General features: G+C 37.7%; 2 protein-coding genes and 1 non-coding gene across 3 annotated transcripts; 1 reads left to right on the top strand and 2 right to left on the bottom strand.

Annotated features, from left to right (window-relative positions):
* Positions 1 to 33,883: 33,883 nt before the first annotated feature.
* On the bottom strand, positions 33,884 to 37,478 carry LOC133824806 (uncharacterized). The gene is made up of 7 exons (XM_062257782.1): positions 36,779 to 37,478; positions 36,162 to 36,670; positions 35,437 to 36,065; positions 35,072 to 35,356; positions 34,887 to 34,992; positions 34,586 to 34,806; positions 33,884 to 34,028 (listed from the first exon to the last, which is right to left on the bottom strand). Exons 1-7 carry the CDS (start codon positions 37,476 to 37,478, stop codon positions 33,884 to 33,886), a joined length of 2,595 nt encoding a protein of 864 aa, XP_062113766.1.
* A 25,516-nt stretch (positions 37,479 to 62,994) lies between these two features.
* Positions 62,995 to 63,101, bottom strand: LOC133813391 (small nucleolar RNA R71). Its single transcript, XR_009884405.1, has one exon. It is a non-coding gene; the product is annotated as a small nucleolar RNA R71 (small nucleolar RNA).
* A 583-nt stretch (positions 63,102 to 63,684) lies between these two features.
* On the top strand, positions 63,685 to 64,617 carry LOC133824824 (uncharacterized). The gene is made up of 2 exons (XM_062257805.1): positions 63,685 to 64,285; positions 64,397 to 64,617. The coding sequence occupies exons 1-2, from the start codon at positions 63,685 to 63,687 to the stop codon at positions 64,615 to 64,617; spliced, it is 822 nt and encodes a 273-aa protein (XP_062113789.1).
* Positions 64,618 to 72,089: the final 7,472 nt, after the last annotated feature.

The raw sequence follows: 72,089 nt of genomic DNA on the forward strand, positions 1-72,089 counted from the left end.
CAACCCGCCCAAATTATTGGACGGGTTAAAAAAAAAAATTTCTTAATTGGGCAAGTTACGAGTCACTTTTGCTAACCCGATTATGACATTGGACGGGTAAAAATGCCTTGTAACCAAACCAACCCGCCCAATGCTCAGCCCTAGTCGGAATAGACCCAGCAGTCATTAGCCTTGTCCTGAACATCAACAAGAGTTATCCACCGGTGCAACAGAAAAGAAGGCTGCTCGACAAAGATAGATCAGAGGCCTTAAAAGAAGAAGTCGAAAATTTGAAGGAGAATGGGTTCATCAGGGTGGCATTTTATCCATCATGGGTCTCTAATACCGTGCTAGTTCCCAAGCCAAATGGAAAGTGGTGCATGTGCGTGGATTTCAAAGACCTTAATAAAGCCTGCCCCAAAGATTGTTTCCCACTTCCAAGAATCGATCAGCTGGTCGATGCCACTGCAGGGCATGAGATTCTCTCATTCATGGATGCATACTCTGGGTATAATCAGATTAGTATGCATCCTCCTAATGAGGATCACACTAGCTTTCGGACTGATACAGGGCTTTACTGTTACAAAGTAATGCCCTTCGGTTTGAAAAATGCTGGTGCGACTTACCAGCAACTAGTCAACAACATGTTCAAAGAGCTGATCGGGACAAACATGGAGGTCTATGTCGACGATATGCTGGTAAAGTCAAAGAAGGCAGAAGGGCATATAAAGGATTTGCAGGAGTGCTTCAGCGTCTTGAACAAATATCAAATGAAGTTGAATCCCCTAAAATGCTCCTTCAGAGTAGTATCAGGGAAGTTCTTGGGATTTATAGTTAACTCGAGAGGAATTGAAGCCAATCCCGAGAAAATCAGAGCCTTGATCGATATGAAATCGCCAGCAAAGATTAAGGATGTTCAAAGTTTAACCGGAAGAATTTCCGCTCTTAGTAGATTTATTTTGAAGTCAATAGACAAGTGCGTCCCATTTTTTAATCTACTCAGAGGCAACAAGAAATTTGAATGGATGGAGGAGTGCGAGCAGGCTTTTCAAGCATTGAAAACTCATATGGCGCAACCACCAATCCTTTCGAAACCAGTTGATAAGGAAACTTTGTTCATCTACCTAGCGATTACGGAATATGCTGCTAGTGCCGTTTTAGTAAGGGAGGAAGAAGGCGTGCAGAAGTTGTTTACTATGTAAGCAAAATGCTAATTGGAGCAGAGTTGCGGTACCCACCTATTGAAAAGTTAGCCTATTTCTTAATTTTGGCTTCTAGGAAGCTGCGACCTTACTTTCAAACTCACCCAATCACGGTTTTGACCGACTAGCCTCTACGGCAAGTTCTGCAAAACCCAGAGGCTGCGGGTAGATTATTAAAATGGGCAGTCGAACTTGGGCAGTTCGATATCTCTTGCCGCGAGCAGCGATAAAAGGGCAAGCCCTGGCTGACTTCATTGCAGAGTTCACTAAACTTACAAATAACAAGTAGAACGAAGAACCGAAAGAGCCTGAATCGCAAAACCAACCTCCCTCATGGAAGTTATTTACAGATGGATCTTCCAATGAACATCATGTAGGGGCAGGGGTGATCCTGATTATGCCTGAAGGGCATCGTTTTCACTATGCAATCAGGTTTGACTTCACTGCTTCTAACAATGAAGCTGAGTGTGAAGCATTGCTCGCTGGGTTACGACTAGCCAGAGATATGAATATAAAGGTGCTCGACATCTACAGTGATTCTCAGCTGGCGGTGAATCAAGTCATGGGAGAGTGCCCGACACGAGGTTTAAAGATGGTTTCCTATTTAAACAAAACAAAAGATCTATTGGCTCAGTTCGACAAATACACCCTCCAGCAAGTACCTCGCGACCAGAATTCCAATGCTGATGCTTTGGCCATGTTAGCAAGCGCAAAGGATGCTAATACTCTTAACATAGTACCAGTTGAATGACTATCTGTGCCGAGCATCCAAGTAGAGGAGACCACTTTGGTGATCCATATGGCGGATACGTGGATGGCACCATACGTAGAGTATCTGATGCAAGGCGTGTTGCCGACAGACAGAAACAGAGCTAGGACCCTTCAGCGACAGGCTGCTAGGTATGTCCAGGTAGATGGAATCTTGTACCGGAGAGGATACTCAATGCCACTCCTCAGATGTGTTTCGAAAGAGAAAGCCATAGAATTGATGAAAGAGGTACACGAAGGCTTTTGTGGGGACCACGCTGGGGGACAAAGCTTGTCAAAAAAGATCCTGAGGCAAGGATACTTCTGGCCCACGATGAATGAAGACTCGATGGAGTTTGTATGAAGATGCGACAAGTGCCAGAGGTTCTCCAAAATCCCACGAGCAGCCCCAAATGCGCTTAAACAGATACAAAGTCCGTGGCTGTTTGTAGTTTGGGGGATAGACTTGATCGGCTCTTTGCCCACTGGGAAGGGCGGCGTCAAGTACGCCATAGTTGCCATCAATTATTTCACTAAATGGGTCGAAGCTGAGCCACTCGCAACCATAACGACCAAAAAGGTGTTGGATATCATGATCAAAAACATCGTTTGTCGCTATGGATTGCCAAGGAAAATCGTCTCGGATAGCAGCACACAGTTTGATAGTGATTTATTCACAGACTCTTGCGAATGGTATGGTATTATCAAGAGCTTTTCTTCAGTCGCTCATCCCCGAGAAAATGGACAAGTTGAAGCAGTCAACAAAATGCTAAAGGATACCCTGAAGAAAAGACTAGAAGAAGCTAAGGGTGCTTGGCTAGAGCAATTTCCTGAAGTCCTTTGGTCGTACAGAACTTCCCACTGAACAACAACAGGCCATACTCCATTCTCTTTGGCTTATGCTATGTTACCCGTGCAGTTAGATCCGCCCTCACATCGCAAAATAACGTACGATCAAGGATCGAACAGCCAACTATTGATGGAATCCCTTGACTCGATCGAGGAGAAACGTGAACAAGCCCAACTCCGAGTAGCTGCGTACCAGCAAAAAGTTACCAGGTATTTCAACTCTAAAGTACGCGAGAGAAAATTCAGCATTGGAGATTTAGTACTTCAAAGAGTTTTCCTAAACACCCGCGACTAGGCTACTGGAGTACTCAGACCTAATTGGGAAGGGCCTTACCAGATTGAAGAAGACCTCCATCCAGGCACCTACAAACTTGCCCGCTTAAACGGAGATCTCATTCCCCGCTATTGGAATGGAGAACACCTATAACGCCCTGGATAGCCAAGAGCGTTACACTGTGTGTTTATAAAGGTGCAAGACTTGCTAATCAAGTCATTTAATATGAAACGTGTTACTGAAACTACAGTTGAACTAGGGTTAAAAGATTTTGGTCTCAAAAGCTTCATTTCTTATAAACAAACATTATCAATACATGGGATCCCAAAAGTAGTAAAGTTAAAAGACATTCTACAAAATTTTAAGATTAAAATACAGTTATCAGCTACTTTAAGGCAAAACAGACAATTAAGCTTTTCTCGTCCTGTATCACTCCTCGACCGTGGCGGTCGATCAGCTGACTATGTACATTCAGCCCCGAAGCTATCCATCTCAGGACTGGTCCAACTTGACCTTGCCTTTACTTGCACCACATAGCACCCGTGAGCCAAGGCCCAGCAAGAAAACACAATAACAGAGCATAATCATTAAGCAGACAATCAGATAACTCATACAGTATAAACATGTACTCAACAATCTAAGCATTCATGTTATTCACGTATTCAGCATACCAAGTATATAATTTCATATCAATAATCAATTCACATATGATAACCAGGGTTAATGCCCTTAGGCCGCACCCTCTATTTATCCCACTGAGTCTGGCCCACTTAAACCGAGCTCAATGACTATTAAGCTGTCCTCAGCTACCAGTGGCCGAGCCGCGCCCTATGCGCAGGTATTATTTACGGCACACTTAGGTCGTTTATCACATGTCCCATGGGATAATACAATCTATGACATCATACATATATAGGGAGTTCTTAGTCCCATCACAAACACATAACCGGGTGCAATTTTCTTACCTTTAGATTCGCTAGCTTTGTTCAATTCGATCATCAAGTACGATCCCGTCTGAGCAAACTCTAAAACAAGCCTCCCAACATCCTCAACTCATCCCATAAGTCCCATCCATAAGAAAATCAATCACATACACCCCAAAACACAAAATTCACCATGGCTTAACCTAGAGCTCAAAACTCAACAGAAATCAACTGAAATCACAGAACTTAAACCAAAGTTCCTTACCTTTAATGGATGAGCTCAACCTATGTTATCCTCCACACTTGCTTAGCCTTCACCTCCTTAAAGCTTCAGCCTCAATTCCCTAGAATTCCCACCAAAACTCAGCTCAAAATCCATATTAATACTAAGAACCAGAAACTGAGTTACAACCTCAAGACCTTACCTCAAATGATGAGTAGTTTCTGCCAATTCCTCAAGAAAAATCAAGGATCCTAGCCTCAAGCTCCTGCCCAAACTCTCTCTGAGTTTTAGCTCCAAGAGACCTCAAGAATTGGTGATGAGAAGCATAAACCGAGAGAGAGAAAATAGTCTCCCACGTTTCCTTCTTTCCTTTTTCGTTCTACTTTTCTTTTCTTTCTTCAGACTTCCTTCAAATTCTAGAAATTCCACTAAGGCATAAAGCAGACTTAACTCTTATCCCTTATAAGCCAAATGACCGTGATACCCTCCCATAATTCCTAAGCCTTTAAATCAACCTAGGGGCATTTTGGTCTTTTGCTCCCAATCCCCGCTAACTCCTCGAATGTCCCTAATATTTACCGCTTACTTTCCGACACCTAACTAATCACCAATTATGTTCCTCCATATCAAAATAAATTCCAATATATTCTCTAAATTCCCATAAATACCCCCAGGCTTGCCCCAAGCCAGGTATAAATCCCCGCCGTGACTTTTTCGCTGAACCGCTCACTAGGATCTCGTCGAGTCATAGATTACAAATATATCCACATAATAATGTGGTCTCAACAATGTATCACAATTATTTACATTATGCCCTCAGCGGGCTAAAATTACGAATATGCCCTTATAACCTAATCAGGGCCTAGATGCATACTAATACACATAGTCATGCATCACATATATTCAAACAATCATATAACATGCTTTTAATCATTAAATCACATATAATCTAGTTATGCCCTCCCGGCACACTAATCAAGGTCCTTAAGCCTCATTAGTAAATTTGGGTCATTACAACACCTGCGCAAGTACTATCAATGAACAATTCTTCTTAAAGGATTGGCTTGTATTAATTTGACCTTTTACAAGTTATGAAAAAGGGTCGGTCATTTTATGTGACTAATCGCTTATAAGTGTAAGATCTTATTGATCACTCGTACAGACAAGTTTTGTCCATTTATTACGAGAAATATAAGGGACTGTGCGCAGCCAGTCAATCTTTCCATTTATTGTATTTTATACAAGTATTTGCTCATTACGTGTGTTGTTTTGCCATATTATAATTTTAATTGTTTTGCTCCGAGCAGTAATGTTCGAACATGTTTCGATCAAGGCAAGTGACCAAGGACCTAGAGCTCCTCGATCACTTGGGGGGCATATAAGGTATCTAGTAGGAAAAGCATATCGAAAGGTATTTAAACACATGAGCAAAATAAGTGAAAGCATGCTAGGGTACTTAGAGTATTTCTCAAAATTTTGTATTTTGTTAAATCAAACCAAAATACTATGCTAAGTTCGGTCATGCAAACAAATGTTATAATAAAAGAGAAATATTATAATATCAGAAGAAATCCCTTTACACCGCGAGCAGTAACTGCTCAGATGTAATTGTTTGTTAAAAGAAAAAAGTAGCTGCCCACACAGAAATAAAAATTATATTGTCATTACATCACGACCCATAGGCCGTGTTCTTAAAAGATTAAAGAGTAAAAGAAAAATAGCAGACTACGTGGTTGGAGGATCCTGAGAGGTGCCCTGGTCGGCGACAGTTGTAACGTCATTGTCCGCCTCTTCTACACCAGCAGCCAATGAAATTTCGGGCGAGGCAGGTATCCTTGCTCTCTCTTTTTCCGCCAATTGAGCAACGTAGCGGGCTATCTCAGTATGCCTTGTGTGTTCGGGAAGATAGCTGAAATTAGCCTCCTAGTTATGTTTCCAGAAGTCATAGAAACACTTCACTGTGGAGTTCTTGTACCTTTTCAAGTTGCTGGCGTTGGCTTTTTCAAACTTCTCTATCCAGCCCTCCAATGTTGTAGTCTCTTGTCTGCTCGCAGTCAAATCCTCCTTGAGCTTTTTAGCCTCGCGGTAGTTGATGTAGTTAGACTCCTTGAACTGGTCTCTTTGCTCGACGGCCTTGTCCAGCACAGTCTGTTTCTCCCTTAACTCCTCAGCCAGCTTGTTCTTCTCCTCGAGCAGCACTGCATTTGTCTTCTAGGCTGCCTCAAGCTGTTCAACGTATTTTTCTTGAGCAGCTTTGAGTTCTTCAGCATGTCGTTGCTCGGAAGTCCTGGACTGCTCGGTGATAGCATCCGAGCGGAGCCGGCCGGCAGTAACAGTCAGCATTGCCTGCGATCAGAGTGAAAGTTAAACTAATTGTAATATATAAAAGGGCTATCTCCACAGAAAAAGATGACTTACACTTGCAAGCTCGTTTAGTGCGCGGGTTAAGACTTGGTCGACGTCCATCGTCTCTGTCCCCGCCATCGCCTCTCGGCAATGTTCGTGCTTCAAAATTTTGGCCATCCTGTCTTTGGCCGATCTTAAGGCACGATTTAATATGTCGCCCCCTGTGGAAGCAGGAGCAGCCTGCCGAGTCTGGTCGGTTGGAGCCGGTGGAGAAGGTGTCGACCCGACCGGAGTAGGAGGAGTTTGCTGTTCGAGAGGAGAAGAAGGTGGTGTTGCATTTGTTGACGATCCGTCTACTGGAGGGTCTGCAATAAGAGATTTCTTGGCTAGAGGCGCTTTACTGCTTTCCCCCAGATGCCGCCTGCTCGCTTTCTTCTTGCTCGTAGGAGCTTCAGGAGCCTCGGGAGCACAGTACATGTCGAACACATTCTCGGAGTCCATGTCTATAAGAAAAGAAAATACACGAACAGTGAGATAGTACAAATGGTTGAGTATGTTATGTCAGGAAAAGAAACAAAGAAAATTGTAAGTAAAATACCCGAGCTATCATTACTGGTCGCTACATTATATACTCTACTAGTGTTACACTCACTCTCTGGCATGAAGAAGTTTGAATTTAAAGCAGGAGCGTACTTAAAATTGTCGTCCCCGTCGAACAAGTGACAGGGAATTGGCAAACTATCTAAGAGTGAAAGATCAGTACCGTTCTCATCCGAAGACTCGTCAAAGGGCTCGAGAGGTTCAGTGGCTTTCTTTTTTTCCTTTCCCATTGGGGCGAGGGGAGCAGCAGGTCAGGGGGCACCAGTTGCCCTCCTCGGAAGAGGTTGTTACACATCTGGCTACTGATCGGGGATTTAAGTGCTGGTAGCACTCCCCGCAGTAGATTCCCTCACATCTTGGTGAGGAGCCAAAAGGCCGACCAATGTTAAATTGGCCTCTGTGACTAGCTATTTGACACTTTTCTCTATGTCGGTCATGCTGGCCAGGAGGGCTGATCGGATCACCATGTCCGGAGTAGGGTCTGGTCGCAACCATGGGCTTAAAATGCATTAAATTTCTAAGGGAAATGCAACAAAACATTGAAGAAAAATGAACGACGAGAGGTGCAAAGACTTTACCTCCTTGTGTGAAGGCCAAGTTGTTCGCGACCATGTCAGTAGTAAGAAAGTACTCTAGGTGGTACCTCGCCGCGTTCGAGATAAAAGTGGTGTCAGTCAGGAAAGTGCGGCTTGTTTCCTGGTGACAGAAGTGGAAGAAGCCCATGTTTTCCTGGTTGGGGTTGGATTTAAGGTCGAACAAGTAGTTGACCTCATGTGGTGTGGGGACGGGCCATTTCTTATGGCTATAGAGGATATAGAGTGCAGAGAGTATTCTATATCTGTTTGGAGTTATTTGAAAAGGAGCGACTCTGGAATAATTGGCCACTCCCTGAAAGAAATGATGAAGAGGCAGGATCGCTCCTGCCTCAATGTGATATCTTGACCAGGCGCTGAAAGTGCCTCCAGGCAAGTTCGCCCATTGGTCTTGGGTGGGTTGGACTAGAGTCACCCCAGGAAGTCCATATTTTTTAATGTAATTAGCGATCATCCTAATCGTTACTCGGCTAGGACGGGCGACGTACCATTCAACATCTGGTTGAACGACGTTTCGAAGTTGAGCGTGAGTTTGGATGTTAGGGTCGGGGATATTTCTTTCTCGACCACTGGTCGAGGGAATTCTAGCCTGAGGAGCAAGCTGATTTGAAGGGTTAGAAGATTTCTTTTTCTGGGCAGTGGATTTTACTCTACCCATGGCTGGAAGGTTTGACTGAGGTCTATTGGGTGGGGTTTGAGAAAAAGGAATTTTTGGTATCAACAGCGACGGTTGCTCCTCGTCTTCAAGCAATTGGGCAAGAAAGTCGTCGTCGATAGGTCTCTCACCTCCCCATGAATCTTGCATGAAAAGCTACGAACAGAGAAAGGGGGAGATGAGAAAGTAAAGCCTAAAAATCTGTGTTGAGAGTTGGGATAACATTGCTCGCGTATAAAAGTTAAGCTTTTATATGGCCAGCAGCATTCTAACAAAAACACTAAGTTTTATACGAGCAGTTTGAGAAATAGATTAAAAAGCGGAAGTAAAAAGTTTTTCATAGAAAGGCTTTTTCGACTCCGAAGGGGTGGGAAAAACCCAGTTTTTCAGCTAGCTTGAAAATCAAATTTTTACTTTGATTTTACGCCCTTAAGTCTACAATCTCGACTACCAAACTGGCTCCTAACTCCTACGAAACGTTACTTAACTACCCTATCAAGCATCTATTGATATACGCACAATTTCCATAACAGTTTCAGCCAAGAACATTCAAGGGTTCAGAAATAAAAATAAGTATGAAACAGTTTTGCATGGAAACTCAAACGTGTAAGGAGTTCGTGAAACTTACTTTGATGAAAAACGGAGTCTGAACACGAAAGCTTTTGAATGTCCGGATGCGAGTTCTTGCGATTTCTGGGCTCTGAAGATGGAAGTTCTTCGCAGTTCTTGGAGAGGAGATGGCAAGTGAAAAGTAAAAAGTAAAAATGTGGATTTGAGATATTATTTATAGTGACTGCCACACAATAAAAGAGGTCATCATGAATTAATTTTTTGAGTATGGGGAAGTGTGATAGCCATCAGACAAGTTTTTGGGAAACCAAAAAGGCTTGATTAGACATGATTGATTGCTTTTTTCGAGAGGGCATGGGCGGTTCTGACAGGTTTGGTAGAGTACGCGAAAGGTTAGTTTCCTAAGTTTATTTATTGCTGGTCGCAATAAATAAACTTGGGGGGCAAATGTTTACCCAAAAAATGGCTACTAATGACATGGGAAGGATTTTTCCCACATGATCTACACATGGCGGAAGTGCTGTTCGGCTATCGACCAGAGGCACATCACTTCGTCAAGCTTAACTATTAGATGCGACCAGGATGGTCGTATAATCTGATTTATTTCCTTCTAAGATTGTAATCCTATAATAATTGCATTGAATATTTCCTCTTTATTACCTTGATACGCGGTTATTAAGGAAAGTTAAGGCCCATTGGTCGGTGTAACCCTCCTTGAGCCTATAAATATGCATGAAATAGCTCGAGGAAGGGACTTTTGATCCCTGAATCTTTTTGCTAAGTATTGAGAGAGAAAGAGCTATAGTGTGATTATTCATCATTTTATTGTAATTCTTTCAAGATTTGTGAAACTCAAGAACCCTAGTTCTTTGATCACGACTTTGAGATTCAATATTAATAATAGCACTAAGTGGACGTAGGTCATTACCATTCTTTGTGGCCGAACCACTATAAATCCTTGGTGTTTTATTCTTTTCCATTAGATTAAATCCTTAATTGTCGTTTTATCTTTTGTCGTACATTTGACTCCGTGTCGTTGGCTAAATCGCGAGTCAACAACTCAAATTTAAGTCATAACCTCAAAATAAAATTAATTATTTACTATTACTTGCTTATTTACATCTTTTTCATAATAATTCAACAAATAACCAATATTCATCATAATTACCAAAATAAGTCCCTAACATGTTTCCAAACTATTTATAATCAGATTAGACACCTTGGAAATGATATTGAACCTGCATATTAATTACCATAATTATTATACAAAATTTCCATTTAAAATTACATGAGAATACCAAGAAATTATCAAATAATTACCCAACATCCTAACATGTTTCTACATCAATTCCAGACACTATAATAACATATGAACATCATAAGAATAGTGCCCATACAATAAATAATAATTTATACCATTTATTTTAATTTAAACCCATTTATGTTATAATTATCAAAAATTAAATTTTACAAATCTATAGAGTAGTAACTATGCTTAAAACTCAGTTCCAAATCACTTTATAATAAGTATATATAATCACAAAAATATAAACAGTGACTCAATCATGTCCTAGGTCATTTTCATAATTAATCTGGGAATTAAATCAAATAATTACAAATATATATAAAAACATTAAAAAAATCAAATCAAATGCCCAAAACTGTTTCCTAACACATAGTTACCCATCAAACATTATTTCAAGCATTTTTCAATAATCTAAGTATTTTTTTTACAATTATTCTTTGAAAAACACCAAATGATTCACAATAATTCAACAAAATTTCAAACAATTCTCAAACTTCACCAATCATCCATAAAAATCATATAGAATCCAAAACAGAAAAAAAAACTGAGAAAAAGACCTTCACAGCTACCCAAATCAGGCATCGCTAGAGCATCGCCGGGGTTAGCCTCTTCTCCAACGCCGACGACTCTAGGGCTGAGTTTTTTTTCATTCCAACCCTTCTTTTCCTTGGAAATGATCCCCTTGTGTCCAACACTTCAAAGCACTAAGCTCCAACCCAAGAAGATGCTCTAACCCCTCAGTTCGAAGTCTTCTTCTCCATGTCTAGTGTACCGCCAAAAATTGAGCAAAAAAAATATACTTTGTGTTCTAGGCCTTGAAGCTCCAATTCTTTACGTCAATCCTTGAGATCCCCTAAACTTGTACACATGCCTCCATGAACCCATAAATAATCAACACCCCCTCAAATCCGAGATCCACCCAAGAACCTTAACTTTAATGGTGAAAAATGGTGATTTTTGAAAACTAGCTTTCTAACACCTTTTGTCATGCCAAAAACTTTCCTTATATCATAGGAAAGATATTTCCAACACTCAAAACCACCCAAAAATTTCCAAGAGCTCTCAAACCCGAAATCTCCCTTTCTCTCTCTAGAAAATTCAAGAACGCTCTCTTTCTTCCACTCGTGTGACTCTTTCTCTCTTCCCACAATTTAATCACCCTATAGAAAACTAACAACCCATTACTTTGTTGAGAAACCCACTCTTCAAAGCCTATTATGAATGAATTCTTTAATTTCTTTTAAAATAAATAAATAAAAGAAATAATGGCCTTGCTATGACTAAACCAAATTTTGAATTTACTCAGTCAATTTAAATTTTAAATCACATTCTAATGTCCTCTAAAAGCCCCTCAATCAAATACAAACATAGGGACATTATGGTCATTTCACAATTACATGCAATTACCATTATTTAATACATTTAAATAATAATAATGTAATAAACCATATAGTATAATAAAAATAGACTCACACCATAGTATTACTATTATTATGCTCATAATAATAATAATAATATTTACATGAGGAATAAATAATTAAATTAACCCACATAATTACTAATTTATTAGGCATTATGCACATGCCGAAATTTATTTTGATAACAAAAAAATTCAACATAAGAAATCAAAATTTCTTAATGTGATAGGAATCTCATTCATAATTCCAACTTACACACAAAAAAAAACAAGAATACCCTCCGTGGTAAAATTACGAAACTACCCTTTCGAGAAACAGATATTACACATATCATACTATGGCTTATGCAATCTCAAAATGTATAACTCTCAATCTACACATTATTGGGTGATTTTTGGAAGTTACAAATTTGTAGTTAATTTTATAACTCCAAAAAATGTGTTACACAATTTGACATGCACATTTGTCCAATTTTGTAACTCTCAATATTATGTTACAAAGTGTGACAAATCACATTTGCTACATTATTTAATCTAACATTATATTATATAAAATAATATAACATTCGCCCACTTAGATTAAATAATTACTCCTTTGTAGCACTTATATTTAATGAATCAAACATTATATTAAAATATAATATTCTCCCACTTGATTTAATAATTACTCTCTCTATAGGAGTCATTGCATTAGTGCATAAGGTAAAGTGTTTTTCAACTTGAACTTTACATTACCACAAAGTTTGTTTAAAAATTGGTTGCACTACGCATTGAACCAATTTCCACAGTAACAAACCAATGATAACACACACACACACACACTTGCTATGTTCACTTGAGACCTCAATGTCTCACTTTGCACAGTGAATGACCATGTGCACTTTCCGTTCATAGACGTTCTTGAGAATGACTCCCAATTCTCATAAGGGGCTGATGGGTGTCATATGTCGTATCAAATTTAAATATATTTTTTTATTCACTTATACTAGCTACTTCAGCATAGTGGTAAATAAGGGTCGAACCCACGAGGGCTATGATCAAATTAAGAACAAAACTGAAATTAGAAAGGGATTTTAGTTTTAAAAACTGAAAACATAAAATGAAGTAATGATCAAAGATTAAATAACTAAGGATATAACGATATTAAAGAAATAGTCAAGAATTACTCTCCACCTTCGACAATCAATCTATCAACAATGACGAATAATATTCCTTAATCCCAATTAAACTATTAACCCCACAGATAACACTTAAGTAGTCAATTATCCAAGTTTCCCTATTATACTTAATTAAAGCTAAGCGCCCTTAATTAATCATTTTTACCCAGTAATAAAGCCATTAAGCATGCGATTTATTTAATCTAGTAAAATCATTACACTCTATTGAAACAAGTTAATCTAGGAAACAAATTCATTAAGCATGCAATTCATTTAACCTAGGTTCTATTTTTCACCACAATTAAAATACTTGTCAAAATACCTTAATTGTAATTTATCACTCTACTTAGAATCCTAAACTATTAGGTGAATAGTAATCCTAAGATGATAGTATAATAATGCAAAATCCTAATTGGCAGATATCTAAACAAGATTTTATAAGATCCATGACATTCAAATAGAAAAATAGAAGCAATTTAATATAAGGGAATAGAAGAAATAAAATTCATCAATGCATTCAAGATCTCATGTCTAGGGTTTTCAAATAACCCTCAACTATAAAGAAAACGACCCCATAATCATATTCATAAACATAAATATTCAATGAAAATAAAAGAGTTTTGAGAAGAAAGAAAAACTAGATTGAGGAATGTTATTGCTGATGTATTTTCTCCTCTGCTGCTCTAGCCTCTAAAATTCACATTCCAAAGTTTTATTCAAAGTTAACTCTAACCCCTTTAATAGCCATTTTAAAAATACATTTAAAATTCAAAAATTAAGGAAAAAATCGATCGCCGGTCGCGGCCAATGTTTCTTGGCGACTGCAGCCACTAGAAAATGTATTTTCTAGAAAATCGGGCTCTGCCCGCAGCATGGAACATTGTTGGCCGTGGCCACTACGTTCTATCACCCAGGCCGTGGCCTAGAATAAGGCTGGTCGCGGCCATAGCAATTTTTTTGTTTTTTTTGGTTTTCTTCAGCTGCATCCACTGACGGTATTTTAATCATAACGTCATCGATATAACTCAGAATTGGACGATTCAAAAAAGCTATGGAAAGCTAAGAAAAAGATCTAAAACTTGTATTTCAATGTATATTTCGAAAAGAGTACTAGAAAATTATCAAAATCAAGTGTGAAGTTTTAGACTTGTAATTCTGAGCTTCACCATTGCTTGTAAAACATCCCAAATTCATTATTTTTCATCCAAATGTCTTGAAAATCATAAAAACACAAAATAAACTAATTAAACATATATAAATAAATAATCAAGTGCATAATTATAGAAGAATAATGAATTAAAAATAAACAAATTCGGTACTTATCATGAGCGGCACAACCCCTAAGTCTATATAGGTAGAACTCTTGGAGTATTTTGTTACCCTAAAATACTTGTCTTCTCAAGACTGAGTTTTATTAAAAAAAACTTTTCAGTTTTAACCCTCAATTTGGTAACTCACAAGTACTCATATCTCAAATGGAATTATTTTGAGTACTACTAATATTCACTTGATTGACTTGTTATTACCTATTGAACCTAGTACTAGTTAGGTAACTAGTATTAAGATAGGTTACCATCAATCATGAATCTCTTTACGGAGTTTAAGTCTCATCCCTCAAGAAGAGGGAGCCACTAAATCTCTTGCTAGTGGCTTAGTGAAAGGATATGCCAAGTTTACACTTGCTCTTGCATAGGATATTGAGATGACTCCTCTTTAAATCAATCATCTTACATATCCATGTCTTAGACTAATATGTCTAGACTTCCCATTATATACTCTACTATATGCTCGAGCCAATGTTGCTTGGCTATCACAATGTATTGATATTGTTGATACATTCTCTTTTATTATAGGAATCAGAAGCAAGAGATCTCTTAACTATTCGACCTCTTAGTGGCAGCTAGAGCTATGAGCTTTGCTTCCATAGTAGAGTGAGATATACAAGTTTCTTTCTAGGTAGCCAAAGAAATTTCACCCGCTACAAGTTTAAATACCCAACCAATTGTGGACAGATTTTCCCCAAGATTAGATATCCAACTTGCATTTGTATACCCTTCTATGATTGAAGGAAATTCGGAGTAGAGAAGGCTTAGTCCCTTGGTTTTCTTAAGACAACCTAGGACTCTCACAATTGCATTCCAATGATCCACACTAGGATTACTTGTAAACCTACTGAGTTTACTTACCACAAGTGCTATATCAGGTCTAATACACTAAGAAACATACATAAGACTCCCTATAACACTTGCGTACTCCAATTGAGCCACCGCTCTTCCCTCATTATTCTCTAGTTTTACACTATGGTCGAATGGATTAATGACACCTTTAACCTTAAGATGGTTAAATTTGTTCAAAAATTTCTCAACATAGTGGGCTTGTCCCAAAGCAAAACATCCTTTATTTTTACTCACTTTGATAGCTAGTACGGTATCAACTTCTCACTGATCTTTCATCTTGAAGGTTGATGATATAAACATCTTCGTTTCTACTATCTCTTTTATGCTATCACTTAAGATAAGCATGCCATCCCCATATAGACAAACAATGATCACATATCCCTTACATGTTTTGGAATACAAACACTTGTCTCCATTTTTATGTCTAAACCCATTAGATAGAATGTCTTGATTGAATTTCTCATGCAATTGTTGTGGAGCTTTGTAACGTCCTGCGTTTCGGGTACATTTAAATGACTTGGGTCGGGATGGTTTTCCCAGAGTTAAGAATATAATTTTAAATAATATTATATTTGTTTGGAATTTATTTCCATGAGTTATTGCTAGCCAAATTATGAATTTTGTGATTAAAAGTCAAGATAAGACTTTCAGTCTTGGACCAACACAAAAATCCTAATCGGGTAAAAATCTCAGAAAATAAAATGAAAAACTATGGAAGATATATTTTGGGCATAAAATACATTAATAAAAATTAAAGTTTGGTCAAAAATAATAAATCAAAGAGAAAATGTAAATTTTAGGGCATTTTGTGTTAAATGCTTAATTTTACTGAATTTGGGAATCTTATTCCATGAATGGACCTTAGGTTAAATTTTTTTGTGTGATTAATTTAATTAAATGTGAAAGACATTTGATTTAATTATTATTTGTTAAGTTCTTTTTAAAAAAATATAATAACTTTATTATGAGTGAAAAATGTTATAGAAAGCCAATTTGGATTTTTCTTCTTAGGAAATATTAATTAACCATTATAAAAAATATATATATAACATAAATAAAATAAAGGGTGGCCGGCCATGTGAGGGAAAATATTTGGTAGACAAAATTGTTTTAGTTTTAATCCCCATATTAAATTTAGGGGTTAATAGGCATTAAGTCGATAGTAAAAAAAATGTTAACCTTGATTTTGGCCAACTGACACGGAGTCAAATTTGCTTGATGTGGACAAACACGTTGGAAAGAATGTGATAGCGAAATAATAAAGAACACAAGAGTTTATAGTGGTTCGGCCCCAGAATCTGGTAATAACCTACGTCCACTTGAATTGTTATTGATATAGAGTTCAAAGGAGTGATCAAAGAACTAGGGTTCAATGAGTTTCACCAACCTCTGAAGAACAAGACAATATATCAAATGATCAGAAAGCGAAAAAGAAGATGAAGATCCTTTTCCCTTGAGCCCTCCTTCTCTATTTATAGGCTCAAGGAGGATTTACATTAATTTATTACTGATATTATTTCCTAAATAATCGGATACTCAGGAAATCATGGGAGATAATTTCGAATACTATCATAACTGTATAAGATCTTTTCCGCGTATAGCATGCGTACGACCAGGCTAGTCGTATGAAGAGATCGAACGTCATGACACTAGATGTCTTCCTAGTCGATAGTCGAGCAAGAATTCTACCAGATGTTAGCCACGTGTACTAAATGTTTGCCATGTCATCCATGCTTGTTTTTTAGATAACATTTGCCCCCCAAGTTTGTTTAGTGCGACCAGCAATAAAGAAACTTTAAGGAAACAACCGTTCATATCCCCACGATGTCTGCAGAATCCCCGTGCGTTTTTGAAAACCGTGACATAATTATGTCTAATCAAGCCCTTTCAGTTTTCAAGAAACAAATTGACGGCTTATACACTTCCCCGCATTTCGAGAATTAAAAATAATGATTGCTACTTTTTGGCCATACCTCGGTCCCCATAAATACCTTTTTTTTCTTCTTTAAATTTTTTTCTTACCATCTTTGTCAAGAACTTCAAGAACCTTGCCCTCAGAGCTTCGAAACCAGTCAGTTTCCTAGCCGAGGATCTTCCTGACTCAAACTTTTTCATTCTCTTCCGAATCTCCATCTTCGCCCAGGTAATCACTTTGTCCTTTTAAACTTTTCATTATACCATGCATGCCGTTTCTAGGTTCTGTAATTTCTGTGTTCTTGAATAGGGTTTTATGAGGATTTTTTTTTGGTATAAACCTTCCACTGTTTGGTAAGAGGGCGTCTTTATGCTTTGTATAGGTTAGGACTTAGTTTGATAGTAAGGATCATAGGCTTAGGGCGTAAGATCGACGTAAAAATTCAATCTTTAAGCTAGGTTTCCCGCCCTTTAGGAGTCGAAATAGTTCTCTTTCAGAAAATGGTTTATTTCCTCTTTGATTCGTTTTTCAAACCATTAGTACCGAATCTTAGTGTAGGAGTAGGATGCTGCTGGTTTTTTAGACGCGAGCAACGTTATCCCAATCTTCCACACTACTTCGCAGACTGTGTCTTATCTCCTCCATTGTCTGTTTGCAGTTCATATGCAAGACCCTTGAGGGGGAGAAAGACCTATTGAAGACGACCTCTTGGCCCAACTACTTGAAGGCGAAGAGAACCCATCTACTTTAATACCAGAAATCCCCTTTTCTCGCCCTAGCTTAAACCGTTCTCCAGTCCCCAATCAAAGAATGGCCCGAACAAAAATGAAAGCTCGAAAAAGGAAAAACCCCAACTCTCCAGGCCAGCCCTCTGCTGATGCCCCCTCAACCAGTGGTCGAGGCGAATTTGCTCCAGAGATCAATGTCCAAGGGCGTGCCCGCCCTCGCCATGTTGACCAGCCAGACAATGCATGGCACGTCGTTCCTCAAAGTACGATGACACTGCGGATGATTGCCAACTATTTAAATAGATACAATCTGACGGGTGTGACCTTAGTTAAACCATCTATCGACCAGCGAGCCAATTTGCCAAGCGGGGCTTACAGAGCCTGGTCGAGGTTCCACATTGTGGCAAGTGCCACCCTGCCTTTCCATTAGTTTTTTCAGGGGGTGGCTAATTACTTCAGAGTAGCCCCCTTCCAAATCACCCCGAACGGATATAGAATGCTGGCCGCACTCTATATCCTTTATAAGCTCAAAAAATGGCCAGTACCTTCCCCCCACGAGGTTAATTTTCTTTTTGACCTTAAGTCCAACCCCAACCAAGATGGTACGGGGTTTTTTCACTTCTGCCATCAGGAATCCGGACGCACTTTTTTGTCCGACACCACCCATATCTCTAATGTGGGGAAGTATCACCATGAATACTTCCTCACTCCTGACCTTGCTGCGGACAACCTGGGCTTCACTCGAGGAGGTAAACATTCTTGCGCGAGTAGCTCTTTTACTTAGTGTTTTTCTGTCATAATATCTTGACATCTGTTGTGTTTCAAGCCCCTGGTTACGTCCAGTCCCTACTCCAAGGATGGAATCAAGGGCAACACTCTTAGCCAGCATGCCGAATGCTGATAAGAGTGTAAAAAACTTAGTCAACGAGGCTAACCTAAGGCTGGTTGGCCTTTGGGGCTCCCAATCTATGACGAACGAACCTTCAGCGGGTGGTGTCCAAGCCGACGCGGAACCCGAGCAGCAACCTCAGGCGCCGCCTTCTCGGAGGCGGCCAACTGGGGTTATGATCAGGGAAACTGTCGTCCCCCACCAAGCGGAGAAACCTTCAGTCCCCAAGGGCAAGGGGAAACAAAAGGCTGTCGAGCCTACCGAACTTTCTGACGATTCGTCGGATGTAAACGGTTCAATAATCTCGCTTTTAAATAATTTTCCAATTCCCTCTCATCTATTTGATGGGGACGGCAACTTTAGGAATGCTCCCTCTTTAAACTCAGATTTCTTCTAGGAACTAGGTAGTTCAGTAAATAATGCTACGACCAGTAGTTGTAGCCCGGGTACTTTACTTGTAATCCTTTTACTTTTATCCCTGTTCCCTTTATGACCATTTAATCTCACTGCTCGAGTTGTTTCCCTTTGTGCAGGTATGGACTCTGAGGATGTCTTCGCTCATTACGAGGCTGCCGCTACCTCTTTTGTCCCGGAGATGGCCGCTGCCTCTTCTGTCCCAAAGAAGGATAGCAAGAGGACTCGAGGGGAAAGTAGCAAGACCCCCTCGAAGAAGGCTCGAATAGATGATGCTCCAGCCGCCGCCCCTTCCAAGGAGAACACGACACCTCGGCCCCCCACTGAGCAGTCGACTCCCACAACTGTTAATCGACAGCCCTCCTCTAGGGCCACTGACAAGGAGGTGTTGGACAACTTGTCCAAAGGCTCCCTGCCCAGCTTCGTGGTCGGGTCAGCCCGAGAGAGGATATATAAGCTCTCGAAGCACAGACGCAGCCAGGCCGCCATCACTGAAACTGCCTCAATGGAGGTCGATCAAATTATCAACAGAGGGTTGAATGAGATAGTCAGCATAAGTCATCTCCTGCTACTTCATCATTTATGTCTGACTTCTTTTCCTTACTTTATCTCATTCTTTGTCTTCAGGGGCTGCTGTCTTTAACTGCTAGCTGGCGCCGTGCTGGGGCGTTGGTTTCTCGAGAAAAGAACTTCGACTCCAGTCTTGCCCAAGCTAAGCAAGCTCTTGAGGCTGAGAACAACAAGATGCTCAAGGAGCTATCCAAGCTGAATGAACAACTGTGTGAGGACCAAGCTATTCTCACTAAGGAGCTTCAGGACAGCCAAGGGGCCTTGAAGAAAGCCAATGAGGACCGGCAGAAATGGAGGGAAAGTTCTGTACTTGTTACCCAAGAGTGTAAGCGAGTGCAGGAACTTAAGGAGCGAGTGCAGGAGCTCGAGGTGGAATGGGCGAAGAGTTTGAAGAGGTACAAGGAAGCTACCCACCTCTGCTTCTACGAGTTCTGGAAGCACAACCGGGAGGCCAACTTCAACTACTTGTCCGAGCGGTTGAAGAGGACTCTGATGGCGCAGTGCGCCATTTGGTTGGAGGCAAAGGAGAAGGCTAAGGCTAAGGCTCCCGCTGCTGATGCTGAAGCTGGTCCTCCTGCTGCCCAGGGCACTCCCCCTAATCCTCAAGACCCTCCTGCTCAGTAAAAAAAAAAATTATTTTGTTTTTATGGCCCACGGGTCTGTTTGTAAAGACAATTTATTTTTATTGCTACAAGGGCAGCTTTTTTACTTATAACAGAACAATTACATCCGAGCAATACTGCTCACGATGCAAAAGCTTTTTACTTTTAGTTGGACAATTACATCCGAGCAATACTGCTCGCGATGTAAAAGATTTTTACTTTTAATTGGACAATTACATTCGAGAAATACTGCTCGCGGTGTAAAAGATTGCCTTATTTATATTATAATGTTTCTTTTATTATAATATCTGTTCGCATGACCGAACTAGCATAGTACTTTGGTTTGATTTAACAAAACATAAATTTTGAAAAATACTCTAAGTACCGTAGCATGCTTTCACTCATTTTGTTCATGTGTTTACATACCCTTTGGTATGCTTTGCTATCGATGTACCTTATGTGCTCCCCAAGTGATCGAGGAGCTTTAGGTCCTTGGTCACTTGCCTTGAGCACGACCTGTGCGAACATTGCTGCTCGGTAGGAAACGTAACACTTATAATATAGCAAAACAACACACGTAATGAATAAATACTTGTAAAAATAAATTTACAAAGGTTGGCAAGAATGACTGGCTGCGCACAGTCCCTTATAAACTTGTATTAAAAATGGACTAAACATGTCTTTACGAGTGATCTTAAAAAGATCTTACACTTATAAGCGATTAGCCATACAACGTGGCTAACCCTTTTTCGAAACTTGTAAAAAGTAAAAATTAATACAAGCCAGTCCTTTAAGAAGGAATGTTCACTGATAATACTTGCGCAGGTGTTCTCCATTCCAATAGCGTGGAACGAGATCTCCATTTAAGCGTGCAATGTAGGTGCCTGGATGAAGGACTTCTTCAATCTGGTAAGGTCCTTCCCAGTTTGGTCCGAGAGCTCCAGCAGTGGGGTCGCAGGTATTCAAGAAAACTTGTCGTAACACTAGGTCACCGACGTTGAATTTCCTTTCTTTTACTTTTGAGCTAAAATACTGCGCAACCTTTTGCTGGTACGCAGCAACTCGGAGTTGGGCTCGTTCTCGTATTTCTTCAATTGAGTCTAGGGACTCCATCATTAGTTGGCTATTCTGGCTCTAGTTGTATGTAATACGTCGATGTGAGGGGGGATCTAATTCGACAGGTAACATAGCTTCATACTTGTATGCCAAGGAAAACGGGGTGTGTCCTGTCGCTGTTCGATGAGAAGTTCTATACGACCAGAGGACTTCAGGCAGCTGTTCTAGCCATGCTCCTTTAGTGTCTTCAAGTCTTTTCTTCAAGGTGTCCTTAAGCGTTTTATTCACTGCTTCGACCTGCCCGTTTGCTTGTGGATGCGCGACTGAAGAAAAGCTTTTAATAATCTCGTGCCTTTCGCAGAAGTCTGTGAATAAGTCACTGTCAAACTGGGTTCCGTTGTCTGAGACAATCTTTCGAGGCAAACCATATCAGCAAACAATGTTCTTGATGACAAAGTCAAGAACTTTCTTGCTCGTTATGGTAGCGAGTGGTTCAGCTTCGGCCCATTTGATGAAGTAGTCGACTGCTACAACTGCGTACTTCACTCCGCCTTTTCCCGTTGGCAGGGATCCAATCAAGTCTATGCCCCATACAGCAAAAGGCCAAGGACTCTGCATCTGCTTTAACTCGTTTGGAGCTGCGCATGGGATTTTGGAAAATCTCTGACACTTATCGCATTTTCACACAAACTCCATTGAATCTTCGTTCATAGTCAGCCAGAAATAACCCTGCCTTAGAATCTTTTTTGCCAAACTTTGCCCCCAGTGTGATCCCCGCAGAAGCCTTCATGCACTTCCTTCATTAGCTCCTTAGCTTTCTCTGGTGTAATACATCTGAGCAGTGGCATGGAATATCCCCTTCGGTATAGAACACCATCGACCAGTATATACCTAGTAGCCTGCCTTTGAAGAGTTCTGGCCTTGTTTCTATCTGTTGGTAGTACACCATTTGTAAGATACTCCAAATAAGGCACCATCCATGTATCTTCCATTCGGATTTCCATATTGGTTTCATTTGCTCGTATGCTTGGCTCGCCCAATCTTTCCACTGGCACAATATTCAAAGTGTCAGCATCTTTCGCGCTCGCGAGTTTGGCTAAGGCATCTGCGTTCGAATTCTGATCCCGAGGAATTTGCTGGAGGGTATACTTCTCGAACTGGGCTAACAGGTCTTTAGTTTTGTTCAAGTAGGCCACCATTTTTAGGCCTCGCACTTGATATTCCCCTAAAACTTGATTCACTACCAGCTGTGAATCACTGTAAATATCCAGCACCTTTATACTCATGTCTTTTTCCATTCTTAATCCAGCGAGGAGTGCTTCATATTCGGCTTCATTATTTGACGCGGTGAAGTCGAACCTAATGGCGTAGTGAAATCGATGCCCTTCTGGCGTTATCAAGATCACTCCTGCTCTCGCGTAAGATTCGTTTGACGACCCATCTGTGAATAACTTCCACGAAGGAGCTTCATCTTGAGGCTCAGGCGCACAAGGCTTTTTGCACTGCTCGCTGTCTGGGAGTTCGGTGAACTCTGCAATAAGATCAGCCAAGACTTGTCCCTTTACTGCTGCTCGTGGTGAATACGTAATATCGAACTGCCCCAGTTCGACAGCCCATTTCAATAAATGCCCAACCGCCTCTGGTTTTTGGAGCACTTGCCGAAGGGGCTGGTCAGTTAAGACTGTAATGGGATGGGCTTGGAAGTAAGGATGTAGCTTCCTTGAGGCCAAGATTAAACAATACGCTAACCTTTCGATGGGAGGATACCTCAGTTCTGCTCCGATTAGCCTCTTGCTTACATAGTAAACCTCTTTTTATACGCCTTCTTCCTTTCGTACTAGTACTGCATTAGCAGCAACTTCAGTGATCGCCAGGTAAATGAACAAAGTTTCTCCTTCGATAGGCTTTGATAAGATAGGAGGCTGTGCCATATGGACTTTTAAGGCCTGAAAAGCTTGCTCGCAGTCTTCTGTCCATACAAACTTCTTGTTGCCCCTAAGTAGATTGAAGAAAGGGACGCATTTATCCGTTAATTTGGAAATAAATCTACATAGGGCTGCAATTCTTCCAGTTAAACTTTGTACATCCTTGATCTTCTCTGGTGATTTCATGTCGATCAGGGCTTTTATCTTGTCGGGATTGGCCTCGATTCCTCTTGAATTAACAATGAACCCCAAAAATTTCCCTGTTCCAAGTCCGAAGGAACATTTAAGAGGATTTAGTTTCATCTGGTACTTGTTCAATACTTCGAAACACTCTTGTAAATCCTTCACATGCCCTTCTACTTTTTTCGACTTTACCAGCATGTCGTCCACGTACACCTCCATGTTTACGCCGATCAATTCTTTAAACATGTGGTTAACCAATTGCTGGTAAGTCGCACCTGCGTTTTTCAGTCCGAAGGGCATTACTCTATAACAGTATAATCCCGTATCGGTCCGAAAGCTGGTGTGATCCTTGTCAGGGGGATGCATGCTAATCTGATTGTAGCCTGAGTATGCATCCATGAAGGAGAGGATCTCGTGTCCTGCAGTAGCATCGACCAACTGGTCGATCCTTGGGAGTGGGAAGCAATCCTTCGGGCAGGCTTTATTGAGGTCTGTAAAATCCACACAGGTTCGCCATTTGCCGTTAGGCTTGGGAACCAGTACTGGATTCAAGACCCACGATGGATAAAATGCCACCCTGATGAACCCATTCTCCTTTAATCTTTCAACTTCTTCCTTCAAGGCTCTCGACCGATCCTTATCGAGCAGCCTTCTTTTCTGTTGCACGGGTGGAAAACTCTTGTCTATGTTCAGGACATGGCTGATAACTGCAGGATCTATCCCAGCCATGTCTTTGTGCGACGAGGCAAAGACTTCCTAGTTTTTCCGCAAAAACTCCACCAGTGCATGCTTCGTGGTTGGTTCTAAGTTTTTCCTGACCCTCACGACTTTGGTCGGGTCTTTCTCGTCAAGTTGGACCTCTTCTAGGTCCTCGACGGGTCCAACAATTTCTTCAAAATCCATAAAGCGAGGATGTAAATCTCTATCCTCACTTTGGGCAACACATTATTTGGTGACTTCATCACCGGATTGGGCTTGTGTATCAATTGCCATCTGCAACCTATCTGGGGGAGTGTTCTTTGACGTTCCCTTCTTCGCCTTTGTGACTGAGGCGTTGTAGCACTCTCTGGCCTCCCTCTGGTTTCCCAACACGCATCCTACCCCTGCGTCTGTTGGGAATTTCATGGCCAAGTGCCATATAGAGGTGACGGCCCATAGATCAACAAGTATTGGCATCCCAATGACGGCATTGTACGCCGAAGGACAATCGACTACTATGAAAGTAGCGAGTAATGTCCTGGTAGCAGGCGATGTACCTGCTGTCACTGGTAGTTTGATTGATCTTGCTGGGGCGAGTCCCTCACCAGAGAAGCTGTATATTGTTTGGTTGCAGGGCTTCAGGTCCTTAACGGATAACTTCATGCGTTCCAGCGAAGACTTATACAGGATGTTCACCGAACTTCCTGTATCAACTAACACTCTCTTCACCATCATATTGGCCATTTGGATATCCACGACCAGCAGATCGGAATGTGGGAACCGGACATGTTGGGTCTCACTATCAGAGAAGGTTATTTCGCCCTCTTCTGACTGAGCCTTTTTCAGTGCGCGGTCATCCACAGTCATCATCTCGATGTCCTGGTCGTGGCGCAGAGTCCGAGCATATCGTTCCCTGGCCTTTCCGCTGTTTCCCGCGAGGTGCGGGCCTCCACAGATGGTTAACAATGTGCCAGTTACGGGGTCAGGCTGCAAAGGTGGCGAGCGTTGGCGTGTGGGCGCTTGCTCGTTGCCACCTGGAGCTTCTCGTTGAGAATTTCCCGAGGCCCGTATGTACCTTCTCAAGTGTCCTTGTCTAATAAGGAACTCGATCTCATCCTTCAGCTGGTTGCATTCGTTGGTATCATGTCCGTAGTCGTTATGATAACGATAGAACTTGGTAGTGTCTCTTCTCGAAATATCCTTTCGAATGGGAGCAGGTTTCTTATAAAGCACACTGGAACTCGTGGCCTGATAAACCTCTCCTCGAGACTCAATAAGGGCAGTATAGTTAGTGAACCGAGGTTCATAACGATTACCCTTAGATCGTTTATTGTCAGAGGTGGAAGGTTCATTGTGTGGCAGTTTCCCCCCATTCTTGCCATTGTCGTTGCCATTGGGCTTGGACCCATTGGCGGCTTTGGCGGGCTCGATAGTCCCCTTATCCTTGCCTTGGGGCTTCCCTTCATTGGCAATAGCATCTTCGAGCTTGATGTATCGATCAGCTCGATCTAAGAATTCCTGGGTAGTTCTAACCCCATGTTTTCTGAGGCTGTCCCAGAGAGGCGTTCGACGCTTAACCCGTGCGGTTATGCCCATCATCTTGCCTTCGTTTCCCATTATTTTTGCTCCGGCAGCTGCTCGCATAAAGCGCTGGACGTAGTCCTTCAGTGGTTCTCCGTCTTGCTGGCGTAATTTGACCAGCTGGTTTGCCTTAGTCGGTGCACACGACCCGCGTAGAACTGTCCGTAAAACTCCTTCACGAACATTTCCCAGGAAACTAGACTTGGAGGAGGGAATTTGAAAAACCACTCCTGTGCGGCATCAGAAAGTGTTGCGGGGAAGATCCTGCACCGAGCGTCTTCGGACACTTTCTGAATGTCCATTTGTATCTCAAACTTGTTGACGTGAGATACCGGGTCACCATACCCGTCAAAGTTTGGAAGCGTAGGCATCTTAAACTTGCTAGGAGTTTCCGCCATAGCTATCCTCTGGACAAAAGGAGTGCCTTTTCTCCTATCGTGGTCGATATAAGATGTTCTTCCCCCGACCAGCTGCTGCACTGCCTGGTTGAGGGCATCTATCTGGGCTTGCACGTCGCCAGGAATCGCCGTGGCCTCTGGTGTTGGGGGGATGTACTCTTCGTGCCGCTCACCGCGATCGTTGAGTACATCTCTCAAATCCTCATCTCTCCTCCGCTGCTCGCTAGCTCCGAGCCGGTTGAAGACGTTATTTTGCCTGGGCTGCCCCCCAGCGTCCCGTCTTTTGGGTTGGTCATCCCGAGGTTGCTGGCTTCTGCCTCCACCTCTTTCTTCATTCCTCTGACTGACATTTCCTCTGCCTGAGTCGGCCTTGTTCCCTCTGTTGCCTTCCCGGGCTGGAACCTCTTGAGCGTTAGAGGGTGGCCTACGTTGGTCGGTAAGTCCCCGTGCATTATCATGTCGTGGGAGGCCTCGGACCGCAGAGCCTAACTCTGAGTTCCTCCTGTTACCAGGTGGACGCTGTCCTCTGCTCGGAGGGTTTGGCTCGTCGCCCCAGTGGCGTTTAGGACTGCGAGGCGGCTGCCCGACCCTATTCTGCCTCTGCTGCGGGGGATTGCCGCGACCAGCTTGGGATAGAGGTTGTACCTCAGGGTCCATCAGCGGGACATTTTCCTGAGGTACCGGTGGCTGCTCGGTCCTTTGTGGGCTCAAGGGTTGGATAGGCGGGCTAGGATTGGGACCCCTGTGGGGTGGCCCATTCGCAGGTTGATCAGGCTGCGAGGCGGGTGCAGCCTGATTCCTAGCCTGTTGTAGGGCTGCCTCAAGGGCTGCCATGGCCTCCCTCTGGCGACGGTCCATCTCCGCCTATCTTTCACTCAGCTCCAGGTGCTGTCGTTCAATTTCTTGTTGCTGCCGCGCCATGATTTTGGCAGCACTTTCCTGGCCGACCCTCAAATTGCCCAGTTCCTCCTGCAATACCCCTAGGGTACTCTTCAGCATTTCAGAGTCCATTTCTTCCTCATCAAATTCCAAATGTGGCTCATCCTTAGCCACGTTTGGAGGAGGAGGAGGCGGGTGAGATGGTGCAGCGCCGGCCGCCTGTCCAGTTTTCTTGGTAGTTTTCGCCATTGATCTTTCAACAATAATATATCAAGCTCTCAATGAAAGCACCAGAATGTTGACCCTGATTTTGACCAACTGACACGGAGTCAAATTCGCTTGATGTGGACAAACACGTTGGAAAGAATGTGATGGCGAAATAATAAAGAACACAAGAGTTTATAGTGGTTCGACCCCAGAATCTGGTAATAACCTACGTCCACTTGAATTGTTATTGATATAGAGTTCAAAGGAGTGATCAAAGAACTAGGGTTCAATGAGTTTCACCAACCTCTGAAGAACAAGACAATATATCAAATGATCAGAAAACGAAAAAAAAGAAGAAGATCCTTTTCCCTTGAGCCCTCCTTCTCTATTTATAGGCTCAAGGAGGATTTACATTAATTTGTTACAGATATTATTTCCTAAATAATCGGATACTCAGGAAATCATGGGAGATAATTTCGGATACTATCATAACTGTATAAGATTTTTTCCGCGTATAGCATGCGTACGACCAGGCTGGTCGTATGAAGAGATCGAACGTCGTGACACTAGATGTCTTCCTGGTCGATAGTCGAGCATAAATTCTGCCAGATGTTAGCCACGTGTACTAAATGTTTTCCATGTCATCCATGCTTGTTTTTTGGATAACAAAAAATAAAAAAACACTCAAGTGATTTAAGATATTTAAGAGTTGTCTAAACTCTTCTAACCCTTCCCAAAACTAACCCCCTCTCTCTCACAATCACTCTCATCTTGTTTGAAAATTCTCTCTCAATTTTCAATCTCAAGAACACTAAGAAGGCTTAGAAGCTTAAGTTTTTGTCTAGGAAGGGTTTCCCTAAGGTAAAGTTTAAAAAAACTAGACTTTTGTAACATTTTAACCATATATTTTTCAATAGCTAACTATATATGTGGTTGGGGGAGTTGGTTAAGGTTTTGAAAGAGTTTTGAAGGATCCAAAGCTAGTAGAAACATCCAAACCTAAAGCAAGAACAACAAGAGGTAAACAGTTTACTTTTTATTGTTGTTATTGTATGGTTTTTATTTTTTAAGCATTATTTTGTATAGTTAATGCTGAAAGATTATTATTGACGACATAATAAGGTTCTGGTAGTTGCTTTATAATTTTTATGATGCTTGTGTGTTGATTTTTGAAAATAGGGACCAAAATCCCCAAGGGTTTTGTTGAAAACCCTAAAACAAAATACAAGTTTGAAGCTGTGACTTCCAAGGGGTCAAGAATCCACTGTTATTGATTTTATAAAATTAAATTATACTATGATGTTTTTGAGATTGAGTACATAAAATTGAGCTTTTGAAACACTCAAAACTGTTTAGAAATGAGTGAGTTATGCTATTTCAAAGTTTAGGAAAAAAACTGTTTTTTCATATTCTTAATTTCGAGACCATGTTTGGAAGCCACTGTATAGGTCAAATGAACCCAGTTTTTTCTAAATATTGGTGGACATATTTTGGCATAACCTAGTATTCTGCTGTAAAATTTGGTAACAAAATACTGAATGGTTTGAAAGTTATTAAGTGCCAAAGTTTGGAAAAAAATAAGGACTTGAAAATAAGGTCATTTTTACCTCATTGTTTGGAAAATATTTTCACCAATAAAAAATGCTTCTGTTTACCTAAGATTTTACAAAGAGCTAAATGGCATACCAAAAATGGAATTGAGAAATTTTGGTAACAATTGGATAAGTAAATTTCAAGTTCTGACCTAACAAATTATGTAGTTAAAAATGTGAAAAATGAGGTTTTCACACTTGGTGTAAAAATAGGATTTCAGAACTTAAGGTAAAAAGTAAAATTTTGCTTCTTGCAAGATATAAACTTGGTAAGTCTTGAAAACATATTTTTGTTCTAAAATACCAGTCTGAGATTAGCGAGAATTATTTTTATTAAAGAATTTTTATTCTTTCTAAAAATAAAAGATTTAATTTATTAATAAGTTAATAAATTGAAAGAGGGTTTAAAACCCTATATTCTGAGAAAATAATTAAGTAAAATATTTTTCTAGTTAGTAACTTGATTAATTGACTTCGGAAAATTAACTAGTCAAGATTAGAAATTTTTAACAGTTTTCCTAATTAAGTTAAAATTAGGCTATTTCCTTAAACTGGTTTTTAGAGGGTAAAACCGTAAGAAAAATAAAAGGAAAATTAAGAGATTATTTTTTTGAAAAATAATTAAGGAAATCAATTAGTATTTTCTGGATATAATTCTAGCTAAAATCTTCTATATATTTAACCGACTTGTTGAAAGTATGAGTTAATATCGATACTTTTAAAGAATAAGATTTTTAGCGGATTGTGGGATAATACTATTGTGATACCCGAGCCTAGGTATCAAGACGATAGGATAGGTCTTCCCGAGACATAGGGTTTAGTCTCAAATTTTTGAGTATGAATTTTTTGAATGGGTTTAAAACTAAATAAGGATCATTAATCCTTACAAATGATTTTTAAAATGACCAAACTGTCCAAAATAATAATAATGAATTATGAAGTGCTGTAATTAATCTGAGTATACTGTATGGATAATTACAGTATTGGCTAAGCATAACTAGATTATACATTGGAGGGTGAAATTTTAATGAGAGCAAAGGACTCCAAGTAAGTAAACTTCTATTGTGTGGCTGCAACATCAAACGACTATTGTATTGTATGTTAGTATAGAAAGACATCACTACAAGAAAAACTGCATTCCATAGCGTTTTTAAAACGCTATCTTTAACAAACGATAGCGTTATTACAAACGCTATATTATCCCATGTTATTAAAAGTCTGGACCTTTTCATAGCGTTTTTAAATTGTGATGTAAAATGCTATTGAAAGATATATAATAGCGTTTTAAAAATATAATTAGATGTCAGTCATAGCGTTTTATGTATGTAGTCATTGATTATGTTAAATTGAAAATACTTACTTTTAATAGCGTTTTTCAAACGTTATGCAGAAATGATGTTGAAAGATATACAATAGTGTTTTTAAAATGTAATTAGTTATCAACCATAGTGTTTTATGTTTGTAGTAATATTTACTTTTAATAGCGTTTTTAAAACGTTATGTAAAGATATACAATAACGTTTTGAAAATGCAATTAATTATAAGTCGTAGCGTTTTATGTTTGTAGTCGTACTTACTGTGAATAGCGTTTTTAAATCGTTATGTAAAGATATACAATAGCGTTTTAAGAATGTAATTAGTTATCAGTCGTAGCGTTTTATGTTTGTAATTATCCTTACTTTTAATAGCATTTTTCAAACGTTATGTAAAGATATGTAATAGCGTTTTGAAAATGTAATTAGTAATCAGACATAGCGTTTTTTGTTTGTAATCATCCTTACTTTTAATAGCGTTTCTTTATTGTTATCATTAATCATTTTCCTAACATTTATTAATTGTCATATAAACAATTTCATGGCATAACAAAAACTTTTATATTTTTTTATCTTTTAACATATGAATAATTGCAACAAATGATAAACATATAACACATTAAAAATTATACCTTGACATAAATTCAAATATTCTTAATATGTTCGCTACATAAAGCTAAAATATCAATATCCCAAAAGTACGAGTATATTGCAAGACAAAATACATAAGCAAAAGTTTTAAAACAAACTGATTCATAATTTGTTGATCATGGGCGTCCCTCCAAAATATTACACTTCATTCATTAGTTGTGCACCTGTAAGAGTAAAAAATATATAAAATTAAGAAAACAAATGTAGCCAAAATAGTTGAAAACACATGTTCATTCATTAGTTAATTTTATGCAAAGATACGTACCAAAGATATCTACCAAGAAACAATTGAATTTCATCCATTATGTTCATTTCCTATATATTTTGATGATATAATTAGTTACTACAGCTGATTTGTTGTACTATTTATAAATCATTTTTAAGTTGCATGAAATTTTACCTCATTGTAACTTTATTAGAAGGCCAAGCAACAGTGCAACCAACTGCTTCTTCAATTGTACTCATATGTGATGTTGGTCTCCATAAATATGCAGTAGGTTTCTTAGCAACATCAACCCAAACTCTCATTGCATTAGGCCCAAGACGAAGATGATGCACCTCACATAAAGGATCACTAGAAGACCATCGACCTTCTGCAACAATTTCTCCACTTCCATTCCAATCAAGTAAATTGCAAGCATTGTTTTCAGGAGTGAACTTCAGATTATTAACACTCTGTTACATGATAAAATATATATTTATTTATAGATAATATTGATACTTAAAAAATTAAAAGTGAAATGATAGGTAGTAATTAAAATGGTAGTTACCATAGGAGAAGGCATGTGTGACTCTGCGTCACTTGGTTGAGTAAACCCCTACAAGTTTGAGAATAATTTAGTCATTTATAATTTTCAATGAATAGAGTAAAATAAATAGAAGTCAATTAATTTAATTTACCTGAATGTTTACACTTTTTGCAATAGTATTAAGAAGATTCATCATCTCAGACATTTTATTCTTCATCTCACATTGATTTGATTCCAATTGTGAAATATGGTCATCTCTTGCTCTTAGAATAGCTAACTTTGTATTAGTTACTCCCCTCCCATTAGCTAATGATCTACCATTCTTGTCAGGACCAAATATAATAGTGAGAGCATCTTGTACAGTATTATGTGTTGTGCATGAATATGGTTTTTCATTTGCAAGAACTTGTAGCTTCTCCTATAAATCATTTCAAGTTGACTGTTAAATAAGTCTATGTGCATACAAATACATATGTTTCTACAAACAAAGGGTAAATTACTTACAATAACTTCAGCAGCTTGTGCATTCACAGGTTCACCATTCTTCTTTGTGTGTGTCTTTAAGAAAGCTTGAACTCTTGTTACAGGTTTTGAGCTTTCCCTACTCTGTATCCAAGTACATTTTTCAGAAAGAGAACATATATTTTCTTATGTTTAGCTACCAAAAATATTTATTAAATTTTTACCATGTCATCCATTGTTCGAGCATATCCTCTCCTGCTGCATGTATATGGGAGTTGTTTCTTCCTCATCTCTTTAAACTTATTGCTAATCGCCTAAAATAAATATGAAATGAACCAGCGATTGAACATACAGAATACCAAACACTCCAGCAGTAAAACAAAAAAACTAAACCAGTATTCTAGCAATAAAACAATAAACACAGTACACATAATAGTTTTTCAACAATAAAACAGTAACTATGGCAGCAAAGAAAAGAGTATGTAATAAACACTCCAACAGTAAACACTCCAGCAGTAAAAGAAACATATAGAGCCAGTATTCTAGCAATGAAATAGTAAACACAGTACACAGAAAAATATTTCAGCAATAAAATAGTAACTATGGCAGCAAAGAAAATAGTTCAGTTCAAGTTTTCAAATAGAATATATATATTCAGTTCAAGTTTTAAATGACAGTGTAACTATTGCTCAAATATATACATTTATATATATACTCAATTCAATTTTTAAATACAAGGGAAAGCATAACTTAATGTGTACTATAAACAACCTTAGCAGCAAGTGCAAAAGAATAATGAACTTCTTTTGCTAAATACAACTTTAATGAAAATTAAACCTCCTACTGTTTATAGTGAACACCATGATTATAGATACCAAAAGCATTAAAACTATAATTCATCAATATCAGAGATGTAACAGCTAAGTAAGCAATGAGTGTTTTTTTTTTCTCAATCTTTCTCCTGATAATAAACCAAACTGAAATAAGTATGGTACCCAATTTATTTGTAATAAGCAGAATCTATATAATACATATATCGAAATTTTGGTTACCTGAAATTGTTTAATGGTTTTTTCACGCACAAATACTCTCCATTCAGTTTCTGATTTGATATTATCAGGCTTTAATTTTAGTCGTTCTTGTTCATTTGGTAGCTCATTCAGCTTAGTAACTAGCCTGGACTTGGAAGATCTCCACAGGTCTCCATTAATTTCATACACCAGTCTCGTTCCCAATCTTTGTCCACCTTATACCTTGTCTGCATTCACATTAAATATTAATTTATGAGTATTCACCTAAAAATAAAAGATTTTAACACATGAATAAATATAAGTTTAGAACCTGGATTGTTGACCACAAAATATCTTTCATTGATTTTGGAACCTTTCGTCAATCAGCTATTGTGTATGGTACAAGTTCCCTTACAAGAGGACCTATAAATGATGAAAGACTAACCGAGCCTTCCCCTACAACTTGCCCTCTTGCATTAAACCTTACAGTAATACGACCATCAGGTTGGAGAGCAATACCTTTCAGCTTTGTTGGGCCTCTTTTTCTTTTGTTTTGAGTGACATGCTCTGTAGAGTTAACTAGAAATTCTTCCTGATTATTATTGAGAGGCACATCTTCTTCATGAGCAATAGATTGGCGATGGGAGGACCTTGTATTAGCAGCAGGAGAACCTTTGGTTGATGGCCTAATCAACCTAGACTTGGGTGACTCGTTCATCATAGTTTCTGAATTCTTTTGTGGAGTGTTAAAATCATCTTCAAAATCATTGTCAACAAAATGGCGCAGAGATCTTCTTGTTTTGTTCAGGTTGTGGAGTGGAGATGTTTCTTGGGTTCTACCTAACGCAGTTGCTCGTTGTGGGGACATGTTTTCATCTTCGTTGTCATCCTCATTTGTTGGATTTATACCAAACGCTGCTTCATAAGATCTTTTAGATGCAGGTGGTGAATCCATTACAACTTTAGTAGAGGATGCAAAACGAAGCTTCGATTTCTTCTTCTCTACCAAATTTCCAAACTTAGCTGCTAATTGCCTCCTCTTTTATGCCACAATTGCTTTCAAAGCACCAGGTTGCAAGTGAACTTGAGTTGAAGGTGATCCAACCTCCTTTTCATTGACTAAACCTCCATCCTTTTCATTGACTAAACTTCCATCCTGCTTCTTTTTTCTAGTCTCCATATTGTACCTGTATAAGATTAAGAGATTAAGAGATTTAGTTAAAAGTAATTTGAAATATGCACTAAATTTGCATCATACAAAAACATGTATTTTAAATATGACAATCACAATGCTCAAGTTAAGGAAACAATTTTTAAAGCAGTTCAAGAAACTTAATAAGTACAATAATAAAAAAAAATCATACTAAACGCACAAAAAAAAAACATAAAAAAGTAATGACTATACTTTTTATGATTAATAAGAAAATGTTGTACTTTTTAACTTTGAGCAATCAGATTCTCATCATGTTGGTCATCATATATTTCTGATTCGTAGTGTCCTCTTGGTGGAGCCTTTAACACAATATACCAATTTGAATTTTCATTCTCCTTTGCGTAAAATATCTGTTTAGCTTGTGAAGCAAGTATAAATGGTTCTCTAACAAACTCTTTTTGTCCTTGGTGTAGGTTTACAAGAGTATATCAATCAACCTTCTTTACACCCTTGCCAACATGTGCCCAATTGCACCTAAATAAAGGGATATGAAAACTGTAATAGTCCAAGAGTATAATCTGATTAATTAACCCATAATATCCTACAACATCAGCTAATTGTGCATCATCTTTAGCACTAGATCTACACATTGTTGTTGCTTCCATATAAACACCACTATTTTGTGTCGTTCTCTCTGCATCCTTAGTATGAAATCGCTGCCCATTAATAACATATCCCTTATAGGATATGACTGCTTTACGAGGACCATGTGCTAATCTTGATAACATAGCATCAAATTCTGCAGTAGAAAACTACAGAAGGAAACATTTTTATCACATAATTTCATCATAATTTCAGATTAATACAAATTAAATAGTGTATTGGCCCATACCTTTTCTTCTAACCACAAGGGAAAAAGCTCAGTATGTTGTTTCCAAAGTAGAGTGTTATTGGTTCTTAAAGTATTGTTATTCTTTTTTAGTTGTTGTAGATGCATCCTATATTTTTAAAAAAAATTAATCACCAATAATAATTAAGCGACAGTGAAATTAGAAGATAATAAGTTTATCCACTCACTCTAAATATTGCTCTGTGACAGCTAAATTGAATAATACATAGCGATGTGCACTAGCTAGATCCTTATCATTTAGTGTAACAGTTACACCACGATGAAGTGGACGACCTTCAAGTATCACATCACTATCATTATATTCGTTACGTCCAATGAAGGAACCTTCGTCATTAGATTGTTTCAAAAATGATGCACAAAAGCGCATTGACTCATCTGCAATGTAACGTTCAGCAATAGATGCTTCGGGATGTGTAGGTTGCATCACATACCCTTTAAGTAACTTCATATATCTACAAATAAAGAAGGAACCTTCCTCATTAGTTAAGGGAAATTCATGTTATACTATTGAAAGGTTACTAAGAATATTTACCTTTCAAAGTGATACATCCATCGAAATTGAACATGACCACATAATAACACTTCTCGTCCAAGGTGAACAACTAAATGTACCATAGGGTTGAAGAATGAAGGAGAAAAATATCTTTCAAACATACAAATTGTTTCAACTACTTCTGCTTCCAATTCTATGATTTCTTTTACGTCAACCACATGTTGGCATATTCCATTAAAAAATTTGCTAAGTCTTATAATTGCCTCTCTTGGACCATCCTCCATCAATCCTCGAATGGCCACTACCAGCAATTGTTGCATTAAGACATGGAAATCATGAGACTTAAGCCCCATCAACTTACGTTCCTCAACTACTACACAGTTACTGATGTTTGAGCTATAACCATCAGGTAACTTTAAATCAAATAACCTTTGGCAAAACATTTTCTTCTCTGATCTAGAAAGTGTGTAAGATGCTGCTGGAAGTCGTATAATCACATCTTTCTCCACCGGATGCAAGGCCTTCTTGATACCCAAATCCTTTAAATCCAATCGAGCATTAAGATGATCTTTGGATTTTCCATTCAAGTCCAACAATGTGCTAATAATACTATCACACACATTTTTTTCTATATGCATAACATCCAAATTATGACGAACTAACAAAACCTACAAAGATTAAAGACGCATCATCAACAAATTGAAGTTACATTTTATAAGCTTAAACTTTCAATTTTAAATAACTTCAAAATATATTAAACTAACCTCCCAATATGGTAGATTGAAAAATATAGATTTCTTCTTCCACATTCCTTCCACCTTATTATCCCGACTCCTTTTTTTGGGATTCATATTTTTTCCAAAATTGTTGGTAATTTGATTTAGTTCTTCAACAATTTCACTGCCACTCAAAACTTTAGGGGGGGCTCTTTCTTCTGTAGCTCCATTGAACCATGCTTTCTTAGACCGATATGGATGATCAAACGGGAGAAATTTCCTAGTATTTTGGTATGAAATTTTTTTACTATGTTTCAGCCTAGTTGCACATGTATCATTACCACAAATCGGGCAAGCTGTCTTGCCTTTGGTTGTACACCCAGCAAGATTTCCATATGCAGGAAAATCGTTTATTGTCCACAACAACATTGCCTTCAAATTGAAGAAGCTTTTGTCGAATGCATCATAAGTATGCACTCCATTATTCCACAATTTGTTTAAGTCTTCAATAAGAGGCTCCAAATAAATATCAATATCGTTTACAGGTTGTTTACGACCTAGAATTAATAATGAAAAAAATGTATTTTCGTCCCTCATGCACAACCAAGGTGGTAAATTATAGATAACAAGCATCATTGGCCAACAACTATAAGTGGAGCTTAGACTTTTATAGGGGTTAATTCCATCAGCAGCTAGTCCGAGCCTAAGGTTGTGTGGTTCAAGATTAAACTCTGGCCATCTTTCATTAATGGAATCCCAAGCAGGTGTATCCACTGGATGTCGCATCTTCCCATCAATACTTTTATGAGTGAAATACCACCTTAAGTTTTCAGCCATTTCTTTTGATCTAAACAATCTTTTCAATCGGGGTATTATCGGAAAATACCTCAAAACTTTGGCAGCCTCACCAACTTTAACATTCTTTGTGTGTTTATCAACTTTCCATCTAGAAACACTACACTTAGGACAAACATCCATTTTAGCCTTCTCCTTTCTAAATAAGCAACAATCATTAATACAAGCATCAATCTTTTCATATTTCAAATCGAAATTTCTCAAAAATTTCCTAACTAAGTACATGGAATCAGGAAGTACATTGTTTTTGGGAAACATATCACAAAGGAGTTCTAATAGTCCAGTAAAACTTTTGTCTGTCCAACCATTCAGATTCTTCAACCTATATAAAGCTACAATTGATGAAAGTTTTGTGTATTTCTCACACCCTTCATATAAAGGAGTTTTCGCATCCTCTAACTTCTTTTGAAGATCTTCGTTAACAAATTCATCGTCTTCACCACCTCCACAACCTATATTATTGTCCACATCATCCATGGCAGCAGTCGTGTATAAATCAAATGCATCCATATCATTCGAAACTTAGTCAACTTGAGTATCAATGGGTTGCTCTCCATGGTGAACCCAAATACGATAAGTTGGATCCATTCCGGTTATAACTAAGTGCTCAAAAACATCATCAACACAATGATGATTTAAGTTTCGACACTTCTTACAAGGACAGATAATTTTATTTGGAAAACCATAATTTCTTTCTACCATTTTCACAAAGTCCCATGCCGCATCCGTGTACTCTTTTGTAGCTCTACATATTTAAAAAAAAAAAGAGATTAACCTTAATATATTTTCTTAGGCCTTCAATATTACTTGAAATTTAAAGTTATTTTTGAAATAATACCTGTTTAGTTTCACCCAATTTTTGTTCAACATTTTCTTCACTTAGCTGCTATCTAAGCTAGCTATATAAGTCCTAGTCTTCTTCATAATCAAAAAAAAAAAAATAATCAGATCAAGAGAAAAAAGGACAGAGATATTTAGTTGTTTATAAATTTATTTATATGTGAGGAGTGTGACATATATAGGCAAAGATACTTTGCCTTATAGGATTCATACTTTATCAATTGTTCAATAAAGAATATGAGATCAAGTTCGAAACTGGAGTAGAGACAAAGATCACAGTGATCTTTGTTCTTCAACCAATATAATTCTTGTGTTGGTTTCATTATTTCTTTTCTTCTTCTCTATTTAGTTTTCTGGGCTATATTCATTTTGGTTCACTTCTATGTTTACTAACATTACATTCTGCACTCTACACATTTATTTAAATGTGCCATTGAATATGTTGTTCTAGTTTTGAGAAAGAGTTTCCTTTTAACTACTGACTTTGTTATTTGATCACGAGTATAACATTTACAACAAGAGATAATACCAATACAAACAATAAATTTAGTTCAAGTTTGATTTAAACAGAATAACAAACAAATAAGATCATTCAATCTCTATAAGCATATAAGCCCATTAAGGATTAAACCTGATGCTCTACAGAAATGTCTTCTCTCTCTCTCTTTAACCTAAGGTAGAAATATACTAATTAATTAATTAATTAGAATATAATTGGGTTTGGGGAGAGTATAAACTGGTGGAGTGAAACCCCTTTGTCAGCTTACCAGGAACCTACGCCATGCCTCGACACTCCAAATTCAGCACACCAAAGCAGAAAAACACATCGGATCGGATGCATTATTATTCAAATATTATGATCAATTTCTGCCCCCTTCTTTCTTTCACTCTATTATGAGTTTTACTCATAAAATCATACTTGGTCTTTAACATCATGCAATGCACTTATATAAACGTTATATAACTTTCTATTATATTATTGTTTTGATAAATAATGTTTCAATTGTTTTCGTAGTTATTAAAAAAAAAACTAAATATTTACATTATCATATATATATATAATAATGTAAAATATATATATCTATGATTATAAATCGAGTTATAAAGTTTATTTAGCTAAGATAGTTTGGTACATAAAAACCTTTAAAAGTGAGGGTCATGAGTTCAAGATGGGACTTTACTAAAACTATTTTTTTTAGGAAGACTAGTAGATGTTAGAATTGTAGAACACTCAACAAAAATGCATAAACATTAATATCCTAATATTTAAGCTACAATCAGAACAAGTTTTATCTTTCTTTCTTTCTCTACAAAAAGAAGAAATTAATTAAAATATCTAAAGAATATTCTATTGATTGTTTTTGCATATACAACAGTGACAAAAAAAAGTTGTAATAGTATTGGGAGGGAGGGAATGAGCTTGTGAATATTCTTGTTCTTGATGTTGATGTAGTTTGAGTGACATGAAAACATGCATGCACAGACACATTTTGTACATTGATATCAAGTGAAACTATCCAGAAACATAACACTTACTTTTTGGCAAGTCCACCTGTTGTTTATGTTCGTGGAGTGAATCCTGAATAACTGAAATCGACGAAACAAATAAGCATCGAGCCTGTGCATCAATATTCAGGATTAGTCCAGCAGAATAAATGATCATTTAAGCTTGTTAAGGCATAAAGGACAGTTACGAACTAGTATGAACAAAAAACGCCAAGTACAGAAACACTATACCAACTTCAACACCAGCAAAAACACTCTCCAGAAATTCAGAACCCGTGTAAATTGCTTTTATTGTACTCTTGTGGTCCTGAAATGATTGAAACAAAACTCATATAAACTGCTTTTATCATTAGGCAAAACTGATAAGATCTTCCTGCTTCAAACAATTGCTAACCCAGTAATTCAGAGAAAAAAACAGCAATAAAATCCAGACCAATCAACCCAGAATTCAATTCCAGCCAGAAAACAGTAAAGAGAGAGAGAGAAGAAATTTAGTGCCCATCAAGTGTTCTTGTATCAAAGTTGGTAGATAACTTTAAGATGGAAGTACAACTTTAAGTTTTCTGAATCCAATCATAGTTTTGATTTGTTTTCTTTAATTAGTACCATATAATTCACTCCAAGTAGAATGAAATAGCTCACTTTACCTTTATATTTGGATATTAAATAGAACTCATCATAGAGTATATGAAAAAAATAGAGCAAACTCATATAAGAAAGTAGATAATATGCCAATATTGTTTTAGTTAGTTTAAGCATAGGTTTAACTAGAGCAAGTGATCAATAATTTGTGGTGTCATAGAAACCTTCCAAAATATATCAGTGGTGACGTGGCTAATCCACTTTACCAACAAAAAAACACTAAAGGAGTGCATGTGTATTGGTCAGTCTCCCTTTAATCTTCATAATTAGTGGTCCCTTTATTCCGTTGTGCTACTGACTAAGCCCCAGATCATATTGATATAAAATTTGACACGCAGAAAATGAGATATAATAGGCAGAACATACTTGAACAACCAAGGTCCACTGTATACTTCCCACTTTATTATGACAAAACAAAGATTAAAGTGAACTCCGCATAATTATAAAGGAAGAACTAGAACCAAAAAGTTGATTGATTAACTTTACAACACATACTTTCTATAATGTGGGGAAGTGGAATAGCTTATGCTGAAAAAGTATTCATAATTTTGTGTTCCCATATTCCTTATGCTTTGACATAAGGGATATAACTGGTCCAAAACACCTCTGTATTCATTAACTCCAACCCTCTGCTCTGCTGTGTGAGATATTGGCCATAACTGGCCAGAGTTTTTTCATCAACTAGTCATAGTTCAGCGGCTACTAAACTCAATATGGATGCATTGAGTATAATCTTATTGCCACAAGCTACTTCGTTTACTTAGCTTCCGCAAAGTCTCAAACCTACATTGTACACATGGACCGATCAGCTATGCCCAAAGCCTTCTCAACTCACCACAGCTGGTATATGTCTACTCTTTCTACCATATCAGAGAATTCACCAGCAGGCATTATAAGATATAATATCTGCAAAATTATGGAACTGTACTAGCAGGATGGATTCAAATCAATCGCTGCATTTCTGAGCTAAAGAACAACAAGTGTCCTTATTCAGAGATAGTGCCTAGACCTAATAACACCCAGAAGAAAAAAAGCAAAGAAACAATATAGAATAATCGAACACATTCAAGGCATATTGGTTGGTTCTCAGTACAATATTCCATAATTTTCATATCTATTTATGGTCCCCGGTTGTTATACTAACTGAGAAAAAAAAAGAAGAGAAAGGCTCTTCTCAACGGCTATGGCACTTTGATTTGTGATGTTGATTGGCCATTTGAAAAAATTGTAGAGGGAGATCATGAAATTTAATGACATATCGCAATAAATCTAATCAAAATGAGCAAGATACCATTAATTTATGATAATAATTATATTAAATTTCACTCCATTATAACATAAAAGATTCATCATGACCCAGCATAAAATTTTAAAAAAAAAATTATGTAAATCTACCCCAACATCATACCTGGATCAGATTCAATTGTGCACCAAGACATTATGGGAAATCTTTTACCTATCATCAAAAAAAAAAAGGCATAATCAAAACTAGTAAGCACAATTTGAAGAGAGAACAAAAAAAAAAACAAAAAACAAACTAGTTACTCCTTTCAAAATCATCTCAAATCAAATTATACGAATACCCATCTAACAACATGCATTTATACATATAAGGGTAGAGCTATGAAGGTCCAGCGAGCACCCATTTGATTTTTTCAAAATTGCATTAATAGACTTGATGATATTACATACAAAGTATTGGCTTATAAATGTATAAATCAAAATCAAAAGAACAAAAAACAAGTAAAATATTTTTCAACATCCCAGAAATTGTCTATTTGATAAAAAATAATTGAGAACAAATAAATAATCCCATCATTTCATCACGAGAGAAACCTCTAAGAAACCAACTCCACCAAAAATTGACTTAATTTCATTTCACCTACGAGAATCTCAGCTCAGTACATTATTAAAATTTCTTGAAAACCCAAATGCTGATATACATAAATTAGATTAATCAAAACATAGATATGGAAATTAAAGAGTAACATTAGATACCTGATAGAGATGAAATGCGGAGAACCAACGAAGAGAATTTAGGGGGTGAAGTTTTCTTTCTTTCTTTCCTTTCCGTTTTTCCTTTCCTTTTTTCCTGAGAATTCGGGGGAAAAAAAAAAGAGTATGAAGAGAAAGCACTGTATTTGGGTTGAAGATCGACAAGTAAAAGAGGCCAATTTTTCTTCTTTTTTTGAGCAAAGCCAACTCAAAAGATGCTTGGGAGACAAATCGTTAGGGCACAATTGGAAAAATGAGCTTAATCTAATCAATACACTGAAATACAGGGCACAATGAGTTTAATGTATACAATTAGAAGAAACAAAAATGCATGCACTTACTTGCTTGGTAGAGGTGTACTTCGGAGCTGCTTGACTAATTGAGAGCGAGTGATCGGACGGGAGAGGCACTGACTAAGAGAACCGAGAGAGACCCTTGGTCGGTGCTGACTGAGAGAACCGAGATGCAGGTGGGAGAGGCGCTGGGTTCGTCTAGGTTCCTCTGAGAGAGAGATTCACAGTGAGCGGGTGGGAGAGGCACTGGGTTCGTCTGGGTTCCTCTGAGAGAGAGATTCATAGTGAGTGGGTGGGAGTGGCGGGTTCGTCTGGGTTCCTCTGAGAGAGAGATGGATTCTGCTATGGAGTGAAAATGGAGAAAATGGGAGAGACGGGTAACGTGGGAAGAGAGAGAGAGACGGGAATGAGGGAGGGGAAATGGGTTTTTCTTTGTCTTTTCCTTTTTCAATTAAGCGGGTTTGACAAAAAAAAAAGAAAAAAATTAAGCGCCAATGAAATAATATACTCCCGCCAATGAACAATGCATGCTGTATAGATTATGTAACTTTTTAATAGCGTTTTTTTAATAATGTCCAAATGCAATGCTATTAATGAAGCTTTTTCTTGTAGTGCATGCACATATATACACCATCGTAGAAAGTTTGCTTAGAGAGGTTAGTCTAGTTGGTTCTGATTCAGAAAATATGACCCGTAGATATCTGTCATATTCTAGACGGTCGATCCTCGTCATACTACTTGATTTTATTGTCTGGTTCATTACCGCGACAAGTGGCCAAGAGGTGAGGATTGCTGGTTTAAACCTAGGGGCGCCAAAATGAATGGGACCTAGGGGCCCTCATGCTTACTTAATCAGTGAACGGTTAGAACCTGAACAAGTGCTCTGATAAGTTATTCCCGGGTAGTAGCCGTGAATATTGGCAATTCAGTGAGAGTGCCTAGAGATACTAGGGGTTGCCAAGTTTGAGTGAGGCTTAACACCCTAGGGGAAAATGCTCACCAACACCACTAATTAACATATAAGTCTCTGAAAACTTGTGTAACTTCGATTACACTCTTGAATAGTAGCAATGCCCTAGGTGACTTGATGGTTACCCTTGTGAGGGATTTACTCTTGGATAAGTAGCGATGCCCTAGGTAACTCGGTAGTTACCCTTGATGAGGATATTTATTGGCTAGATCTTAGTGTTGAGACTCTGTTCTCTATTACAGAATAGCATTTATGCTGGAGGGCGTGATACGCCCGAATTGTTGGAAATTGCCAAGCGTTTGTCTCGAATAATAGTTGTGATATATTATATCTACTTGCTCATGGATTTTCTGAGTGCAGGGATTTATTTGTTTATATGAAATAGTTGTGATATATTATATCTGCTTGCTCTGGGATTTTCTGAGTGTAGGGATTTATCTGTTTATATGAAATAGTTTGTCATTGGTTATCAGGCATGACCATAAGTTTTCCAGGACGCTTTTGCGCTCTTGAAATTGAATGCGTAGGGTCTGGATGGATCCGGACCCCTAATTTTTGTGAGCTATTGTTATCTGTGGATAGTAACTTGGTCAGTGACCACCTGTCCTCTCTGCATTCTTTTGTTTTAAAGTTGAACTTACTAAGCGTTTTCACTTACCTAGTTGTTTCCTGTTGTTGGTAAGAACAAGGGCAAGGCAGAGCAGTGAGCGCTGGAGTCTACCTTGTGAATGTACATGTGGACCGACCTTTTGGGAAGACGTTTTCTTTTTCGAAAATGTTGTGTTATTTTCATAAACTAGGCTCACTGTACTCTTCATAAATTATGTTTGTATTAAATGTTAAGTATGGCCATACAACTTTTAAAAAGTTTTTTTTATATGGGTTTTTGAGACATTTTGTTAAATGAAAACGTTTATATTTTTCGTATTATCGAGTCTTGAAAAGCTGGGTCGTTACAAGCTTGTTTTACTCCATATAAGGATTTTACAAGTCTACACACTTTATGTTCATTATTTGGTAGGACAAACCCTTCGTGTTGTTCCATGTAGACCTCCTCATTGAGGTCACCATTAAGAAATATCATTTTGACATCCATTTTATGAATAAATAACTTGTGTATATAAGCTAAAGCGAATAAAATCCTTATGGAAGTTGTTCTTGCAACATGCGCATAGGTATCAAAATAATCAATACCCTCTTTTTGCCTAAACCCTTTAGCTACTATAATAGCGTTGAAGGATTGGATAGTGCCATCAGTGTGATATTTCCTCCTAAATACTCACTTACACCGAATTAGTTTGGACCGTCGTGGGAGTTCTACCAATTCCCAAGTGTTGTAGGAAAGAACGGAATTCATCCCATTATTGATGGCTTCTTTCCAAAAGACATTATCTCTTGTTTGCATGGATTCTCTATAAGTCTTAGAATCATCCTCAACAAGAAGTATAATTAGAATTTTCCAAATGACTTCTTCTCTATTTCCTTCTACCTTGTAGAAAGAAATTCGTTGAGAATCTATCTCATCCAATCCTAGACTTTTCTCTTATTTAACCCTTTGAATAATTCTAAGTTCAATGGGTTGCTCTACTATCTTTTGAGAATTCTCCTCTTGACAATCATTCTTGGATGTAGATGCTTAAAAATTGTTCTCAAATAATAAATTCTCCTTTACAAATGTTGAAGTTTTAGAATTGTTGTCACATAAATTATTCTTAAAAAATTCAACTTCTCTAGATTGTATCACAACATTAGACTCTAGGTCTAATAGCCTATAAGCTTTACTATTGTTGGAAAACAAAAGCACACTTTATGGCTCTTGAACCCAACTTTGCTCTATTAGGTTCGTTTTTCTTGCAATATGCAAGACATCCCCTGTAATATCCAAGCACACATTTTTTTAATTGAATTATTTATTTATTTTAATTTAATAATTTTATATGATATTCTTTTATTTTATATATTTACGTATGCTTTGAATTAATTATAAGTTATAAATGTGTGCACATGTGTGTGTGACCAAGCCTTGGGCGTGTGATCAAGAGGTATTCACATTGATATGTTTGATAATCAATGAGAAGAAAGCATGACAATCTTGGTGATTTCAACATTAATTGAGGAATTAATGCGATTATGATTTGATTGAGAATTTTCCTAGTTGGCTTAGAATATGAATTAGAGAAATCAAAGGTGACAATTAAGGTTTGATTTTCGAAATTATGAAGAAGATTTAGAGAATGTGTGTGGAATGAATTATTTAGGGTGGTGACAAGTAGTTAATTTCAAATTTATGTGTGATTAGAAAACCGTTAATTGTTGATTGATTTCTGAATGTTATGACAAGATAATGGGTTATTTTATTACTGATATTCTTTCAGTTTAAGTGGCGATTTCGACAATAAAGGTAATGGAGAAAAAGATATTTCGAAATTAAAAGGTGATTGGAAATCAATCAAGAACTTGGTGCAAGATCAAGTCTAGGTTCATGTGTTTATGGTGGTGATTAGGAATAGAATCAATTAGGTTTAATGGTGATTAATTTTAGAAAATCATGGATGGTGATAATTTTGAAGAGCATAGCTAGAATTAGGACTAGGTTCATGCCATTATGTTTAGAATGAGAGCAAATCAATGTTGATTGGAATCAATTAGCATTGATGTGGATTTTTTGGTGATAATTTTGGAGCTTATATAAAGGAGAGCTTAATTAGCTATCATTTTCACACAACACAAGAGAGAAAGGAAGAGAGATGGGCATGAGGTAGAAATAGAGAAAGAGAGTGAGGCCGTGAGGTTGAAGGTATAGCTTGAGAGCTCAGGATTTTTCGTGAAGAAAGGGGACAAAGGTTAAGGTCAAATCTCAATGGTTGGTTTGAATTTAGTCTATGAGTTTCTTCTTTTCTTCTTGGTGCTTATTGAAGTGTGGTTTTGTGGTTCAGAGGTGTTCGAATTCCAAGGATTCAAGGAAGGGTAGGATTCGACTTTCGATCTCCAAAGGTGTAATTATCATTTTTTTTTAGTTTAGGGAGATTTGCTCCACGGTACCTACCATTTAGGGGGTAATGTCGTTAATTAGGTAGATGCTTGCGATAACAAAAGACTTGATCAAGCTAGACACGAACAACCACCCTGCAACAATGGAGCATTATCAACAAGGAAAAATGGGCTAAATGACGGAGTTACTTCGGGAAAGGTCATGTTGTCACATATGGTGGTTACAGGTAGTTCCAATCACGATCCAAGAAAAAAGTGCCCAGGAAAACTTGATTGAGTTGGACATAACAAACTATGATGTAATTCTTGGGATGGATTTGCTAGAGAAGTATGGAGCAACCATCGACTGCCAAGGGAAATCAGTGGTGTTCAAGATGGATGACGTAGAACTGTTCATCTTTAAGGGATAAATGTCAAGATTCTGAATGTAACGTCCCAAATTACCTAATAAGGCTTAGGGCCTTGATTATGGGGCCAGTATGACAATTTATGGAAATTATATGTTTATGTGATATATATGCCTGTAATTATGTGATTATGTGAGTTATATGATAATATGACTATATATACATGTTTAGGTGTATTAAATATGCATGTGGGCTCATTTCTTATTAGAAGGGAAATTTTTGTAATTTGGCCCGTTATGGGTATATTTGGCATATATGTGATCTGTGTGAGACCACATTATTTTGTGAATATATTTGAGTTACTCGAAATGAGACGATCCTAGGGAGCAAGTTAGCGGGAAAGTCACAACGAGATCGAATACCTGACTCGGGGTGAGTCAAGGAGTATTTTTGATATCTATTACATTACCGAGTTATCGAGTACCGGGATTGAATATTCGAGGATATATTTGGTATTAGTGAGATTACGAGGGAATTCCGTGTTTTGACCATTTTTCCCTCAAGGACGTTTTCAGTACCCCGAGCCTCGAGATTTACTTAGAGTCTACGTAACCTCACAAATACAAAAAACACAAAGGAAACATGTTCACTCTTTCTTTCATTCACACACACTTCCTTAATTTCCTTGGGAATTCTCACTATTTAGGAGGAATCGAGGCTAGCTTAGGCTCGGGATTGCTTGGGGGAAAGACTTACCATTGATTGGGGCAACAGAGGTAACGATTTCTAGCCCTAAATCTCTATATTTTCTAGTTTTTAGTTAAGTTCTTTGAGTTTTAGAAACTCAGTTATGAGTTGGGAATTTGATGGGGTTTTGGCCAAGATTTTGCTTGGATTTTGATGGGTTTGGTCTACTTAATTGAGTGTGGACTTTACTCTTGATTTTTAGCTATGTTGGGATAGGTTTTTGGAGGGATTTGTCTTGAGGAAAACGGAGAAAAAAATAGGGTTTTCATGTTGAGTCGGGGCCTTGTTCTTGGGGAACCATGACTCTCTTGAATGCTGGGAGAAGCAGGTGCCTTCAAGCCATTTGAGTCGCGACGTCTGCTAGGGAGTGTCGCGGTGCCTGTTGACGCAGAAGAGAGCTTGGGCTCTCTGACTTGGGGCGGGTCACGGCTCCTTTGTTTTGAGCCGCAGCGCTTGAAGGATTTTTAGCCTCGAGAGGGTTTTTGAGTACGGGAACTCAACCCTAAGGGCTCGGGATCAATCCTCATACTCGGTTTAGTAGAATTCGATGTCCCTGAGGCTAGGTCTTAGTCCGGAAGCCTTTATTTGCTCATTTTGACGTGATTCACTATTGGTTGTGACTAGGTTATCTCTAGGGGATCGGGAACAGGATCGTGCTCAAGGGTCATTCTTAATACACTTTGCACTTTGACCTAAGGTAAGAAAATTGCACCTATAATATGTGATATATGTATTTATGTCTTGGCCGGATTGTTGATTATAACTATGATTAGGGCTCAGCCCTTGAGAATGAACGTGATTTAGGTTATGCTCAAATACTTCATGTCTGGATAATTGTTTAATGAATGCTTGCCTTGTTTCCATAGGTAGGGCTCAGCCTCGTTAAGGAACATGGTTATTACTGTGTTTGTATCTGATTGGTTAAGATACCTTGATTTATATGTATGCATGCTTGTATTGTTTGAAGTATGCTTATCTGTATCTGTATATGATTGTTAGGTTATCTGAATGTCTGATTAAAGCCTAGACTTATTAGTCAGGGGCGGCAATAGTGCGCTGGTCGAGAGGCTTAGGTCCAATCAGTGAGGTACTATTACGTTGGCCGACCTTATGGTCATTGGAAAACAAAGCGCTTGGTTAGCTCTATGGCTAGTTACTCAGAGCTAAGGGCAAGGGCCCCCGGGTGACTCTCTGGTCACATAGCTAGGGCATAGGGCCCCGGGTTGACTTTATGGTCAACTATTGAGGGTAGCGGGCCCTAGAATGATCCAGTGATCATTTATTTGTAATTGTATTCATGCATGAGTAGGTTATTACTACTGGGCATACTAGATATGTATTTGGAATTTGTATTTACTGTTCATGCAGATGTTTAAGTTTTCTTGTTGAGCCTTGGCTCACGGGTGCTATGTGGTGCAGGTAAGGGAAAAGGAAAGCTAGACCAGCCATGAGTTGGAGAGCTTCAGTGGCGGCGTGTACATATGCGGCTGCTCATCCACCACTACTGAGGATATCTCAGAGGAACTAGGGTTGTATCCCTTATTGTTCTGTTTAGGTCGGTTGGTTGTAACTTTTGATTTGTATATACCCTTTTAAACATATGTTTGTAATGTTTTGGGATCTCATGTATGTATGAAACTTTCAAATGAAAAGTCAATGTTCCTTGACCAAATTTTTTAGCCCTAACCCTTGACATTAACCTTAGTTACACGTTTATAACCAAACAACTTGATTAGCAAGTTTGACACTATTTAAAGTACATAGTGTAACGGTCCTGGATTAGGAGGACGTTACACCGAGCAGCGATTATCTCAGCATCAAAGATGAGGAACATGATCCATAACGGATGTCAGTCATACCTTGTGAATGTCTTTGATAAGACAAAGGAGACGCAAATAAAGCTCCAAGATGTTTGAATAAGCATGTGAGTTCCCAGAAGACCTTCCAATTCACCTTCGAACTGAACAAAATTGAGTTTGTAATCAAACTACCACCAGAGACTGCACCAATACTCAAGGCACCATATTCAATGGAACCAAATGATCTGAAGGAGCTAAAGCCATAAATATTGGAGTTGTTGCACAAAATGATCATAATACCAAGTTATTCTCCATGGGGTGCACAGGGTTGTTTGTCAAGAAGAAAGGCAGGAGCATGCGAATATGCATCTATTACAGAAAACTCAACATGGTTAATATTAAGAACATGTACCCTCTACCAAGAATTGACGACCTATTTGATCAATTATAAGGAGCTGGAGTGTTCTCAAAGATTGATTTATGATCAGGGTATCATCGGTTGAAGGGGAGGGACGAGGACATTCCTAAGACTGCATTTAGGACTCTGTACAACCACTATGAATTTTTAATGATTTCGTTTGGATTCACTAACGCCCCACCAACATTCGTGGATTTAAATAAATCAAGTATTCAAAGAATATTTTGACAATTTGTTGTAGCGTTGATGGATGATATCCTGATCTACTCAAAGGTTACGGCCGAACATAAGGAGCACCTTCAAATAATATTAAGTAGGCTTAAAGGACATCCGTTGAATGCAAAGCTGAGGAAGTGCGAGTTTTGATTAGGACTGGCATTTCTAGGCCATATAGTGTCCAAGAAAAGAGTGACTGTGGACCCGTCGAAGATCGAAGTCGTTAGAGACTGACCGAGGCCAAAGAACGCAACATATATTAGAAGTTTTCTTGGCCTAGCAAACTATTTTTGGATGATTATATAAGGATTCTCCAAAGTTCACAACGCCACTAACCAATCTAACTTGCAAATGGCATAAGTTATCCTTGTCAGAAAAGTGTGAATGGAGTTAGCAAGAACTAAAGAAAAAGTTGATTCAACTCCAGTTTTGTGCATGTGCTAACAGAAGAAGGACGATTTGTGTTATAGTGCAACACCTCTAAGAATGGATTGGGATGTGTATTGATGCACGAGGATAAAGTGGTGTCCTGCGCCTTGAGACAACTAAAGGAGTATGAACAAAGGTACCCTACTCATGGCTTGGAGTTGGCGGCCGTAGGTTTTGCTCTTAAGATTTGGAGGCACCATCTTTATGGAGAGAAGTGCAAAATCTACAGAGACCATAAGAACTTGAAGTATTTCTTCACTCAGAAGGAGTTGAACATGAGGCAACGAAGGTGGCTGGAGCTTATAAAGGACTATGACTGCGAGATATTATACCAACCAGAAAAGGCCAACGTGGTGGTAGATGCTTTGAATAGTTGCAATTATGGGAGTGTCTCGGCACTTTAAAGAATAGAGATGCCACTACAAAAGGAGATTGTTAGGGTAGGAATCGAGCTAGTGACTGGGAGTATGTGAAACCTCACCCTACAATCGACCTTATTGGAGGAAATCAAGGAGAAACAGAAAGGTGATGAGATGCTAGTAAAGCAAGAAGCACTAATTCAAAAGGATGGCGACAGTAATTTCACTATGTTTGATGGGGGATTGATGCGTTACAAGGACATGGTGTGTGTGCCTGATGACAAGGAGATTAAGAATAGTATCATGAAATAGGTGTTGGGGTTGTTATGCCCTAATTAAAACCCAATTTCTTTGTAATCTCATTTTATTATTAATAAAAGAATAGAAATCATTTTTTGACTCGTTCAATAACTTTGCTCACATGTTTTATTTTCATGATTATTTGTTTAATATAAACTTCTATTAAATCCCAAGCATATAGCGAATCATATTTATAGTGACGTAATTACAGTGGAATATAAATATGATTATATGTTCAAAATAAGTTAGTCCTAAGATTAGTCAGTGCACAGGATTTACATTGACTTGCCAATCTACGATATGAACTACTTGCACATCGCAATGTTATGTTCTTTCCAGAACATTAGCAAAGTAGATAAGATCGGATGTATTTGTTACATCAGACTAGACCGATATTGATAGTAGATATGATAAGTATGCATACTGTTATTATCAATTCTAGTCATGTCATATAGTGGACCATAGGTCAATTCATTCTCGATTCTGAGTGGTTAGTATTCTAACTGATTGTATTATTTGAGTTCTTTGACTTGTTCGTTACCAGCTTACCCTATAGACTAGCCCATACTTACATCTTGGGAACTCGGTAGTATAATTGAGTGGGAGTGTTAATCATAGATATGAACATCTATAGCTTTTGATGAAGAAGTAAACGTTGGTTTCCTTTTATTTTGGTTCAAGGTGCTAAATGATAGAGATATTATTTCAGTAATTAATATTAGTTTAGTGAAATATCATTTACAAGGAACTAAGTGTTTTAAGGATAAAATACAATGAGGGGTAAAATGGTATTTTAGTCCCATCTCATTGTAGACCGTCTATGAAGGATTGAGTGACAATTATTGTTGTAACAATGGATAATTAATAACGTATCTATATTTGATATAGATCATTCTATGAATTCAAGAGTGCAATTCTGAGTCTTTAGTGGAGTCACGAGAAATTAATAAGTTAGTAAATTTATTTGTTAAATTTATGATAACTTATTGGAGCTTGAATTTATAGGCCCATGGTCCCCACTGTACCTTGGATAAAATCATCTAGATAGTTTCAATTAATTGATTTAATTATCAATTAGAATTATCAAAGTTGACCAGGTCAATTTTGGATAGTTTCATAGAGTAATGTAATTTATAGATTAAAAGAGAAATTATGATAAATTTATTAATTAAGATAAATTGGTATCTAAATTAATATATAAGTTTAAATCAAGGTTCAAATTATAAATAATTAATTTGATAAATGATTTAAATAATTATTTAATTAAATAATCAATAGAAAATAATATGGGCCTTGATTTTAAGTCCAATAGGCTTATAATTAAAAGATAAATTTCACGGGCCTAAAGCCCATTGGAATTTCGACCTAGGGGCTGGTAAATGGATATTATTTTATTGATTTTTTAATTAAATAAGTAACCTAATTCAGCCTATAAAAGGAATGCTAAGTAAGAGTTGAAAAACAGATGTTTTGAGATAACTGAAAGACAATCTCACAGAAAATCAGAAGATCTATTCTTGATGTTCTAGGTTTTAGATTCTCTCTACAGCATAAGTCATTTTCTAAGCATGAATATTCTTTTCTATTCTTCTTCTCTTTGTATCTATCTCATGTGTTTAGAATTTCCCACGCTAGTCTAGGTGATTCTAAGGATATTTTGGAAGACTGTGAATAAAATTGAAGAACTGTTCAGTTTCTTGGTGATACCATGCGACACAAAGGATACAAGGGTTAGAGAAACTAAAGGAATGACTCAATCATTCCACTGCACAATAATGTAAGTGTTCTTACCATTATTTCTATATGAATTCAATTTTAGATATATGTTCTAGGTTTTCTTATATTAATATGTTTGATATAAGATTTACATGAAAATAAACAAGAACCTGTATACGTTTTCCCAACAACTGGCCTCAGAGCTTTTGGTAATCTTTATTTTCATGCATGAACATGGTAAAAATTGAATTATTTGATGTGTTGAGTAATTGGATGGATTTCATATTTTTAGAATTATATTGATGTTTACATGATCATTAGCAAATTTGGGTTATTTTGTTGTGTTTTCTTTGGAAATAATTTTTATAAATGTTTTATTTGATGTAAACATGGTAAAAATTATTTAGAAAATGTGTTTTGGGTTGAAAAAATTACACAAATTTTTTTTAAAAACATTTTTTGGGGTTGTGGCCGCAGCCACTAGTTTTACTGGCTGTGGCCAAAGCACGTTTTTTGCCGAGAAAGAGTCTTGTGGCCGCAGCCACCACTTTTATTGGGCATGGCCAGAACATAGTTTTTTGCCCAGATTGGTCCCGTGGTCACGACCATCACTTTCACTTGCGGGGGCCTGCGATAAATTTTTTCTTAATATTTGAATTTTGAATGTATTTTTTGATGGGTTAATACAAAAATATCAGATTTTTTCTATTATTTAAAAATATCTTTTTTGAAATACGATAGTTTTGTTGTTTGATTTTTTAAAAAATAGATATTTTCTACAAATATTCAAATTCAAATTTTAAAATAGCTTAACTAATAAATTTTAAATATTTTAATGTATTAAAATATTAGAATTAAGTTATCAATTATTAATGAGATTTTTTTTAAATATGATATTTGAAAATATTAATATATGATTATTTTATGGATTTTAATAGTTAAATTTTTTGAAATTTGAAAATTTGTTAACTAAAATTTTTTATGGATATTTGAATTTGTTTAATTGTTTAAGATATTTTTTCAAAAACAATAGATGACATTTGGATTAAAAATATATAATTGGTTAAATTTTTAAAAATATCACGTTTTTCAAATCAATTAATAAAATATTTTTTAATAAATGAGATTTAAATTAACTTTGGTTAATTATTGATAAATCCTATTTAAATTAAATCAATATATTTTTTAAATGACATAAACTAAGTTGATTGTTGATAAATAAAATTTAAATTAACTTTTGTTAATTGTTGATAAATTTCATTTAAATTGACTTATTTATTTTTGCAAAAAATTAATTAATTCAAAATTTTGGATAAATTATAGAAAATTATTTGTGGTATTTTTGCAAATGAAATAAATATGTGGTATTTTGCATAAATTCATAGACTTGCTCATATAGTAACATGATTAGACCCATCCAATTATAACATGTCTGTTCGCATTATATGTGATATTTTTGTAATTGGGCTTAGATTCATATTGTGGCATGTCTGTTTGCATTATATGTGATATTTTTGCAATTGGGCTTAGATTCATATTGTGGCTCATATGTTTGCTAAATATATGGATTTTGCTAAATAAAACATTCACAAAATGCTAGGTTTTTTTGGGCCCATTAGAAAATGTAATGTTTAAATTCCTCTCTTGTGGGTGATTCCACTTGTGAAAGCCCATTTACTTTACATGACTATAGTGGGCCTAATCAATTAATAAAATGAAAGTTTAAATTCCTGTCTTTTGGACCTTGTAAGGAAGTATGGGAGACTTAGTAGTGGGAACAACATACTAGACCCATCCCTCCTCCATACAAGCCCAATTGGTAAGGCCCATTTGCCTGAGTTGGACTTAATTGTATCAGTTCATTAAATTGGTTAAACATAAATATTAGTTGGCAACAAATTAATTCTAAATGAATTGAAATTTGTTTCAATGTGACACTTTAAAATTAATAGGAAATTATAGGACTTTTGTTTTTAAATTTTATTCTTATAATTTTTTGGATAACCATAGTCATTCATTTTTTAAAAATAATAATAAAAATACTATTTTTATAATGAGCTTATTTTAAGAATTATATTCGATCTACACCTTTGGTTTAACAAGGTCAATAGCTTAATGGGGCCTCAAGATACTTTGATTCGTTCCCCTACGGAAGTTGTTCATTAGTTATTTTGACAAGGTTAAATTTTGAAAGATAGATAATTATAGGTCAAATTCTACTAGATTGACCCCTACGGGGACTACAAGGACTAAATCTATTGATTATCAAAACCATGGGTCTAGCTCATAAAATAAGAGATTTTGTTTTCTTATTTTGATCGAATAGTAGGTTGTTAATGATGGTGTCCATTGTTAAATGAGTTTACAATTCTATTAACTAATGATATTTTTTGACTCTCGCCAACTGGGACAACGATATCATAGAATAGTTAAAAACCTAAAGAAATGGAGATATGATTATTTTGGTATTTTTTTCACATCTTACATATTTATGGTATATATTGTGTTATTTCTTGAAATTAGAGTGAATAGAAGTTGTATTGAGCAAATATGATTGATTTAATTTTATTGATAATTGGTAGTTTTAAGTATGAATGTGTCTACTCCCATCCTTTCTCAACTTTTGATGGAGAAACTCACTGGAGAAAACTTCCTTAAGTGGAAGAAGAATATCAACATAGTGTTGATTGGTGACAACACTGAGTTTGACATGACTGAGGAATCCCTAGAAGTTCCAATTGAAGGAGCTCCCAAGTTTGTAAGAGATAAATATGAGCGTTGGCAGGCAGCTAATAACAAGGCACAACACTACATGTTGACTAGTATGGGCGACACTCTCAAGAAAAAGATGGAGACTATCAAGACGACCTACAAAATCATGGATCGGCTCCAAGACATGTTCGGTGCAAAGTTTGTGCAGACTCGTTTTGAGGCCACCAAGAAATATGTCAACACTCGGATGGAACCATCACCACACATTCATGATCAACTCAACTATGGTCTGACGCAGCTCATGAACGAGCATCAGACTTTCGAGTCTATCATGGGTGGACCAAGCAAAGGAGGAGAAAAGATGATTATTGTTGTTGCTGCTGATATAGCTAAGGCTGAAGCTAACCTAGCTTCATCTTCAGAAGCTAGAAACAAGAGGAAAGATGGACAAAACAACAACCCCAAGCCTGCAAAGGCTGTTAAGATGAGTTCACAACCAAATGCACAGGCGCCTAAGGGGAAGAACAAGAAAAACAAGAAAGGTAAAGGTAAGTGCTTTCACTGCAAAGAGAAGAGGCATTGGAAACGGGATTGCCCCAAGTTTCTAGCAGTGAAAAACAAAGGTAATGATTATAGTTCATATATCTTAGAAACATGTGTTTTAGAGAATGATAAATCCATTTGGATTATTGATTCTAGAACCACTAACCATGTTTGTAACTCTTTACAACTTCTTGAATCATGGGAGGAAGTGGATGAAGGCAACTTAGTGCTTAGAGTTGGGAATGGAGCGTTTGTTACGGTCCAAGCTAGAGGAAGTGCTCGCCTGAAGTTCGAAAATAAATATTTAACCTTGAAAGATGTATATTTTATTCCAGATTTTAGTAGAAATTTAATTTCATTTTCCGTGTTGCAATTACAACAATTTGTTATGATTTTCACAAGTTCTAATATATCTATTTCTTTCAATGGATCACAATTATGTATTGCATGTTTGGAAAATGGGATTTATATTCTACAACCTAATGAACCCATCACTCTTAACAATGATTTATTCAAAGTAGCTAAACCTAGGACCAATAAATGTCAAAAGACCGAATGAATTGTTATATGCTATGTGTGTGAGTTTTCTTGTTGGGCCTTGGCTCATGGGTGCTCTATGGTGCAGGTATGGGCAAGGGAAAGGACAACCAAGGATGCGTTGGAGGGCATGGAGCAGCATGTACATGTTTGGCCTACTTGGCCGCCACGACTAGGGTTTTTTTTAGGGACATGTTGTGAACGTTTTATTTTATCGCTTAGTTTGACTGTACTCTAGCTTTTGAGTTGTAAATATATTTTGAAATAGTATTTTGGAATCCTAGTGTATCACTTTTATAACTTTGATTGATGTCAAAACCTTTTACACTTAATTTCAATTAAATGAGTCTTTATTCCGATTTAATCATACTTTTCAGTCTAAAACCTCAATTTGCAAGCTCATGGCACATTTTAAAATCACACGATAATGACTCTAAGGTAGTAGGACGTTACAATTAGACTTGGAGTCTAATGTAATAATTGAATCTAGAGAGGCTGAGTTCTTTGAGAACATGTCATGTGATGACAACAAGTTAGAACCAACTCAAACTAGAGTGCCTCAAGAGGAGACTCCTAGAATAGTTGGTGAGCAACCTCATTTTCCTAGAAGGAGCCAAAGGCTCAAAGATTTGGGATCAAGTGAGAAGTGTTCTCCAATAGAGACACTATACCTTGTTGAAGGTGATAATGAGGAAGTTACTTGGAAACATCCAATCATATTTCAAATAGAAGATGATCCCAAAACCTTCGAAGAAGCAATGTCCTCAAGGGACTCCGCTTTTTGGAAGAAGGCAATTAATGATGAAATGGATTCAATTATGTCAAATCACACTTGGTAATTGGTTGACCATCCAAAGGGATTCAAACCAACTGGGTGCAAATGTGTATTTAGAAAGAAATACCATACCGATGGCACCATACAAACCTTCAAGGCTAGGCTAGTAGCAAAAGGATTCAAACAAAGAGCGGGAATAGATTACTTTGACACATATGCACCGGTAGCAAGAACTACTTCTATAAGTTGTTGTTTGCCTTATCTTCTATATACTACCTTTATGTTCACCAAATGGGTGTCAAAATGACATTCCTAAATGGGGATCTTGAGGAGGAGGTCTATATGGAACGACTAGAAGGTTTTGTTCTTCAAGGAAATGAACATAAAGTGTGTAAAACAATATGAGTCTGCTTGGGTAGGAGACAAGCTCACTAAGTCCACCCATTTCTTCCCAGTTAGGACCACCTACTAAGCGAACCAATAGGCATAATTGTATGCTAGCGAGATAGTGAGACTTCACGGGGAACCAAAGTCGATTATCTCTGACAGAGGGTTAGTATTCACATCAAACTTTTGGAAGTGATTGCAGAAAGCAATGGGTACAAGGTTGAAATTTAGTACCTCTTTTCATCCCCAGTCCGATGGGCACTCTGAGAGGACCATTCAAATTTTAGAAGATATGTTGAGATGTTGTGCTTTGGACTTTTCAGAGTCTCGTAGTCGATACTTACCCCTAATGGAGCTCTTTTATAACAATAGTTATCAGTCCACTATTGGGATGACTCCCTATGAGATGCATTATGGGCGCAAATGTAGATCTCCCTTGCATTGGGATGAGGTTGGGGACAAGAAAATTTCCTTTTGGTAAGAAAGGGATATTGAGCCTAAGATTTCTAGGTCCATTTGAGATTTTGGACAGATTTGGGCAAGTTGCATACCATTTAGCACTGCCCCTAGCACTAGCCAAAATTCATAGCATCTATCATATCGAGATTTTCGTAAGTATGTGTCAGACCCCTCCCATGTTTTGAGGTACGAGCCATTGCAGCTGAAACATGATCTGAGTTATGATGAACAACCTGAGCGTATCATCGAAAAGGGAATCAAGGAAATGAGATCCAAGAAGATTCTGCTAGTTAAGGTCCTGTGGAAAAATAGTACAGAAAGAGAAGCAACATAGGAGCTAGAGCAAGACATGAGAGATAGATACCCTGAGTTATTTGGTAAGAAAAAAAATTCGGGACGAAATTTCTTTTAAGGAGGGTATATTTTAGCACACCAATTTTTTTAATTTTAGTTTAATTGTTTGTTCATATTAAATTAATTGTTAATTGTTAAGTGTTAGAATTTTATTTTAAATTATTTGAATGGTTTGGTAGTAATTATGTGAATTAAAATTTAATTGTTTTATTTGATTGTTTTATTTTGTGAAATTGTTTATGAGATTTGATTGTATGCACCAAGGTGCATGGTTAGAAGGAATGCGCCCTAGCACTTGTGTGTGTGCATGTGCATGATTGTATGGTGAGCATGCAATAGTTAATTCCCATGCATTATTCTAGATTATTCATTTATTTATGATTTAGTCCTTTTTATTTATTTATTTAATTAAGAAAGGGAAATAATGGAAAATTACAAGAGGAAAAAGAGGTGAGTGGAATGTGGAAGAGAAGAAAATAGAGGGAATTTCTTTTCCAATTATTTTTTAATTTAAATCAAATAAAAAAAAGATAAATAAGGTAAGGCTTTTGATTTGGTTGGCTTGTACTAAGTATGGCAGGTAGAAATATGAAGATGGTAGTGTGAATAAGGGCCACAATATCCGAGTATAGAGAGAGAATGGGAGAGGGTCGGTCAACATAGGAGAATTGTTTCCTTTTTTATTTTGAATATTTTACTTGATTTTGGAGGAGAGTATCAAGGAAGGGATTGAGGCCATTATGGGTGATTTCCTCTTAGTGTTTAAGGCTTTGAGAGATAAAAGGGAAGAGAGGAAATTCCCTCACTCATTTCTGAGGTGTCTGCTAGCTGTAGAGAGAGAAGGGGAGGTGTGAGGCTAGAGAGAGAAGGAGAAGAAAGAGGAAGTGAAAGAAGGAGAAGAAGAAGGAGGTTTCGAATTTAGGGTACGTGTTCTTGTATTGGTACATTGAATCCTCCAAGTTACCCTCTCATCTCCTTAATTCTAAAAATATTTTCTTTTCTCTTTGTTGTGGGTTTCGAAATTCATAGGGTATCACGAGGTTTGATCATAGCTTTTGTGTTCTTGAACACTACCCAAGAGGTAATAGAAAATCCTACCTTTTGTTATTATGTTGATGATTTATTGTTTATGTTTTTGGATATATTGTTGGTTTTTTGGAGGGTTTTGCCTCTGTATTTTGATTTTTCTCCATGTCATTATTTTTCTTAAATACATAGAAAGATGAAAAGAGATATGCATGCGGGTTATATATGAGTGGTTTCTATCAATGATTTCCTATGAAGAGATGTATTCTTGTAAGTGGCCTAGGCATGTTTGGCTCTATGGTTGGGTATGTGTGTGTGCCCGCTTGTGTATGGGTGTTTAGGCAAGCATGAAATTTTTTTGGATACACATGATGTATGACTAAGGTATGTAAGATATGTGGTTATTTGTTACTATGTATATATATTTTAAAAGTTGATGTCTTGGTGATGAAAGTTCATATCGGAATATTGTTATTCTTAGATCTTGATGTTTTGGAAAATCAAAATGCCCTGGCTCTAACCCGGACCATATTACCATTGTCCTGGCTCCAACCCAGACCATATTACCATTGCCCTGGCTCTAACCCGGACTATATTACCATTGTCTTGGCTTTAACCCGGACTATATACTTACCATGTTTTTGCTCCAACGCGGACTATATACTTACCATGTCCTGGCTCCAACCCAGACTATTTTACGCTAGGTTTCTGGCTCCAACCTGAACCTACTTACCATTTAGCTGCATAATGCCAAAGCATTGCAAGAGTAGGCATTAAACATACCCTAGTCTTAATGACCCAAACAAAACTAGAAATCTACTACTATAAGCACACACTAGTATATTCATGTTGTAGCCAAGAAAGAGAAAGGCTAACTTACTTGGAGTCCTTAGCTCCCAACTGGATTTGTAACACCGCTATTCGTTTTCCCTTTCGTGGTTACTATAATTAAGACAATGTACTCAGATTAAACTATGGCATACTCTTATAACTAATATTCTATGATGACTACATGCAACCACGTTCTCTTAGAGACTCTGTACTACAACCTCTTATAGACCATAGAGTGTATAAGGCCAGATTTTGTTTCAGTCATTCCATTAACATGAGAAAATCGGCCTCACCGTAACACACTCTCCGTGTCTTGCATCTTAATATTCATTAACTGGAGAACTCTCTATCGGATAACTCGTATTTTTGTTTTTGGAAAAATGAGTTCAATTGAACTCCTATCTTAGAAAAATACCAACTTGTCGTCCTCTCAAGAAAGTTTATTGCTTTCTATCATTTACCAAAATAACGCTTTTTCACCATTTACAAATAATATATGACAATGTTATCCCGTTCTTGATAACTCTAGGAATTAGCTTTATTTTTATGCTTTTAAACTTATAATTTTATCAAGGAGTGGTTTAGGGTGTTTTGTAGTGTCTTTATTTTCATTTTGTCAAATATTAAATATAATAAGATAATATTAGATACTAGTATATTGCTGGAAAAATATACCCTAAATTGTGAAATTTTGCCTTGGCAGGTGGTTGGTAGAATTTTGGTCATTTGGAAAGAAATTGAAGCTTTAAATGGTTTCAGCAGGAGGGAATGTTGCAGCATTTCAGCAGCATTACGTTCTGCTAGCCAATCTACTTGGATGACCCAAGTGGAAGCTACCATTTAATTCTCCAGCTCACTTTGTGGATTATTTAAATTGGGCTGCATGATAAATAGATAAATGATTATTGGGCTTCATTTTTCCTTGGACCCATTTATGGTAAAGAGGACAAAAACAACAAAAAATAAATTAAAAAGAAAAGGAGGCCCACGTGACCCAAGAAGAAGGAAGTGACCTAGAGAAAGGAGTTGTCTTCTTTTCCAATTGGGGGATCTAAGACCAAGGAATAGACAGAAAAGGGGCAGCTGCCTGTCCAAGAGAAATATACCCATTTGGCATCCATTAAAAGAGGAAAGAAGCAAAGAGAGAGAGGATTCTAAGGAAGAAGACAAAAAGAGAAGGGCTATTTGGGGGACACTCCATAATATTCTTGGCTTGTTTTTCTTCCCCTTCTTTCTTGAAACTTAATTCTTTCTTGCATTTTATTTTGATTTATGGATGATTATAAGTTGGGTTATTTTGTGTTTAAAGCTATGAACTAATTCTCTTAAAGTTAGGATAATTAAGAAACTTTGTTATGCAATTGTGGAACTTTGCTATTGATGCTTAATGCTAATTGAGGTTTATTCATTCAAGTAATTTTCATGCTTAATATTTACTATTGCTTGATCTCCTTTAGTAAATGATTGAAATAGTTAAGATTCATGAAAAGGATTATAATTATTGGACAAAAGACTTGAATGGTGCAAGATTAATTTCTTTGATTTTAATTTTGTGAGGGTATAGACATATATCTTTGCCTTGCATAATCTAATAGAATTGGTGCTTGATATGAAATTCTTGAAATTAAATTGGCTTAGACATAAGTAATTTAATTAGAGAGTTAAACCCATTTGATTTCGACAGAAACTTATGGACTTGATTAGAATTCTTGATTAGTAAACTGTAAGTGTGCCACAACATTTTCATAGCATTGTTTCTAGTAATTGCATAATAGGGGGAATTAATTATCCTAGCTTACCATTTCATTATCAATTGATTTACATATTGCATCCCATTAATTTAGATTTTAAATGCAACTGTTAGTTATTTTTAATTGCATATAAAAATCAACTTCCAAATTTAATTTGAGTTTGGTTCTTTTATTATGAATCATTTTGCTAGACTTTAATTTCACAAATTTTAGCTTAAAAACAATCCTTGTGGATATAATATTGGGTTCTTATCACCTTATTACTTGTTGACAGTGTACACTTGCACTTAGTATCTATTTTGCACAACAAGTTTTTGGCGCCGTTCTCGGGGATTGTTTAAAGTCATTTATTGTGAAATTAAGTATATCGCAATTTGGTTTATATTGTTTTTGTACTAACTTGGGTGATTCTCGTGCAATTTCAGGTTTACACAGTGTATGAGGGAGAATCAAGACCCTGAACTACTTCCCATTGATCTAGAAATTGAGCGTACCTTTAGAAGAAGGTGAAGAATACAAAAGTCAAAAAGGGAAGTAGTAGTGATGGATGCTGAGCAAGGGACTCAACAGGGAGCCGCTCAAAGGGCGGCAAATCTAGTAGGAGTCGCTCATGATCCACCAGTAAATTTAGCAGGAGCTGCTCAAGATCGAGTAGCTCAAGGGGGAGTAGTTGTCAACAATGGGCAAAATGCAGTTATTGTGGCTGATGACAGAGATCGTGCTATCAGGCAATATGCTCTCACCCTCTTCAATGAACTCAATCCGGCCATCGTTAGACCATAAATTCAGGCAGTACAGTTTGAATTGAAGATAGTCATGTTCCAGATGCTTCAAACTGTGGGTCAGTTTAATGGGATGCCAATAAAGGATCCTCACCTTCATCTTTGATTGTTCATTGAAGTGAGTGATTCATTCAAGCTGCCCGGAGTGACAGAGGATGCACTGAGACTAAAGTTTTTCCCATACTCCTTGAGAGACAAAGCTAGAGCTTGGTTGAACTCTTTCCCATCTGATTCTGTGACTACTTGGCAAGAGTTGGCGGAGCGGTTCTTGATGAAGTATTTCCCTCCCACTAAGTATTCCATGCTCCGTAATGAGATTACTTCATTTCAGCAACTTGATGAAGAATCTTTATATGAGGCATGGGAGCGGTTTAAGGAGTTGTTGCACAAATGCCCTCATCATGGCATTCCTCATTGCATCCAGATGGAGACATTTTATAATGGTCTAAATGCCCACACTAGAATGGTGGTTGATGCTTCAGCGAACGGGGCACTTCTTGCTGAGTCCTATAATGAGGCATATGAAATACTTGAGAGGATATCCAACAACAACTATCAGTGGCCCACTTCTAGATTGTCTACAGGCAGAAAGGTGGCTGGTATTCATGATGTAGATGCCATCACTTCTTTGGCAGTCCAAGTCTCCTCTATTTCTAATATGCTCAAGACAATGAATATGGGGATGAATCAATCAATGGGCTAGCCTATGGGGATGCAAATGGGGCCTATGGAGAACATTTTTTGTGTGTATTGTGGTGAGGGCCATACTTTTGACAACTGTCCTTCTAATCCAGCAGCTGTGTGTTACATGGGGAACCAAAATAGGAATAGCCTTTATTCTAATTCCTATAACCCATCATGAAGGAAACATCCCAACTTCTCGTGGAGTAATCAAGGGGCTAGCCCTAGCAATTCTTCTATTCCCCCAAGACCAAATTTCCCACCGGGTTATCCCCCACAAGCACCACAACAAAGGCCACAACAACAAGCAATGCAATCTAGCTCTCTTGAGAACATGTTGAAGGAGTATATAGTGAAGAATGAAGCCATGATCGAAAGCCAAGCTGCATCATTGAGAAACTTAGAAAACCAAGTTGGCCAGCTAGCTAATGAGCTTAGAAATAGACCCCGTGGTACGTTACCAAGTGACACCGAGAATCCAAGAAATGGGAGCAAAGAACATTGTAAAGTCATCACTTTGAGAAGTGGGAAGGAATTGGAGAATTCCAAGGCAAACTCTGGGCATGAGGGTGAGCCCTCTTCAATCGAAATAAATGAGGAAATTCAAAAAGATGCTGAAATTCCTAGTGTAGAAAAATCTACCTCTGCCCAAAATGCTGCAGGAATGCCACAGCATCAGCTCCCAAATAGCTCAAGTACAAGGCAACCACCTCCATTTCCCCAACATTTTCAGAAGCAAAAGTTGGACTCTCCATTTAAAAATTTCCTAGACATTTTGAGGCAGCTACATATTAACATCCCCCTTGTCGAAGCCCTAGAGAAAATGCCTAACTATGTGAAGTTCATGAAAGACAGCCTTACAAAGAAGAGAAGATTGGGGGAATTTGAGACAGTGGCTCTTACCGAAGAGTGTACCTAATTCTTGGAAAACAAGCTGCCACCGAAGATGAAAGATCCTGGGAGTTTCACCATTCCATGCACCATTGGTAATTCTTATTGTGGCTTGGCTTTATGCGATTTAGGTGCAAGCATTAACTTGGGGATTAGAGAAGTTAGGCCTACTACAGTTACTCTTCAATTAGCAGATAGATCTCTTGATCATCCGGATGGGAAGATTGAAGATGTATTGGTAAGGGTAGACATATTCATATTCCCTACTGATTTTATTGTGTTAGACTATGAGGCAGACAGAGAGGTGCCCATTATCATGGGGAGGCAATTTCTTGCAACAGGAAGAATTTAATAGATGTGTAGAAGGGGGAGCTGACTATGAGGGTCCAAGATGAAAAGGTGACTTTTAATGTTTTTAAAGCTATGAGATTTCCCGATGAGGTTGAGGAATGCTTAGTGGTTTCAGTGGTAGATTCTTTAGCATCAAGGGAGTTTGAGACTAGTAATGTTGGCGATCCATTAGAGAGGTTATTGTTGTTTGATTCACACAATGAGGAAGATGAGGCGGAGTACTTAGCTTGGCTGGAGGCTAATTCTCAGGGGTTAAGAACAAGAAACCGATTTGATTCATTGGAGTTGTCGTCTAGGGAGTTCAAAGCTCCTAAACCATCAATTGAAGAGCCACCTGAGTTGGAGTTGAAATTTTTGCCATCGCATTTGCGATATGCCTACTTGGGTCCAGCATCCACTCTACCTGTTATTATTTCAACGGAGTTGAGCCATGATCAAGAAGAAAAGTTGCTCGAAGTATTGAGAAAGTTCAAAAAGGCCATTGGGTGGACTATTGCATATATTCGAGGTATTAGTCCTTCTTTATGTATGCATAAGATCTTGCTTGAAGAAAGTGAAAAAAGTTCTGTTGAGGGGAAAAGAAGACTAAATCCTATCATGAAGGAAGTAGTGAAGAAAGAAATCATCAAATGGTTGGATGCTGGCATTATTTATCCTATCTATGATGGTTCATGGGTGAGTCCTATACAGTGTGTACCTAAGAAGGGTGGGATCACAGTGGTGAAAAATGAAGACAATGAGTTGATTCCTACTAGAACTGTGATTGGATGGAGGATTTGCATGGACTATACGAAGTTAAACAAGGCCATTAGGAAGGATCATTTCCCTCTTCCTTTCATTGATCAGATGCTAGATAGACTTCCTGGGAGAGAGTACTATTGCTTCCTTGATGGGTACTCTGGTTACAATCAGATAGCAGTGGCCCTAGAAGATCAGCACAAGACTACATTCACTTGCCCCTATCGTACCTTCGCATTTAGAAGAATGCCCTTCGGTTTATGCAATGCTCCAGCTACATTTCAGCGATGTATGATGGCTATCTTTACTGATATGGTTGAGCAGTTTCTAGAGGTGTTCATGGATGATTTTTCAATCTTCAGGGATTCTTATGATGATTGCCTGAATAACTTGTCTAAGGTATTGAAGAGATGTGAAGAGATAAACCTAGTCCTTAACTGGGAAAAGTGTCACTTTATGGTTAAGGAAGGTATTGTTTTGGGGCATAAGGTATCTAAGCAAGGGATTGAAGTTGATAAGGCGAAAATTGAAGTTATTGAGAAGCTACCGCCTCCTAATTCAGTGAAGAACATTAGGAGCTTTCTTGGGCATGCCGGTTTCTACAGAAGGTTCATCAAGGACTTCTCTAAGATCTCAAAACCACTTTGCAATCTTTTAGAGAAAGATACACCTTTCCATTTTGATGTAGCATGTTTGATGGCTTTTCAAGAGTTGAAAGAGAGATTAATTTCAGCCCCTATCATTCTTGCACCAGATTGGAGTTTTCCCTTTGAATTGATGTGTGATGCTAGTGATTATGTCATTGGGGCTGTGATGGGGCAGTGAAGGCACAAGGTGTTTCACTCCATTTATTATGCCAGCCGCACCTTCACAGGAGCTTAGTTGAATTACACTGTAACTGAGAAGGAGCTATTAGCCATTGTCTTTTCTTTTGACAAGTTTCGCTCCTATCTTGTGGGAACTAAAGTGATTGTCTACATTGATCACTCAGCCATAAAGTATTTGATTTCCAAGAAGGATGCAAAGACAAGATTGATTCGGTGGGTCCTTTTGCTTCAAGAGTTTGATGTTGAGATTCAAGATAGAAAAGGGGTAGAAAATCAAGTGGCTGGCCACTTATCAAGAATGGAGCGTGAAGAAGATGCCAACTCTCTTGTCCCCATCAAAGAAACATTCCCCAATGAACAAGTGTTTGGGGTCGACCATTCTCATGAGCTTCCTTGGTTTGCTGATTTTGCTAATTATTTGGCTAGTGGGTTGATGCCACTAGAGATGACTAGCCAACAAAGGAAGAAATTCATGCATGATGTGAAGTCTTATTTTTGGGAGGAGCCCTTTCTATATAAGCAATGTGCGGATCAGATGATTAGAAGATGTGTAGCAGAACATGAAATTGAGGGTATTCTTTTCCATTGTCCTTCATCTCCATGTGGTGGTCATTTTGGGGGAGCATGCACTACTGCCAAGGTTCTCCAATCAGGTTTGTTTTGGCCTTCTTTGTTTAAAGACTCATATGCTTATGTGGTAAGATGCGATCGTTGTCAAAGGGTAGGAAATATCTCAAGGAGAAACGAGATGCCCCTTACTAGTATCCTTGAGATTGAGTTGTTTGACGTGTGGGGCATTGATTTCATGGGCCCATTCCCACCTTCATATGGCAACTTGTATATCTTGGTGGCTGTTTATTATGTCTCTAAGTGGGTTGAAGTCGCTGCCTATCCGACTAATGATTCCAAGGTGGTCATGAAGTTCATACACAAACATATTTTCACTAGATTTGGCACTCCAAGGGCTATCATAAGTGATGAGGGAACCCATTTTGTGAACAAAGTGTTGGCAAGTTTATTGGCTAAGTATAGTGTGAAACATAAGGTGGCTACGACATACCATCCTCAAACCAATGGCCAAGCGGAATTGTCTAACAGAGAAATAAAGGGTGTGCTTGAAAAAGTGGTGAATCTGAATCACAAGGATTGGTATAAGAGGTTAGATGATGCTTTATGGGCCTATCGAACGACATTTAAAACTCATTGGGGATGTCTCCTTATCGCCTAGTGTTGGAAAAGCATGTCAATTGCCAGTAGAACTTGAACATAGAGCTTATTGAGCACTCCAACACCTCAATCTAGACTTGCAACTTGTGGGGGAGAAAAGAATGTTACAACTTGATGATTTGGAAGAAATGCGGTTGTTTTCATATGAGAATGCAAAGCTTTAAAAGGAAAAGACCAAGAGGTGGCATGACAAGCATATCGAACCCCGATCATTTGAGGAAGGGCAGCAAGTTTTATTATTCAATTCTAGACTCAAGTTGTTTCCTGGGATGGTCAAGTCTAGGTGGTCTGGGTCGTTCACTATTACCAAGGTGTATCCTCATGGGGCTGTGGAATTGAGAGGAAATGAAGGAGGTGATTTCAAAGTCAATGGGCAGAGGTTGAAACACTATTGGGGTGGTGAGGTTGAGCACAGCAAGACCTCGCTCACCTTAGTTGATCCTTGAGAAATCTTGTTCTTGAGTTGTTGTGCTTAAAGTTACATTTGGAGAGCAGCTGAATTATACATATCATTATATAATATAATATATTGTGTTTCATTTCTTTTGTTCTTGTTTTTTTCACCTCTTGCCTTCATTGTCTGTGTTGTGGATTTGAATAAATTCAAGTATGGGTTGGCTATGAGGATTCAGGTAGTTCTATGGGTCAATTGCAATGTATTTGGATATGTTTCAGGTTAGGAATCGGTGATATGTATGGCTAGTTTGCAAATCATTTGATTTTGGAAGGAACAGAAGTAATGCTGCTGAAATGCTGCAGCATTGGAGATAGGAGAAATTCTGTGAAATTTTAAGCTCTGAGACTTTTTAAGAAAATTTGGAAAAATTTAGAAATTAACCCCATAATAAAAAATTAATTCTTTTATATAACCCTAGTTTCACCATCACTTCCAGCCACAACCCGAAACACATCTCAACCTCACCTCACGGTTGAAGCTCATCACCCAAACCCCCAGCCATCTCCTACCTCCGTGGTTCCCATCACCCCTCGCTGACCCAACCCAGTCGAACCCATGGCCACGCCTTCCAGCCACCGCAACCCCAAGCAACCAAACCAAAGCCCCCACCCACCATAACCCAACCAAGAACTCCCAGCCACAAGGAACCCACGGCCGTGCCTCCCAGCCACCACGACCCACAGCCGAGCCACCCAGTCGACCCATGAACCCAGTCGACCTACGAACCTAGTCAACCCACGGACCAACAGCCCACCTGGTCTCACGACCCGAACCCATCTCCATCTCACTAGCCCACGAACTCAAACCCTCGACCCCGACCTCCAAGCAGTGACCCAGCCACCACAAAACCCACGCACCACCTAGCCCAGACGGCCAGCGACGCCACAGTCGAGCATCCAAGCCTATCCTTGTTCAAGTTTGTCCACCTCGAGAGACTCACGGCCTCCAGCTTCCCCATATATATTTCAGGGTACTCTCTGTTATTTTGGCTCACACTAGCCTTCTTGCCCGAATTTAGTGTATAATTTTCATGGAGTTTGTACCTTGAGCTGCTGATCTTCTGTTATATTATCTTGTGATCTACGATTACAAATTTCTCTTTGTGGGGAGGAGATTATTTGGGTTAAGTCTACATGAGATTATAGGCTGATTTATTCCTGATTGGAATGTGGGGTTGGCATTTTGTGACATTATTGGTAAAGTTCCAGAGCTATGGTGATATTTTCTTGGGTTTTTGTTGTGTTTCATTGTCGTTATCATGCTGAAAACTAAAGGTTCCAAGGCTACCAAGGCTCGACAGCCCAAGAAATTCCACTGTGATGAAGCTAAGCAATGTTTCCATGATTTATTTGCCACTAAACAGTTGATGTGTGAAAGAGGTTTTCGGGTTTCTAGCTCTAATTTAGAAGCCTTGCCGGATTATGTCGCCAATGTGATAGCTCAAAAAAATTGGACAGCTTTTTGTCAACAACAATCTAAACCCGATGAAGAAGTGGTTCGCGAGTTCTATGCTAGTCTAATTTCATCAGACCAAGTGACTGTTATGGTGCGCGAACAACTTGTCCTATTCTCTACTGCCGCCATTAACCAACTGTTTGGATTAGAAGATATGGAAGATGACTATTCAGCATTCCTAGATAACGAGGACTAGGGATTGAGATCCCAAGTACTGAATGTCATCGCTGCTCCTGGCAGTAAGTGGAAAATTCTTCAGGAAGGAGCACATAAGTGCAAGCATGGCGATTTGATCCCCGCTACTTTGGTCTTGTTCTATTTCATTCGGTACAACTTCATGCCTACAACCCAAACCACCCACTTGTCGTTCTCGCGCTCTCTGCTCATTTACTATTTGTTGGATGGAAAAACAATCAATGAGGGGCGAATACTTGAGGTAAAAATCAGGGAGCGCTCTCAAAAACGTGTTGGAGAGTTATTCTTGCCATGCTTGATCTCTAACTTATGTTTGGCAGCAGGGGTTCCGTTGTCTACTTCTGTTGGTCCCAGTCGCCATATAGACATTAGTCCTACTTGCATTCGGCCCCTAGTGTTAGTCCATCGAACACTCAAGTGATGGACCTGTTGCATACAATCTATGCCAATCAGCAAGCCTATTGGAAGTATGCTAAGGTGCGAGATGAATCCTTTCGGGATGCGCTAGAGAGACAATTTCCTGACGCCTTGCGCACTTGTTTTTAGTTCCCCGAGTATATTCTGGACCCTCATGAAGCATTTGGCAGTCAAGACAGCGATGATTCTAATGAGGAAGCTGTTGTGGGTAGCGACTAGTGTGGGAGGGAGTTTCTCTTGACCCTTTTTGTTAATGCACTTTCTGTTGTTTTTCCTTGTTTATTTTGATAATTGTTTTCCATTTCTGTCTTATTTATTGTTATTTTTTGTTGTAAGTGTCTGGCAGCAATGAGGACATTGCTTTCCTCTAAGTTTTGGGGGGGGGGGGGGGGAGTGTGTTTGATTTGCTGTTATTTGTTTTACTTTCTATTCTTTTCTTAATTTCTATGTGTGGTTTAAGTGTAGTTTGTCTAGAGTCTAGGGTTAAATGGAATCAATGAATGCAGTGTTGTGCCAAAGTTTGGGGGTTGCTCGATGATAAAAATTCAAAATAAAAAAAATGATGTAATGTGGTAACTTTTGTGTGTAAATGAGCTGTTAGTTCTTAAAGTTTTGGATGCTAATTGAATTTTAGTGAGAGTGTGAATTCCATTTAATGCACATATTCAACCATGAAAACTCCAAATTCCTTAGAGAAGAACTAAGCATGCATGAAGATTCAAGCTTTTAGAATTGGCTTAATAATTCTCTTGAGGCAAAATCCTAGGAGGCTAAGAAAATTAGATAGGATTTAGGCATTTTCTTGGACCGTTTGAGCTTTTCGAGCCTACCCTATTGAAAATTTTCCCTAGTTGAACCACTTTGAGCTTAATGGCCTAAACATTTTTTTGATGAACCGTGAAATTGAATAGCCCATCCTTTTGTGAATATCCTTTGTTTTTCTTCTCTTCCAAACCGTAAGCTTAGCTTGTCTTGGATATAATCTTGATTAAGTTTGGGGGAGTAAAGGAGTATATTTCTCTTTTGGGGTGTTCACAGTTAATATTCATACACATTTATATGCTCAAGTCCTTGTAGTTATGATTTTGTTCTTTTTAGTTTAGTGTATTTGTTGTTTTATTCATCAAAAAAAATAAGAGAAGAAAAAAAAAAGAAAAAAAGAATATATATATTTATATATCAGAAATATTCAAAAAAAAAAGTTGTAAATAAATAAAAGTTTTTATAGTTGCATTTGTAATTGTATTAGTTGAGCATATACTTTGTGTTCAAAGTAAAAAAAAAAAAAAAGAGTGGGACTTGTCGGGTGATTTTAAGGGATCATTCTAATTGTACATAGGGGTGAAAAAGCGATGTGTTTATGGGGTCCAAGGCAAGCTAGGTTGAAGGTTTTTGCTTAAAAATATTTACCTCCATCTAGACCTTTAGCCTAGCCAACATTACAACCTAAGAAAGACCTATTGATCTACATTGCTTAGCCAACTACATTAGTGGAGAGGGGTTATTAAGTCCAACATATGAGGGCATGAAGTGAACCTTAGGATTGTGGTTTAGCTTGATCTAGGGAATATGAGTTGATTGGAAAGAATTATTCATACACTCACGGGAATAACATTCAAATCTTGATATTGTTAGCATCTTAATACTTGTGGAATTTGGCTTGTGAGCGCATTGGAGTTATCATTTGCATAATAAATTTGAGAGCCTTGTCCACCTACTTTGGCATGACCTTTGAAAGAATTGGTTCCATTTGTCTGTTGTGTTTTGTTCTATTGTTGTGTTTGCGTCCGTGTGAATTTTATTTGTTTTTTTGTTGTGTTGTTTGGTTTGTGTTCTTAAGTTCATTAGTGTTATCACTCGGGACGAGCAATGAATTAAGTTTGGGGGTGTGATAACTCTAGGAATTAGAGTTATTTTTATGCTTTTAAACTTATAATTTTATCAAGAAATAGTGGTTTATGGTGTTTTGTAGTGTCTTTATTTTCGTTTTGTCAAATATTAAATATAATAAGATAATATTAGATACTAGTATATTGCTGGAAAAATATACCCTAAATTGTGAAATTTTGCCTTGGCAGGTGGTTGGTAGAATTTGGTCATTTGGAAAGAAATTGAAGCTTTAAATGGTTTCAGCAGGAGGGAATGCTACAGCATTGC

Source organism: Humulus lupulus, chromosome 1 (genome assembly GCF_963169125.1).
Source record: "Humulus lupulus chromosome 1, drHumLupu1.1, whole genome shotgun sequence".
Taxonomy (NCBI): Eukaryota; Viridiplantae; Streptophyta; class Magnoliopsida; order Rosales; family Cannabaceae; genus Humulus; species Humulus lupulus.

Coding starts and splice junctions, on each gene's coding strand:
- LOC133824824 (XM_062257805.1), top strand. CDS start 63,685: ATGCAATCTAGCTCTCTTGAGAACATGTTGAAGGAGTATATAGTGAAG. Junction 64,286..64,396: donor AGTGGCTCTTACCGAAGAGT/GTACCTAATTCT, acceptor TATGCGATTTAG/GTGCAAGCATTAACTTGGGG.
- LOC133824806 (XM_062257782.1), bottom strand. CDS start 37,478: ATGGATGCATTTGATTTATACACGACTGCTGCCATGGATGATGTGGAC. Junction 36,066..36,161: donor TCAATCTACCATATTGGGAG/GTTAGTTTAATA, acceptor TAATCTTTGTAG/GTTTTGTTAGTTCGTCATAA. Junction 34,807..34,886: donor CCTTGTGGTTAGAAGAAAAG/GTATGGGCCAAT, acceptor TTCCTTCTGTAG/TTTTCTACTGCAGAATTTGA.